General features: G+C 38.6%; 2 protein-coding genes and 1 long non-coding RNA gene across 4 annotated transcripts; 2 read left to right on the top strand and 1 right to left on the bottom strand.

Annotated features, from left to right (window-relative positions):
- Nucleotides 1-30,204: 30,204 nt before the first annotated feature.
- Nucleotides 30,205-31,513, top strand: LOC147518467 (protein FAR1-RELATED SEQUENCE 4-like). Its single transcript, XM_086593926.1, has 3 exons — nt 30,205-30,394; nt 30,477-30,825; nt 31,033-31,513. The coding sequence occupies exons 1-3, from the start codon at nt 30,205-30,207 to the stop codon at nt 31,511-31,513; spliced, it is 1,020 nt and encodes a 339-aa protein (XP_086450052.1).
- Nucleotides 31,514-39,582: 8,069 nt separating this feature from the next.
- LOC147518466 (putative 1-deoxy-D-xylulose-5-phosphate synthase, chloroplastic) lies at nt 39,583-43,344 on the top strand. Its single transcript, XM_086590299.1, has 10 exons — nt 39,583-40,025; nt 40,311-40,439; nt 40,539-40,703; nt 40,818-40,968; nt 41,089-41,360; nt 41,452-41,725; nt 41,815-42,122; nt 42,310-42,591; nt 42,693-42,977; nt 43,086-43,344. Exons 1-10 carry the CDS (start codon nt 39,903-39,905, stop codon nt 43,233-43,235), a joined length of 2,139 nt encoding a protein of 712 aa, XP_086446425.1. The 5' UTR covers nt 39,583-39,902; the 3' UTR covers nt 43,236-43,344.
- A 21,259-nt stretch (nt 43,345-64,603) lies between these two features.
- On the bottom strand, nt 64,604-67,887 carry LOC147518465 (uncharacterized). Of its 2 annotated transcripts, XR_015211805.1 has the most exons (5): nt 67,628-67,887; nt 67,386-67,448; nt 67,200-67,226; nt 66,305-66,471; nt 64,604-64,918 (listed from the first exon to the last, which is right to left on the bottom strand). It is a non-coding gene; the product is annotated as an uncharacterized LOC147518465 (long non-coding RNA). The 2 variants fall into 2 exon arrangements; XR_015211804.1 differs by lacking the exon at nt 67,628-67,887 and having other exon boundaries at nt 67,386-67,527.
- Nucleotides 67,888-72,089: the final 4,202 nt, after the last annotated feature.

The following is a 72,089-nucleotide window of genomic DNA, read 5'->3' as shown; positions in this document are numbered from 1 at the left end:
AATGACCATGAGCTAATCCCCCCCCCCCTCAGGGGGAGGGTTATGCCGCTTGTGTGAGAATCTGGATTGACTCTTTAATATTCTAGAATCACTACTTAGGAATTAGGTATAGATTATATATCCGGTCCCAAAATGACTGAGACTGTACAAATTTAGAGTGCTGATTCCCCAAAACAGTCTCGCGAGAGACCCAAAATGTCTCGTGCGCGACTCTTTTGTGTCCAACAGCTCTCCAATTTGTCTAGCTAATGTAGAATCGAGCCAGGAGCTAAAATGATATTCCAGAGATGAAATATTAGTTCAACTTCTTATGCTAGTCGCGATCGACTTCGAGAGATGTCTTGCGTTTAAGCTAGGGATCAATACTTTCGGCGTCGTCTCGGTTTGTCTATGAACTTCGGGGCGAATTTGAGTTTTAATAGTGATGTGGTAATATAAACTGTTAAAAAATGATTATTGCATGAGCATGATTAACCCTCTCCCTGTTTCTCTATCTTTGTTTATTTACATCGAAATCACCGTTAGTAATTTACATTATTTATATTTCCGTTAAATTAATTAAACCAACTAAAAAACCTAAAATCTTACGCACCAAAAGTTGTAATTCCAATTGTGAACCTTGCCGAGCCTTAAGGTTTGAATGATCCCTTACTCGACCTATCCTACCAAGCCCACGTGAGTGAGGTAACTTGACTAAACGGACGACTATACTGACTTTGGACTTTGGACTTTGGTCTTCGGACTTCAGACTGTGGACCTCGGACTTAAAGAATAAAAACCAAAGAAACGTACAATTAATGTTTTATCAAATGGAGCCTCTGCACGCCGAAGGATTCTAGACATTTAACGTAATAACTGGAATACATCAAACATAAAAACCCCCTCCCCTACCTCCTCATCTTTTTAATTTCCATTTCTTTTGTAATACTAACGTGTTACGTACCTTATTGCCCCAACTTTTTCTACTAACAGATATCTGTGAACCAAGTCTTGTTTATTTTCATTAGCACAGTCTAAGTATTCTGTAGGAACTTGAAGCATTGAACTGACAAAAGAGTCTCGGATGAGACTATAATAGTAGTGTGCGAGACTAACCTGGAGTATCAATACTCCAGTTTTCAGGTACATGCCACTTTCCCTTTCAGTACTCTTTTGGACTCTCTAGTCCAGTTTATCCAATAAGTTCACGAGCTCGGGAGTTAGTTCGATCGTGTACGTGGAATCGCAGGACGCCAGGTTTCAAATTCTTAAACTCCTCAAATTTTGTCGAGGATATTATTTGGTTGTTGCTATAACCTGTTTTACCTTGCATGTTTGTGTGTTGGCATGAGAACTCTTTGCATATAAATATGGTTCGTCATTACATCTTCACGTTAATACGATTAATATGATTCGAATATATCTGGATGTATGTGTAGTTTCAAACCACCTGCTTAGAATATTTTTGTATGTGTATGTTACATCAATTCACGTACGCGGTATTCATTTGTATGGGTTCGTTCTTGACATTTCCCTAGCTCACATTTAAGTTGCACGTATCAATAACTATAGATTATTGCATGCGTAGGACACATTTCTATTCACATAGATTTGCATATGTAGACTTCCTGTGTAAAACTAGTATGTGTTAATTGTATGTTTAGTTTCTATTTTGCCATCCATCGTTTTTAATTGCATGTTTCGTAATCACGTCTCCATAATACATTAATTACGTAAAATAAAAATTAAAAAAATATATAAAAATTAAAAAAAAATATAAAAATATAAACATAAAAAAAATAATAAAAAATAAAATAAAAAAATCCTAATAATTCAAATTTCATCTTAATAAGACCCTACATAATACACCATCATAAATCATCATCCTATTCCATCAGTGCCTAGGAAACTTGAAAAAAAATTGAGGTTGCCTAATTAAGGAACGTGCTAGCATGAACAACCTCTCTCAATTCTATCAGGTGACCTGGTTGCTGAAATATTCATACGTTGTCTTAGCTTACCTGCTCAAGTTAGCAACAGCTCAGGAAGACGTGCTTCACCTCCCTCCTCCCTTGATTCTAAAATCTCTAGTCATAATTCGTTCCTTATGAGCCTTGAATTAAAATTTGTATTTGTATGAGACTACGGTCTGGTAAGCATAAGGACTTAGAACTTACATATCGTCGTCATAAATACAATAAACAACTGCTTATGCTATCTCCTAGACATAGTTCCTCCTCCATAAACCAACCTCGTCAAACATCTCCGTTGCCATTATCTCTCTTAGTTATGGCTCAGGAAAATCCCACAGTCGAGAAACCCCTTTCGGATTTCTATACTGCCTTACAAAAAGGACCTGCTTCCTGCATTAAACTCGATGTAATTGTAGGTGATTTTTGCATTCCGCCAAACATTTTTGGTTTGTTACCTGTTTACCATGGTTTAGACCATGAAAAACCGTACAATCATCTTCGTTGGATGCAACAAGTGGTCACCACTTTCCGCCATCCGACCGTTACCAACGAACAAGTCTTGCTTAGGTTGTTTCCCTTCACCTTAGCTGATAAAGCTTCAGCTTGGCTCGCCGGACAAGCGCCGCAATCCATTGACACATGGGCCAAACTCGTACAAGCATTCATGATAAAATTCTATACTCAGAAGAAAACTATAGAAATGCTTCAGAAGATTCAATTCTTTCACCAACATCCCCAGGAATCCTTTTCGGAAGCCTGGAGCAGATTTACTGATCTGCTTCTCGAATGTCCCCATCATCAACTCGACACCGCTATATTAGTCCGTTCATTCTTTAATGGTCTCTCTAACCATCAAAAGGAAACATTAGATATCATGAACGGCGGTTGTTTCATGGACAAAGGCGCTACTGAAGCATACACTTTCCTTGAGAAATAGGCTTCACGAAGCACCCATTGGGGAAACACTGATTCTTCCAGATCTTCTAAAGGTTACATCTATGTTCGAGGTCAAACCCGATCCGGAATTAAAAACCCTGATCGAGTCCCTAAACAAAAAGGTCGATGCTCTTTCGGTTCAAGTAAATGATCAGAAACCCAAACAGGTCATGGATGCCAACACTTCCCCATGTCCTCTTTGCTTAAGTTCTGAACACGCCGATTCTTATTGTCCTTTGGTATACGAGTGCCCTCCCCAATCTTCTGAAGAGGCTTGTGCTTTTAACATCCCTAATGCACCTTGGCGACAACATCCGAATTTGGCTTGGGCACCCCCTGCCCAACAACAAGCTCTTCCGGGTGTCAACAATGCTTCTGCACAACCACCCACGAACTACAATTCCTACCGTCAAGGAAATCCTCCACAATTTCAGCAAGGGCAAAATAATTTTCCCAACAACGCAAATATAGGGTACCAAAACAACCGCAACCTTGTTCCCGCTAATCAAGGATATGGCTACCAAAATCAACCTGTAAACAATAACCGTGAACTTGTTCCTACTGCTCCACTGGTACAATCCACTACCGATAAAACAGCTGAAACTTTTTTGACTTACATGAATCAACATAATCAAATCTTAGCATCTATCCAACAGTCTCTTGCTGTTAACACAGGATAAAAGTCAAAAGGGCGTGTTCCCTGGCCAAACAGTTCCAAACCCTAAGCCTACAAACACTGCATTTGAACTCAACAATGCACCAGGATCTAGTAATCCAAGCTAGGGTGAGGTAAATTCCATAACCACTCTTCGTTCTGGCCGAACCATCGATAATAACATACGTATGCCAGACAAAGAATCGACGGAAGCCACGGCTAACATCCTTCTAACTCCTACCTAGCAACCTATAACGGACGAAGTTGCTCCTTCCAAATCTACACCCATGTCCCTGGGGAAAGACGCCACTGATCCTTATGCGCGATTCCGCCCAAAAGCTCCGTTCCCTACCCGTTTGGCAAAGAACAAACGTGACGAACATTTCGATGAGATCTGTGAAACCTTCAAAAATTTGACCATAAACTTACCTTTTCTAGATGCGCTTAAGCATTTGCCCAATCATGCCAAATTTTTGAAGGACATGTGCACCACCAAACGACGTACGAATGTTCCTCAATAAGCGTTATTCACTGAGCAGTTTCCCTCGATTACTACTACCAATGGTGTGGTTAAATACAAAGACCCAGGTTGACCAACTGTACCATGCACGTTGGTTAACAATTATACCGCTACCACACTTTTAGACCTAGGAGCCAGTGTTAACTTACTTCCCTACTATTTATTTAAGCAGTTAGGTCTTCATTAATTAAAGCTTACCAATATGACTCTACAACTCGTGGATCGCTCCATCAAGTACCCAAAAGGCATAGTAGAAAACGTCATAGTCAAGGTCCAAGATTTTTATTACCCTGTTGATTTTGTCATTCTAGATACCAAAGTGGCATGTGATTCCATTCCTATCATCTTGGGACATCCATTTCTTGCAACTGCTAACGCTCTCATAAATTGTCAGGACGGTTCGATGACGTTGTCTTTTGGGAACCTTTCTGTCGAACTCAACGTGTTCAAATTAATGAAACAATTTCCCAATCCTATAATGGAGGGCGAGATTAGTTTGGTTGATAATTTGGCACATGATTATTTCACAAACTATTTTCCCGAAGACGAGGTACATCAATTTCTTTCTTTTAATAATCTTGAGTTTGACGATGACTCGTACATTAAGGATGTCCACGCATTATTAGAGTCGGTACCACTATTTGACCCTACTGCTGCGGTGCTAACTGATTCAGAAGAACCAGACTCGATCTTTTCCATTGAAGAGACGGTCGCTCACGAATCCTTGATTTCCAATCCTCCAACTCCGGATTTAAAACCTCTACCATCTGATTTGAAATACGTGCATCTTGATTCCGACGGTAGTCACCCTATAATAATTTCTTCTCACTTAACTACCGACGAAGAAGCACGGTTGATTCATGTCATTCGTGAACACCGCTCTGCTATCGGTTGGTCCTTAGATGATATCAAGGGAATAGACCCTAGTGTATGCACACATCGCATACATCTGGATGACGGCTCAAAGACATTGCGAGAGCCGCAACGTCGTCTTAACCCCGCCATGAAAGAAGTGGTGAGAGAGAAAGTTTTACGTTTACTTTATGCGGGTATCATATACCCTATCTCTGATAGTGACTGGGTTAGTCCTGTCCACGTTGTTCCTAAAAAGTCCGACATTCAAGTTGTACAAAATGAAAATGGTGAATACATCTTCACTCGCATTCCATTAAAATGGAGAATTTGCATTGACTATCGCAAACTTAATGCCAGAACACGTAAAGATCACTTCCCTCTCCCATTCATTGACCAAATACTAGAACGTTTAGTCGGTCATGCTTACTACTATTTTCTTGATGGCTATTCCGGCTACTTCCAAATTGTCATTGATCCCGCCGATTAAGAAAAGACAACTTTCACATGTCCCTTTGGAACCTTTGCATATAGATGAATGCCTTTTCGTCTTTACAATGCCCCAGGCACCTTCCAACGCTGCATGCTCAACATTTTCAGTGATATGGTGGAATGTTATATGGAAGTCTTCATAGACGACTTTTCTATTTACGGAAATTCCTTTGACGACTGCCTATCCAACCTTTCTAAAGTGTTAACGCGTTGCGAAGAAAAAAATCTGGTACTTAATTAGGAGAAGTGCCATTTCATGGTTACCAAATGACTTGTTCTAGGTCATATCGTTTCGAAAGACGGGATAGAGGTTGATAAAGCTAAAATTATTAAAATTGCTTCGCTACCTTTCCCACGTATATTTCGTGATATCCATGCCTTTTTAGGCCTCGCAGGGTTTTACAGACGATTTATTCAGGATTTTTCTAAAGTTGCTCAACCCTTAACCAATCTCCTGCTTAAGGATGCGGTATTCAACTTCAATTTCAGTTGCAAACAAGCTTTTGAAACTCTAAAAACCGCCCTGACTACTACTCCTATCATTCAACCCCCTGATTGGTCTCAACTATTCGAGCTGATGTGTGACGCTAGCGACTTTGCTATTGGCGCCGTACTAAGCCAACGACGCCATGACAAACCCATTGTCATTTACTACCCTAGTAAAACTCTTAATGACGCTCAACATAATTATACAACAACTGAGAAAGAGTTCCTAGCTGTTGTCTATGCTTTGGATAAGTTTCGCCCTTACCTAGTTGGATCATCCACTATCGTATATACTGACCATGCCGCGCCGATACTTACTTTCAGCGAAAAAGAGGCGAAAACAAATGATTGTTCCATTTGGATCCTTCTCTTTCGAGAATTCACCCCGGAAATCAAAGACAAGAAAGGAACCGAAATATATCGTGGGTTCGACCATTTATCAAAGGCTGGTTGGTGACATTGATAGTGATTAAAACCATTTGTGATTCCTTCCCGGATAAATATTTGTACTCTATTTTCTCCGGCTCCATGATACGGGATATCGTTAATTACCTAGTTCTTGAGGAAGTTCCTTCCTCTTGGTCACGCCCCAATCGTAAAAGTTCTTATCCATCATAAAATATTATTTCGGATGACCCTACCTCTTTAAGTATTGTTCCGACTAACTCATTCGTTAAAATTTTTGCATTCGGGAGCACACCGACGTATTATTCTTTTGCCATGAACAATCTTGCGGAGGTCATTTCAGTGGAAAGAAAACTGCGGCCAAGGTGTTACAATGTGGTTTTTACTGGCCTACCCTTTTTCACGATGCACACGAACATTGCATAGCCTGCATTCATTGTCAGCACTTAGGTCGAATTACAAAACGCAATATGATGCCCCTAAATCCTATCTTGATTGTAGAAATTTTTGATGTTTGGGGCATTGATTTTATGGGACCCTTCCCGATTTCTCAAAGTTTTCTCTACATTCTAGTCGTTGTGGACTGTGTCCAAATGGATTGAGGCACTCACATGTCGCTCAAATGACCATAAGACTGTCGTGAAATTTGTGAAAAAAAACATTTTCTTTCGTTTTGGTGTCCCCAAGGCTATCATCAGTGATGGGGGTACATATTTTTGTAATAAATTTTTTGGGTTTTTAATGAAAAAATATGGAGTTACTCACAAAGTTGCTACTCTATATCACCCACAAACGAGTGGCCAAGTGGAAGTCTCCAACAAAGAGATAAAGTCCATTCTGGAGAAAACTGTCAATCCATCAAAAAGATCGGTCTCTCCGGCTTATCGGATGCCTTGTGGGCATCTTGAACGACATTTAAGACACCTATAGGGATGTCTCCTTACCGCGTTGTTTTGGAAAACTTTGTCATCTGCGCCAGGTTGAACTTGAGCATCGTGCCGCTTTGGGCCATCAAAAAGCCTCAATTACAATATCAGCGAAGGCGGAAGCTTAAAACTGCAATTAAATGAGCTTGAGGAGATTCGGAGTGATGCTTATGATCTCTCAAAATCCTACAAAGCTAATATGAAAAGAGTGCACGACAAGCACATTTTGCGTAAGGATTTTAAAATTGGCCAAAAGGTTTTACTGTACAACTCCAGATTACACATTTTTCCTAGTAAATTGAAAACACGATGGTCTGGTCCTTTCATTGTGTCAGCTGTGGCACATTATGGGGCAATCTCTTTGCTTAATCCACAAGATAACAACGAATTTCAAGTCAATGGACAACGCCTAAAACATTACCACGAAATACGCTCCCCAGATGTTGAACAGACTCTTCTTCAGGATCCGGTCTACATAGACTAGATGTTTCATTTGGTGTACTCAATCTTGTTTCTATAAAGGGTACGCCATTTTGGTAGCCGGGCCATCTTCTATTTTATGATCTCAAAAGTTCTTTGGAGTGTGTGGTTGCAAGCGCCGGAACCTTAGTCCATGGAAACTCTATTTCAGAACTGAGTATAAATGTTTTCTGCAACACGAGCAAACGTGCCTGTCGGTAAACGATGGGTGCCTAAAATTTCACTTCCTTCTTTCTGTTCCTTTTTCTATTCTCTGCCTCGCGGACTTCAGCTAATCATTTGGTGTAAGTCTCACTCATCACGAATAGGGAATGGTCGTAGTACTTTTGCTCGTAAACGACGTGCGTGAAAGATGGGATGGTGTTTGCATTGTCAAACACCCTTCTATCCAGGTCTTGACTTCCTATCCGATACTAGCCAGTTTAAGGTATACTTTTGTCTAACACCAGCTATGCAAGATAATCTTCGTCGCCGCACCATTTCTCCCACGGGTTGGGAATTGTCTTGAGAATCTGACGTTAAAAGACTCACACACGTCTTGAGAATCTGACATTAAAAGACTCGATTAGTTTTGAGAATCTGACGTTAAAAGACTCACCTTGTAGATATGTATATATTGTTGCCTTTTATAAACCAATTCCCCGTGCATTAATTCGTGTTCAACCTCGGATGTTACATACTTGGAACACAAATGGGCAATGGATTCCACCATACCAACCCCTAGAATTGGTTATTTTAAGTTCCCTTTGGGGAGGTTTGAGGATAGCCTTATATATTAAGGGAAATATTATTAGACCTTAGCACGAACGGTCCAAGATGGTACCGTCCTGCCCCTAACCCCATAATACATAGAGGTAAAGCCACAGTCTGGCTGGATTGGGTTCACTTCAGAGCCGACATGACAGTTGCCTATGAATTTAGATGGTGACTCTTCTAGACATCCAGTGTTTTTCACGTAATCTCCCTTGTATATAAATAAAACATTTTTTTTATAAATAAAATACCCCTCCTTTCTTTTCAAAACTCTTGTGACCTTTGAGAATGCCTTATACAATTGGATAGCATTTTTTGTGCCGATCATTTCGATATCTCATTCATCCAATTCGGAATCCAAACGAGTCGTGGGTGAGCGTTTAGATTTTTTAGGCTTAAATCGGGCTTTAGGCTTGATTTGGGCTTGGGAAATTTTTTTGGCCCAACCAACTCTCGAAATCTTGGGCCCTTTAAACCCGACTACACGCGTCACCATCACACACTTCGTCTTCCCAAATTTCCGGATCTTGTCCCCTCTCGATTAAGTCTCGTACGAGATAGGCCCACGTTATATACAGGTCTCGCGCGAGACTCCTACAACTCCGACCCCAATTCCCTTCCGTTAGCAAGTCCTATTTCTCCCCCTCATCATAAATCAATTGCCAGCCTCTCCCTAAGACCAGTGATGGCCGGAAACAGGCGAATTTGTGTGGAGAATTTTTTTGGAAATTTGTTCGAAAATGGGATGTTTACTCAATTCTTTGATAATGAAATTCACTCTAGAGGATGGGAGTACTTGTTATATGCTAATGGCGGGCTTTATTCCAAAAATTTGGTGATGAAATTCTACGACAATGGGAGCTTTAATGGCGACCATTTTTGGGTTACCGACGAGGGTGTGCGCCACAAAGTCACACCTGTTTTGATTATCTCCGGGATCACAGGCATTCCTTTGGCTGACCAAGTACTGACTCAGCAGCAGTTCGTGTACCCATGGACTTACGACCTAATGCTCGACATGCTAATCGAGGGAGAGTACAACATAGATGGGAAATGCGCGTATCAGCGCTCGGTGCGACGGAACCAGCTGGCGGTGACTCAATGGCTAGGACTGAACGTCATTGGCACCTCGAAGCCCTCAGACATCAACAAGACCTTCCTCCACCTTCTTTGGATCCTCCAGGAGCAAAAGGGTAACTTATGCATAGTTACCTTTCTTTTTTATATTATTACACATGCCACTCTTAGGTCAGCCCCTCTTGCCATTCTTGTAACGCAAGTTATGATTAATTTGGGTTTTCTGTCCGCCACCCCGCTACTCCCCATACCACAATATGAGAATATGCTTGTCTTCAAGAAATGCATACTGACCCCTTGGGAACCCACAACACCAATGGCTGCTGAGCACGCTAACGTAGGCCCATCTCACCCACCCTATTTTGATGAGACTGCTATGAGTAAGATGAGTCACCCTATGGATGCCTTGTGTGCTATGAACAGTGGCATGAGAGACATGTACACTCGCTAGGTATCGATGAAACATACCTTGGGCGAGTTAAGGACGGATATGACCACTCGCCACGAGTCACTGACAGACAGCATGGGCGAATTCTAGCAGGAAATGCGAGCTTCCATGACTGCATTTCAGGACCATATGACTACTCGCCAGAGCCAGTTCCAACGCATGCTCATGGCGAACCAACATCAGTTTCAGGCTCAGGTGATGGATACTCTTGGTGATATCCAGGAGCGGTTAGCCTCCACGGGAGCTCGTACTGCACGACGTCGCGGGACTCCCCGGTTCTTCTTCTGCGGCCCCGAGGATTCTTCTCGCGGCCCACGGGACCATCGGTAGCTAGTTTATTTTTCCGGTCTTGTATAATATTTATGTCAGATACTTGATTTACGTACTTGCATTTCCAACTAAATAGTCTGTTATTTCCTAAAAATTTACGCCTTGATATTTTAGTCATCTCCAATATTATATAGGTAGAACCATATATAATAATATTAGTAATAATAATTTATATAGATTTATATAAATATATATTAGTAATAATAATAATTTATATATATATTAGACGTCACACTTAACAACAAATTTTACCGTAAACTAACGTTTTACAAAACGGTAAAAAAATGGTCATGAAAACGCACTAAAAACGATCAGAAAACGGTCATGAAATCGCTTCTAAAACGGTCAGAAAACGGCTCATTTTTCTTTCTATAAATAAGTTCAACACATACTTCACATTCACTAATTTCATATTCTTCCCTCTACACTTCTTATTCTAAAAATCGTTTTTAGTCCGCTCAAAATTTCAAGCTTCATGGATGCACTAGAAAAGTTTGAGTAGCGGCAAATTGAATATGCCACTCAAGTCTTCATGCTCGTTTGTTTTATTATAGTAATGTTGTTAATGTGGCATATAGTTCTATCTAATATTTAGGTTTGTATTTTATTTCCCCTAACATTATGATGTGTTTCCACACCTCTGTATGTTCTTACATCTTATTGTAATATTATATTTACATCTTCCTTTGCCTTCTATTTACGCTAAAAAAAAAAAAAAAAAAAAAAAAAAGGGGCTCTCCTTGTAGTCACGTCACATACCCCATTCTTCTCATCCACACTACATCTTTTGCGCCAAAATTTAGAAAATACACGTGGTCTAACTACCCTGTGACACCTCGTTTCATATTTTCTACATCTTCGGATTGGTGCCTATTTATAACAAGGATAGACACCTCTAAAATCCAACTTCCCTTTTTCCACTAAAATTTTCTTCACCACTCCATCTTTAATGGCCCTCACTCGAATTTTCGTGCCCGTACAAAATTTTATGGAAATTTTCCAAAACGGTCTTTTTCATCCATTTTTTGACACTAAAATTTTACGTCGAGGATGGTACCCTCTTTTACATCATAAGCAGGCATTTTTTTTCCAGAGAATTGGTCCTGTTGTTCTATAAAAGCGGTTATTTCCAAAATGGGCAATTCTTTGTTCGTGCAAACGGATGCGAGTGTGAATTGACTATGGATATTATCTCCGAGGTACTTCAAATTCCCATTACAAACCAAGGGATACATCTTCAGGATTCACCATTCGACAATATCAGACATTTGATGTTTGCAACTATCCTTCACAGTGAATACAACCGGAAAAACCGTGTTGTTTATCAGCGATCCTTGCAAAAGAACCAATTATCTGTGATCCAATGGCTGGCTCATAATGTGCTCGGCACGTCTAAGACTTCCAAAATAACAAAGCCCCTCCTCCATCTACTATGGGTCTTGCAAACTAACTGTAATGATTTTTGCATTATTAAATTTATCTAGAACGCTATCGCACGTGCCAGGAAAAAGGCAGCTCCTATGCCAACCATTGTGACACTAGTTCTCCTAATACACCTCTCAGAACAGCTAACATTCTTACAATTCACTCAGTTTGCAGGAACAGTTTCTGAAATCCCGACGTTACAAAAAACCATGTCAGTACAGAAACCGAAGAAGCTTGTTCCGCTGATAACATCTTCACTGAAAATGCAATAAGCAATGTATTTAATCCTATGAAAGGCCTTCGTTTAATTCAACAAGGATTGATGACATTATACAAACGTCAAAACATTATCATCACCAGTCTCCTTGAATTTCACGACCTGCGGACAATACAGGAAGAGGAACAAGCACAATTCTTGCACAGTCACAACCTGTTCTCGGCAAATCACACTCTCATAATGGAGAACCACGCCGAGATTTACCAGACACAGAGTGAAAGTATGCAACGAGCTGTTGCCAGAATTGACGGAATCGAAGATCTTATAAATGGATTACTTTCACAAAAGGATCCTCGCCGTTACTTGGGCCCATGACACAATTTAAATTTTGCAATTTTATGTTCTTTGTCATTTTCTTTTTAGTTTTTTAAATATAGTGAAATTTCCCTATGGTAATTTGTTTTTTTTTCTTAATTATTCTCATCATATTCTAATAATTGTTTATCTTTGTCTAACAGGTAGCATCTTTCTTCACACATCTTCTACAATGGAAGCTCCAAAGATGATTCCAGAACAATCTTTCCATTCGTTGCTGAATTCTCCTGCATATGGACATCTTTTCAGAGACTACATCACTCGAGTCGGTTGGAACTCTCTTATTCTACACCCGGAGCAGACATACTCCCCATGTTTGGCAACTTATTTTTACGATCATATGGAAGATCTACCTGCTGTACAGGGTTTCCCTTTGAACGGATTTACAATCCGTATTGGTAACACCCGACACTCTTTTTACGAGCCAATAGTTGCTCTGGCTCTAGACCTTCCTCTCTTTCAGCCAGACATCCCCATCCAATACATGGTAGAAAACAACTTTAACGACTATTCTTGGGAAAAATTTGCCGCCTGTTATGGCGATGGTCTTGCCCAGGTCAGGGAACGTGCCGTAGTTGGCCGATGGCCAGACTTTACTATTCCACTTGCCAGTATGACTATGAATGTTGGAACTGCCATGTTATTTATTCTTCTGAACATCATGGGGGATTGACATTTTTCCACTGCATCAAAGTCAGCCTATAAGACATTCCATCCACTAGCCCAGCAGCATACCGCCTTCGACATCACAGACCTAGTAATTGAGAACCTAAAGAAGGCTCGGTCTTTTCGGCAACACTATATCATCTTGCCAGTCACAGCATGCAGGATAGTGAGGACGTACTTCCCATAGTTTACGGCCACCTTTCAAGACTGGGTAAAGGTCGACTCTATGTGTCCAACCAACAAAATCAATCGTTCCTTGCAATTTTGGACATGGCGACGCCCTGCAAGGTATCTAAAGAAAGTGCGTTCCTTCAGTAATGATGATAAAATGATAGCTCATCTGGACACTGCAAAGAAGAGGAAGTGGAGTGAAGTCTGGAAAGCTATGATAGATTGGCGTGATGCAAAGGAATGACATTTCTACAGGGACAAGGCAAGGATGGACTATCCCCCAGTTCAAGGTTGGGGCAATGTGAGCTAATGCATGTACATATTTGTTTTATGTTTTAATGTGAGATAAATAAATAACCTAACAGTGTTCCAATCTAACAGTGTGCTTTCACTTTTATGATGTATAATATATAGTGTGTTACAATAAATTTATGTGGAAGATGTCAGCTATATTTTTGCTCAAAGCCTCTCAGGTATACTCTTTCTTCCTCTTAACACTTTGAGGACACAGTGTCCGACTGTTTGGGGGTGGTGAGAACCTTTTGCAAAAATTAAGCATGCATAGTTGTATATAGTTTATCTTATGTCTAAATAAACGTATTTAGTGACAAATTCTCGTTTCCTTTTCTGTGATGAAAAATATTTAGAAATCTCACCCTAGCATCAGAATTAGGACTTATTCTTAGAAACTTAATTTACTACGTATGCAATAGTTTTACATCTTTTCATGAGCATTCATGCATGCACTGACTATCATTAAATGTACCACAATGATAAATTTAAGGGACCCACGGTTAGACAACTTAGTTTTCATATCCTGTAAGAATCTAACCAAAAGGCCTCAAAATGTGTGATATGTGAGTAATGACACAGAGGAGTAGTTTTTTCGAATAGAGAAGTTCACACGTCTACTTACTTTATCACTACCCAAATCCTAGGCGAGAATTTAGGCCTTCTTTGGATCGATATAGCCAAAAATTCACACCTGTAAAAATTTTTACCGCTAGTCACCCCACTGAACCTTTCATTAACCCTTTCTATTTCACCAAAAATTCACTACCCATCTATTAACCACAAATAAATAAGTCTACCTAGATGATGAGTATGAGAAATAGGATGAAGCGCAGAAGAATGAAGAGAAAAACCTTGTCACAAATCAAAATCAGTTACCTGTTTCAGAAGAAAAGAAAAAGAAAAATAGAAATATGTTTCCAAAAAATCAAAAGAAATATCAAAGTTAGAATTCCCCCAAAAAAATCAAATCAAAAGGGAATACAAAAGCTTGAAAAATCCAAGTATGAAAACCCATGTTAGAAGCAGGAAAGAAAATAAGGATTTCTCTAGTATAAATATCTCAAAGACCTTATTCTCTCATACTTATCATTTTTTGAATTTTCTATTCCATTTTCTTCTACACTACCTCCTAAGTCCCATTACACCTAATAAAGACCTCTAGCTCAATTAGGAGTAGGATAGTGTGATAATAAGTAGTAGTTGTGACTTCTCGACCTCGGCTCCTCTGATTGTCATTGAGTATGTGAGAAAATGTGTGCCCACTGCACACTGGAGATAGCAAAACTTGAGTGGAAAAATAAGAGAGAAATTGTGTTTCGACACATACCTGTGAGAACCTACTTAAGGATGCTATCCAAAGGATCCAGAAACGGCCCCTTTCGTTACATTTCATTATAAGATCACTGCATGCATGTTCATACATAGTTGTTTTGATTATTGTATATATATTAACTTGAATTTGAAAGAATTAAATCCTTGTTTCCCATTGAGTGAGATGTCTAGATACACGAGATTATTTGGGAAACGGGCCTTTGTTCTTGAAGTCGTTGTAGTATAAACGAAGTTTGTGAGTATCTTCTCTGGAAAACTCTCACGAGGCTATAACTCGTCCACTAGGGAATTCCTATTGGTTCAAGGCCTTGTTGCATACGGTCAATGCAACCGCACTCTGCGAAAAGAGATTTAGCTTAGGACAACACATTTTTGACCACTTATCATTTTAATGTCTCTTCTTTGCTTGAGGACAAGCAAAGTGCTATTTGGGGGTGGTGTGATAAGCACCCAAAACTGTAATATTAAACCCCGAGTGACATAGCATTTTGATCAATTATATGTTTAATAATCATGTAATAATTATAATTTCGTACTTTTGCAAGTTTCCGCAGTTAACATGAATATAATGATAAAACATGCATCGAAGTATGAGAATACTGGAATATTTGAAGTTTCCCACTCAACCCCAAAGCCCAACAAAGCCGACTAGAGCGAAGTTTCCAAAAAGAACAAAACCGGTCTTGACGGGTCCACATATAAAGAAGCGACAAACTTTTCGAAGCTCACATCCGATAAATCTAGATGCCGATGTTGGCTAGTGAACTGCCAGAGACCGAGGCGAACAACTCTACACATAGACGTAAAGTTGTAAAATGCCAATATCGGTACGCGCCATCGATTGGACACAAGGGACCCACTCGGCGGGCCCAAAAGGCATGACGAAATCGGCATAAAGCGTGTGGCAAGTGATGGTCACAAATTTGTGCCACCTTGCAATGGGAAAGACGCACCAATTCAATGTTTGAATTGAATTGGGCTAAAAGACAAAACCAAAGCATAAAAAGACAAAACCTTAAGAAGTAAAAGACAAACCAAATTAAACAAAGTAAAACAAAACTTTGAATATCAAAGTTTTGAACGACTCAATTTGAGAAAAAGAACAAAACTCAATTAATCCTTCTCCATACATCCATCCTATATATATCCGGGGGAGGGTCTTCGAATATTCTCCTTCAAAGAATTATGTTTTAGCTTATGCATTAGTTAGTTTTCATTCACGACTTACATTCCGTCCTTTTTTATTCAAAGAAATTAAAAATCGTAAGTCATTTTCTTTTTAATAAAAGTAATTTCTTTTCAAGTTTAATTTATGTCCTGCATTTATTTATTTAATGTATACAACAAGTTTAATTATTCCTTCAATGACCATGAGCTAACCCCCCCCCCCCTAGGGGGAGGGTTATGCCGCTCGTGTGAGAATCCGGATTGACTCTTTAATATTCTAGAATCACTGCTTAGGAATTAGGTGTAGATTATATATCCGGTCCCAAAATGATTGAGACTATACAAATTTGGAGTGCTGATGCCCCAGAACAGTCTCGCGAGAGACCCAAAATGTCTCGCGCGCGACTCTTTTGTGTCCAACAGCTCTCCAATTTGTCCAACTGATGTAGAATCGAGCCAGGAGCTAAAATGATATTCCAGAGATGAAATATTAGTTCAACTTCTTATGCTAGTGCGATGCGACTCAGAGACTACCTAGCCACTATATACCACAAACATCATAAACGAAACACTAGCTACAAGCAATCACGTATAAGCAAAAACATGCGTTCCATAGACATTCATCAAGAGAACTGCCGGCCCAAGGCCAGGGAAACCATTTCGCGAATTCACCAATCTGCTGGGTTTACCTAGCAAATCCAGATCGGTAGTTTTTACAAGTGTTGCAAAACATCGAGCTGCCACTTTTGTGGAAACCAGCTCGTTAAGTATCTGTATCAAACGGCGAACTGCTCAGGCAAGCCTGAGAAACCAGCTCTATTGTTTCAAGTAAAAGGCTACATACAAACACAAACTTAAACAACCATTTTTAAACAACATCGTCAAAGCTTTCCGAGATGAGTGCATTCAACATTAGGGAAACACTAGGGTTGCCAGCAGCCGTATCAGTGACGGTCACATCCAGGTCGCCCGAAACTTGAGGCTGCTCAACCACCGCACTAGTAGTAGAAGGAGCCACGACTTCAGGAACAGTACTAGCATCTTCGAGTGGCTTGTCCCTACGATCACCCAGGGCCCCACGTTCGTGTTCCTCTTGAAGATCATAATATTTTTTCTCCAGCTCCTCTATCTCAGCCCGAATGGTAAGATAGGCTTGCTTCGCCTGCAGCGCGGTAGTTTTGCACCTTTCAGCAAAAGCATTCGCTGCAGCCACCTTGTTCTTCAGGTCGTCCACCTCATGCCTCAGCCCGACCGACTCATTGACAGCTGACGTCTTCTCCAACATCAACGAAGTGAGCTCTGTCCTCAAAGCATCCAGCTCCTTCTTCTCCGACTGTTCCACTTCTCGAAGAGTCGAGAGCTCGCCCCTCAGAGACTCGACCTTAGCCTTTTCTATCTCAGCAAACTGAGCAGCCATTTTCAATTTCTAGTACCCAGCAATCAGCTGTGGTAATAAGCACAATACACCGTGTTAATAGCAAGTAATAACCCGAGGTGGAACAAGACAGACAAATCATAATACAGAAGGTACTTACCATGCACCACGCCTTGTCCATTCCCCTGAGGTTCGACTCCAGCTCCTTGGAGTCCAAGTCCTTTCTATCACCATCCAACGTCATCCCTTCAAGCAAACAAGCAGCTATCGGTGCGGATTTGTAGCTACAATCTGACCTCTTCACATAGCGTTTTTTGCCAGACACTTCATCCACATACATTAGATTGTGCTCCAGCTCATCTTTCCCACCACTGGAGTGACCTTTGCCAATCTTTTTCGTAGCAGCCTTCCCCTTCATTTTCCCAGGAGTATCTCCAGCGACCTTGGTCGGAGCGACCTCAGTGGTCTCCTCACCCAGCACGCTGAAGTCGGGCATTGGCCTCGATCTCGAACTTTGAGCCGCCCTCCCCCCAATTTGTCTTTCACCACCAACTCCAGAACCACCCCCAATCACGGCCTCCACTACCCTTGCGACCTTGGCAGGTTGGGCCTCCGGATCGTTACCCTTCCTCTTCGGCAAGCAACTTCACTCAGTGATTTCAAAGAGGATTTCATCCAGGTCGAAAGGAGCGTCCTCTTGACCCCTCCCAATTCCAGCCCCCGAAGTACCAGTACCTCCAGAGGGTCACTTCGGCCCAGCACGGCCTCGGTTCTTATCTTCCCTCGTAATCAAGTCACTCTTACATTTTTCCATCACTGAACCACTCGATGCTTTACCAATCACCTTACCCCGTGCCCTCTTCTTCTGCACCTCCCTCTTCTCCCTAATCGCAGGCCCTCCCCGTTCCTTAAAGAAATATGCAACCTCCAGAAGTTTTGCCCGTTTCTCAGCTCGAGTCAACCTCGCGAACTTCTCGATCACCTGCCGATCCATTTCCCTATCTAAAGCGAGCTCTGCATAGACAACAAAATAGTAATGTCAATGCAAAATCAACCAATGCAATAGAGGAATACTCAGATAGTGTACTGGTACCCACCAGTAAGTTCGCATATCCTATTTTCCACACTGAACCCCCTAGCACAGAAGTTCCCAACAAACAGCAACGGTATTTTATCCCAAGACTCATTACTCACACCATCCAGAATGCTCGACTTCGTAGCTCGAGTTTGCAAGCTAAAGTTCAGCGCCCAAGATCGCTTTACTGAGAAATGCTCAATAATATAAGCGGCCTCTATTCGGTATTCACCGCTGGCGTTCAACAGGTCAAACACCTTACAACCACGTGTTACCCACAAACTGACAAGGCACTTTGTCACAACGGTTCAAGAACTCACAAACCAGTTTAGAGAATGGTATCGTCATGTACGCCCTCAGCTGCCCCTCACAGATTATAACCCCATAGTTCGGTGGGTTGTACCTATCACTAAAGACCCGTGCGTCCTGGTCGGGCTCATGGATCTCCAGACCGCTTATGGTTATCCCATACGTCTCCCTCAAGTAGGGGAACACCCTCAAAGCATGTCTGTCTACAGCCTTAGGAGGCAGCCCACTAGAAGATGACCTCTCACCGCGACTTGAAGTGCTAGTTGCAGCAACCACAGACGCAGATCGGGCATTATCTTCCCCACTTTTTGCCTCATCAACATCATCATTTTCATCGTCACCCTCTCTCACCCCACAAACCGACTCTTCCTCCGCATCATCCCAACCAAGAGAAACTTCGCGAACCTCATTAGATCGCGTATCGTGTGAGTCAGACATCTCTCTCTTGTCTCTCACAACTCTAACCGCAAGCAACTAAGCGAACGACTTAACAACTTAATAACAAAGAGCAAGAACGAAGCAGAGCGCAGAAGATCAACAATGGCAGAAAACTAACCTAAAGACTCTTGGTGTAGTGAGGTTTTTCTACAAAGAGAAGCAACAAAATGACGTTTCAGAGAGCCAGCATGGTTTTTGTATAACCATCCCTCCAGTTCCCAAAGCGTTATGATTACATCCTAGCCCTAGCCGCACAAGACTTCCAACAAGCTGTCTTGTCTTTTCAAATCCTAAAAAATGGGGAGGCACATTTTCTCTGCAACTGCTCAGATTCGCTCACGTGTCGTACACGTGTCAAATTTTTTTGCCCATTAGGTCACCAGATAGCACGGATCGATCTCCATAGTTCATTGGGTATTTCCACTTCCACCAGCTTCTCTCTTTAGACATGCTCCACACGCGCTAATGTGTTCTCTCAGCAGATCGTTTCAACGACCGGCACGACCTACTGAGAGGGGGCTCTGTGAGGGAGTGATATTCTCCTTCAGGAATATCAAGCACGTGCTCAACATGGTGGAAATACCACACCAATCTCCGACGTACTTCGCCGACCTATGTCACTAGATCGCATCGACAAGCTACGAGATCGCTCTAAAACAGTTCATATTATTACACAGATCGTTCTATATCGTGACTCAGCTTACCTTCTAGAAGCAATCAAGAATGAAACTACACATATGCAAATCACTGCCGCCAGCTACTGACCACTGCCGCAAGCTACTAACCCATGCTACTAATCCCCATCATTACAGCAGACCTATGGGCACAGTTCTCACACGCCTCCACAATCTTCACCCTACATTTGTGTTGTTCTTTACACGTGTTAGGTGAGGATATATTCACTTTCATCACCTATAAATACCACTCGTATGAACTATGCCAGACCTGATTCTTCTCTCCCCCCAGAATCAAGAGAAGATACGTAGGTAGTTCGCTCATCAACGAACTCGGTCTTTACCATATTCTATCACACTCTCCCTCTCCCTCCTTGTATGTAAAGGAAAACTAAAACGCTCCTTTATAGACAAGACTCATTTGATACAAAAGAAGTTCCATGAAATAGGTAAGCAATTTGGCAAGTGAAATTTCTCACGCCCCTCACGCCATGAATTCTTCTAAAAAAAATTCACAAGTGTGGAGAAAATATTCACTTTTTTTTTTACTATATATAAATTTTCTACTACCAAGTGAGATGCATGATCTCCTTACATCCAAAAAAGACATCATGGAGAAACTTTTTTTGGAGAAACAGAAGCACAAAATACTGTTTTTTTTATAAAAATATTTGGATTAAAGAAAAGCGTTGATCAGCATCTTTTCTCTAAAAAATATTTAAGATACATGTAATAGTTTTTCTATTGTTCTAAAATCAGTTAGAAAGAATTTTAGCATTAAAATACCGTTTTTCAAATCATTACTTCAGGCTAGAAATCAGTGTATTGTGTGCACTAGTGAGAAAGCTAGATAAGATTTTTTTTTTGACAAGTTAAATTTTATTGATGAAGCCACAAGAGGCAAAATTACAAATTGGGTGAGAGAGTTGCTCACACTAATACATAAATACATAACATGACAACAACATACTTGGGTGAGAGAGTTGCTCACACCAATACATAAATACATAACATGACAACAACATACAAGTCATCAGGACACTCTAAAAAGCAGTGTTATCAGACCCGGTCCGGCAGATTGACCCAGTAAACCGGCAAACCGGTCCTCTAACCGGGTGGGTCTATCGTTAGATTGTTTATGCAGTTGACCTAGACCGACCCAGTAACCCAGTTTTGCAATTCTTCGAAATTCAAAAATCAAATTGTCAATCTAGATACTCGAACCTCGTTCACTCCGCGAACCAACAAATGGGTCTCCCACTACAACCAACAACTTTCTTGGGTATATTACATCTTTTTATATACTTCTATTAATGCTAAGGTAGGAAAATCAAAATTCAAAATTTTAAATGTCTTAAATGTAGGTGGATGGGGGTTTGAACCTTGGTTAGGAGCAAAAGCTTATAGTGTAATAGCCACTCGGGTTGTATTACTGATTGTGTAATAAGGGAGTAGCTTATATATTATAGTCTTTTAATATATGTTTCAACCCACTGGTTGGACCGTTAACCCACTGACCCAATCCTCTTACCGAGTTGAGGTTCGGGTTGGGGTTGATAACATTGCTAAAAAGTGAATCCCAGTGTACCATTAAGTCTTCAAACCGATACTCCTGATTTCTGATCGCTCCGCCAACCCAGTACCATGCCAAAGCCTTTATATTAGTGCACAGGCAATCCCTCCTAACCTGTTTCTGCCTGAAGACCACCTCATTTCTAGTAGTCCATATGATCCAAGTAGTTGCGTACGACAGAATTCTCCAAAGCTTCTTCCCAAAGTTCCCCCCTCTCACTTGAGGCCACTGTTGAAGTAAGTTTTCTAAGGAATATGTGTTTGACAGCACCTCAATGATATCAAAGATGTTGCCCACTAGATTGGTCCAAACAAATTTCGTTGTGTCGCAAACGAGAAATAGGTGAGAAGTTGTTTCCTCAAAGTTACCACATAGAGGACATTCAGTTGACACGTCCATACCTCGTGAGGTGAGCTGCTCTCTAGTTTGAATCTTGTTGAGTAAGGCACACCAAAAGAAGAATTTAACTTTAGAAGGTATTGGGATTGACCAAACTAAAGCGTGAGGGAATGGTTGAATTGTATCCTGTCTTTCTTGCCTTCTGCCCGCTTCTAAATGATCATAGAAACTGCTAACGCTAAAAGAACCATTTGGCGACCATTTCCATGCCCACTCGTCTTCCTCGTTTGAAAATGTTACCCCATGGATCATACTAAGCAGTTTGGCAATGACAGGCAACTCCCAGTCACGAGGAGCCCTTCGTAGGTGGAGGTTCCAAACTGCTTGTAAGTTTGCTGGACTATAGTGGTCTGAAATCACACCTGTTTTCTTGAAAGCAAATCTGAAAATAGTAGGAAATCTTGTGCAAAGAGGGGAGTCACCGCACCAGGCATCATGCTAGAACCGAATTCTATTTCCGGTACCAGCCTTGTACCTTATACTGCCTCTAAATTGCGGCAAAAAGGCCAAAATACCTTTCCATAGGCTACATCCATGTGGTTGAGAAATTGGTTTAGGCCACCATCCCGACTCATCTGCCCCATATTTTGCTTCAATAATTGTTCTCCAAAGACCACCCATTTCCATGCCATATCTCCATATTCATTTACCCAGGAGAGCTTTATTAAAGATCGTCAAAGAGCGAATGCCAAGACCCCCATACGGTTTAGGAAAACATAGTTGTTCCCAAGAGACCAGATGAATTTTGCTCCAATTTTCCGTCGTCTCCCAATGAAAATTTCGGACTAGTCTATCCAACAATTTGGCGACACTCACCGGGATAGTGAGAAGTGAAAGTTGGTACACCGGAAGGTTGGATAAAGTACTCTTTACAAGTGTAAGTCTTCCGCCCTTAGACAAGTAATTACATTGCCACCCATCTAGCCTTTTATGAAAGTGCTCTATCACTGAGTCCCATGATTCCTTCTTCTTATAAGAGGTGCCAAGAGGAAGACCCAGGTATTTGCAAGGTAGCGAACTAGTTTTATAGTCCAAAATAGAAGCCAAGTATTCCATATTATCCACCTGTCCCACTTCTAGCAAGGACGATTTTGCCAAATTAGTTCTTAGATCAGAAACTGCTTCAAACATTAACAAAATAGCTTTGATCACGAAGAGTTGAGAACTAGACGGTTCAAGAAGGAATAGAGTATCATCGGCATATTGTAGATTACCAACTTCAGGAGAGTTCTGTGCCACTTGAAAGCCTTTGATATACCCCAAGGACATGGCTCTATGGAACGACCTAGTGAGAGCTTCCATGACAATAGTGAATAAAAGAGGTGAAAAAGGGTCACCTTGTCGAAGTCCCCTCTTGCTTCTAAAGAAACCAGCTGGTATACCATTCAATATGATTGAAAAAGAGGTTGTTGATATGTAGGTATGAATCCACATTCTCCACACAATACCGAAACCCATTCTTTCCAACAAGTAGTCCAAAAACGTCCAATTGACGTGGTCGAAAGCTTTGGGTGATATCCAGCTTGCATATGACACCCGGTGCCTTAGATGTCAATCTTGAATCAATAAGTTCATTTGCAATGAGTGAGCTATCTAGTATTTGTTTTCCATCCACCAAGGCGCCTTGAGAAATGGAGATGATCTCTGGGAGCGCCAATTTCAGTCTTCTAGAAAGTACTTTTGTGATGATCTTGTAGATTCCACCAATAAGGCTAATAGGCCTGTAATTTGATAATGTTAGACACCCATCTTTTTTTGGTATCAGGGTTAAGAAGGTGAAATTATTTCTACTGTCCAAAAATCTTGTATCCTGAAAATATTTGATGACCGCCATAATGTCGTCCTTTAAAATGTGCCAACATTTCTTGAACACTGCCGGACCCGGGGACTTTTCACCTCCCAGGTTGTCGAGATCAAGCTTAACCTCCTCCTCAGTGAAACTTCTTTCAAGATGTGTCCTTGTGTCCTCCGAAATGCAACCAAATTCTAGTGCATCTAACTTCGGTCTACCCTCCTTCGTTTCTGTGATTAGGTCTTCATAGAATTGAATCACATGATCTTTGATGGCTTGCGGATCACTAACCTCCACCCCTTCTATGACCATCCTCTTGAGGCTTTTGATTTTATTTCTTGCATTTGCTACGCCATGAAAGAACTTAGTGCATTCATCCCCTTCAAAGCGCCACTTGCTTTTGGACTTGACTCTCTAATTAATTTCTTCCTTCTTGAGTAAACTTTTAAGTGATTGCTTTAAAATAATTTTGTTACAGAATTCCTCTTGTGAGAGTAGCATGGTTTCTTCCTTAGTTTCAAGGACCTCGATGCGACATAGCAGATCATCAATTTGCACATCCACCCAGCCAAAGACCTCTTTATTCCATGTCTTAAGCCTTTCTTTAAGTGCCTTCATTTTACGCCACCAAATAGTACTAGGCCTTCCTTCAAAGTGAAAAGAATTCCACCATTCCTCGATCTTAGTCACAAGAGTTTAGTCTTCAAACCACATTAATTCGAACCGAAAGGGAATAAGATCACTTAATCAATCTTCGCACAGTAACATAATTGCCCGATGATCCGAGGAGTATTTTGAAAGTGGTCTTGGAGAAGCATGGAGGTAGTGTTCATCCCAAGCAGTTGAAGTTAAGAATCGGTCAACCCTTGACATTCGGGGTTCTTCTCGTCCATCTGACCATGTGAAAAGGGCGCCATTCAGAGGATAGTCTATAAGAGCATGGCTATTAATAAACTCACCAAATTCACGCATGCCAGCATTGAACCTTCCACCCCTTTTTCTTTCGTGAGGGAACCGAATAACATTAAAATCACCACCAAGACACCAAGGAAGTTGGGACCATGCTCTAACATTCTCCAGCTCCTCCCAAAAATGATCCCTCCACCTAGCTTGTGGAGGACCATATACCCCAGTAAACAACCATTTAAAACTATCATTAGAGTTTGTGCACACTACCGAAACGGAATATGCTCCGCATAGCGTGTCATCCACTGTAATTTTGCTTGAGTTCCACGCAAGAGCAATCCCACCAGAAAAATCCAAAGAAGGAACCAAAACAAGTCGCCAAGGGTGTCTCCAAAGGGCATTAAACTCACTAATGTTTCCATCTTGTAACCTAGTTTCTTGAATAACAATAATATCCGACTTGTGTTTTGATCTCAACCTCCGAATGCTGTTACAAGCTGTCGGGTTTCGCACTCCCCTTGCATTCCATGAAGCAATTTTAATCGTCAGTAAGAACGTCGTCAACCCCAACATCACTATTGCTAAGCCTCTCCGAATCTGAGCTTTCCTGATTAACAGCCAGTGTAGCATCTGTAACATGATTTGTTCTGTTTGTTTTATCAAGGGCCATGAAAGAATTAAAAAGAGCCTGTCTCCCTCGTTCCTCAGTTAAACCAAGCTGCTCAGCTAAAGGAATTACCAGCCACTGAATCTAATTACTAATGTCCTCTTCATTCTCATTTCTATAAATACTACTGGCAATATGTGATAAAGACACCTCATGTGAGCATAATGGAGAAGGCACGTATCTACCTCGACTAGAAGAATCAGGAGCAGAAGAGACCTCATGATTGTTGTCGTCACTTGAATTGAAAGCCAGAGCAAGGGTTGAAGTACTGGAGAACTCTAACATGTTCGCCTGTTAAGAAAGAGGAGCATTCCCATATACCTGAGCCGGTCTAGACTTGGGTTTGAGCATTCCCATATACCTGAGATGAATATGTTCCTCTCCAAAACTTGGATTTGACATGGGCCTACGATGGTGCCTTCTTTTCAGTTTAGGCCTATGTGTTTGCCTTGCCATGTGAGCCCACCTTAAAGCAATATTTGACCAAGGAAATAGGCCCATAGGTCCTGCCTCGTTCCTCTTTTTACTATTGGGCCTCCCATTTGTCATGTGCGTCTGTCATGGGCTATTGGGCCCTGTATACCGGTCATTCTCCGTATGTAAATGGGGTGCTGGGTTTGAGGATCCTGGGATCGGACTTGATGACATACCCGCTTCAGTGCACTCTTCTATTAGTTCTAGCGCTTGAAAAGAATTATGAAGAAATACAGCTGGATTGTCCACAAAAATGTTACTGTCATTTTGACCATCTGACTGTTGTGCCTCCTGTGACATATCTGTCCTCCAATCTGTACGAGGTAGATTTGAATTTTGAACATGCAACATAGCCATTTCTTGTCTGTTATCAAAACTAGGTGGCAGTGAAGTAGATGAGGGTGATGTCACATTATCCGCCATTTGAGCAACAGAGGCAGGAGAAACATGATCTGGTGACCCACCTGTATCCGAACATGCCGAGTCACACTGAGATGTGGCCGAATTCTGGCCGGAGTTGTCCCTCTCGACGACTTCGATTATGATCGGAAAATTGTACCTCTTCTCTTCCAATATGATCAACCTAGGGATATGAGAGAGTTTCACATTGTTTAAATTGACTTTTATGATTGAAGACCCAAAGACAAGAGTACACTCGTCAATCTAAAAATCTTGTCCAAATTGCTTAACAACTCTCTCTGTAGTGTGCTTCACCATCAGATGAAGGGGAATTCCAATTAAAGAGACCATCCAATTCTTCTTCTCTAGTAAAGACGCATCCAAAGATAGCCAGTCTGGCCTCCATGCTTTAAAATTCACTGAGGTCTGGCTATACCACAAAGTGCTCAACTTAATAAGTTTCTGAACTTTCTCTTCCGACTGAAAAAAAACAACTGCTCTTTTCTTGTCCACTATTCTAAGCTCAGAAGAACCAAGGTGGTCTTTGATCTTGTTGCCAACCCACCCCAATCCATGTCTCCAGAAGACGCATGACATGTAGCTGCATTGATCCACCAACTGGCATTGGTAACCATACCTGTTGATCTAATTGACACCTTCACCTTATGTGAGACAACATCTTCTGGTAGGTTGGGGAACTCCAAGGGATTGTTTATAGCAAGGTTGGGATTATGGGACCGAGAGAACTTTTCAACATCTTGAGCTCTTCCGCCAAACTTCACCCCTGGGAAGAAAAAATCAAGCGGTGAGAGACCACATTCAGCCCAGCCTTGACTATCTTCCCCGGCCGGAAAGATTAGAACTTTATGATTTGAAACTCTTCTCTTAGGGGAGACCATCAGTTGGATGTAATCACCCCAAATGTTCTTCTTTCTTGTAGCTTTAAGCATAAAATACGAATCATTATACCATCTCGAATCTCCATGAGAAATGGGGTTCACACTCCATTGGCATAACAACTTCCCAAACCATAGTCCACCTGCTTCAGAGATTGAGGATTTGAATACCCTACTTCTGCTTCTTTCAGTGATCCAAAAAGTAGCTTCTCTATCATTTACACCCACCTTCTCAAACTCGAAAGACTTCTTATCCACTCTAGCGAACTGTCTGAGTCGTCGCGCCATCTTAAGATGATGAAGGTTTCCTTCTTTTGAACTCAAGAAATGAGGATTTTACCAAAACCAAGGGAAATAACAGAACCTAAACTTAGAGATGTTGATGTCTTTTATCTTTTGAACTCAGGAAGCTGAGGATTTTACCAAAAAAAAACAAAACAAAAAAAAAACAAACGCGTTACTACACAGATCTACCAGAATCACATTCTCCATTGTTGATGTCTTTTATCTTTTGAACTCAGGAAGCTGGGGATTTTACCAAAAAGATGTGAAGTTTTTCCAAGTTAAAGTTGATCAAGTCTTATCTTTGCTCGACCATGTCACAAGAAAGATTGAATGGATTAGCGATGCTATCTATTGAAAAAGTTGTTGAAAAGGCTGACTATTCAAGTGTAATTAGTGAATTCGCATCTAAAAATGCGAGAATAATGATTTTTAAGTTATAGGTTTTTTTTGCCCCCCTCCCGAATTATATTGGCAGATGAAAGTTGAATAATATCTAGATAAGAGTTGTTAACTGAATTTTATTGAGTAAATAATAAACCCTAATTCCACAATCATTGCTAATTGATAATAATTAATTAATCTAACTGAGAAAAAAAAATTAGGGAAAGATACCATTTTTATATGTTGCTAAATTAATCATTGAAAAGAAAACATGCTTCTTATTCACACAACGTAGAACTGAAAAACCTAGAATTCAACAGTTATAGAGAGATAGATTCCGAGAAAAGATGAAAGAGGAACAAAAACTAAAAGGGTTTTATAGATATGCATTCCTATTTTGAAACGAAATTAAACTTGTTTTCCAAATTCATGGAAATGAGACTTGCACCCCTCACACATTGTGAAATGTCTCTGTTGTCTCGTGGTGAAATATCCTAACTGCCCTTTCTTGGTTAACGTAGCATAAGGGCGTTTCTCTTGTTCCAGGTTTGTATTAGAGGGGCAAGTCTAAATAAAATAGTAATGTTGGGGGGTGTTTCTCTAATTATAGGTTTATATTGGGGGTGCAAGTCTAAATAAAAAGTTAGTAAGTAGTGTAATTCAGGTGTAGTTATTCTAATTGTACTTAGGGCATCTCCAATGGAGAGTGTATATATACACCTCCACATAAGTGCCACATAGGTGCCACTAGGATTTTATGACCCCTCTTACACATTAATAGTTTTCAAATCCAAAATGGTATCCAATGCAACAAAGTTTAAGAGTTTGTAAAATTAAAAAATTGAGAAAAAACGGCGGTCGTAGTCCGTCGCAAGTGGTTAAACTAAAAAAAGAAATAAAACGCACGTCACTTTGAGTAACGTTCGTAGTTTATTAAAACTGGCCCAACCAATAAATGACGGTCTTTACCAGTTGCAAACGTTACAATTCTAAAAAAAATAAAACAGATGTGAGTTTAAGTGACGTCCAAATTTCTTTTTAATTGGGACGTTACTTCAAGTGATGCCCAAGATGTTTATTAACTAATAGTCGGATGGGGAATTCCCTACCCCCTCTATTAACTATTAGCTTATTACCTGGGATTTACACCCCCCATTGGAAACATGTTTTTGATATTTAGAGTGTAAATTTTATACTTTAAACAATTTACACCCTCCATTGGAGATGCCTTTATAGTCTTGACTGACTGAAAACCAACTAGAACTTTGAGTTATGAATGACAAACTCGATGTACTTTTGTCATTAATGGTATGGAGTTACGGAGTTAGGTAAAAATGAATGTTTTTTACACAAATGTACAACTAGAATGCTTTTTACACAAGAAAAGGTAGTTACTGACGTTTCCCAATAACAGAGGCATTTCGCGGTGTGTGAGTTTGGGGAGTCTCATTTCCTGAATTTGGAGGGCAAGTCTAATTTTGTTTCAAAATAGGGGTGCAGATCTATAAAACCCAAACTAAAACAGAGGAGTTGATTTTTTTTATGCCAAAATCTAGGGTACGCCTGCTGCACCGGTACGCAGGCTTCTGGTTCAAGTCTTTTTTTGTTAGTATTATTTTTGGTAACTAACTATGTAAGTTTAATGATAATTAATTAAAAGGGCGAAACCATAATTTACATCTTAGATTTTAAATTAGATTAGATTTCGGTTTGGATACTTACACGAACCATTATCAGTCTTCCTCGTCCCCTAACTTCATTTAATACAACCATCGACCGTCGATTATTTACTTGTTAATTGAATTAATTTCAATTTGCAGTTACTGGTCAAAAGTTCATCTTACATTCTTACACACTATCAACCTTTACAGTAACAATAAGGTTAGTAAAATGGTTCCTCAACTGAAAGAAAGATTTTTGAAACATGTTTGCAATTAAATTTGCAATTTGTGTTATAATGTGTTGAGTTCTTAGGGTTTGTTTCTTAATTTTGGAGATTTATTCCCATCCCATGAATGACACTCTATGTATATATGCTTTATAAGAATGAATGATACATATAATATATCATTCTAGTGGATAGTTCAGAAACAATCTCCCAAAAATAGATGAACGATAGATGACAAGTATCAACCTTGTTAGACAACATTCTCCCAAAAAAGGAGGGATGCATTCTATCTATTTGCCCTCTAAGAAGAAAATGTACATGTAATATATCATTGTAATGAATAGTTCAAACTTCAGAAACATTCTAGGGGAAATAATGAATGATAGATAACATGTCTCATCCTTGTTGGACAACAAAAAAGGAAATATGCCTGGACAGGGCTGTAAACCCATATTAAGAAAGGAAATTGGTGGAATAACCATTATGGCACTACCCTTTTACCAAGTGGGTGCCAACCTGTTTTGTTGGGGGTAAATGGTTGCACCCCCTCTCTAATGTCTTACAAGTATTACCATTTAGAGGGTGTAGAACTGTGTAAATTTGTGCTAAAAGTCTCTATTTGTTTTATGTAGTGATTCTACCATGAATCATATCTCCAAGGACGACGGAGAATGGCTTAGAAATACATGTTGTGACAGTTTTAGGTGTGAGGAAATGGATGAATCAAATGTTTCCATGGTGAATAGTGAAAATGATGAAGTTACAGACACCAGGGATACATCCGTGAGTAGGCCAGAGGCTGATAGACTTTATGAAGAAGACAAAACAACTTTTTATTCTTTGCAGTTCAAAACTTTGGAGGAGGCGTACAAATTTTATAATGATTATTCCAAGGTAGTGGGCGGTAGTGGGCTTTAGTGTTCGTAAGAATACTTTGAGAGTTCGTAAAAATGGTGATCGTGTTAAGCGGAGATTTTTGTGCTTAGCTACAGGTGAACGAGATCCAAAGCATCTCATACTGAGGAAATGCAAAAGAGCACCCAAAGCAATCACTAGATTTAAATGTGAAGCTCGTTCTGAGCTTGGTTTTGATTTCCAAGCAAAGTTGTGGATTGTGAAAGATTTTGTTGGGGATCACACACATTCACTTGTACTGTATCCAAGCTCGATGTTCGGTCGATCACATAGAAAAGTGCCTCAACATGATTTGGAATATGCTAGGACTCTAAATGATGTGGGTATTCGTCATTGCAAAATAATGGATATCTTTATACATAGAGCTAGAGATTTCTCAAATGTTGGCTTTCTGAAGAAAGACTTGTATAATAAATTGGGGTATAATAGGAGAATTTGTTTTATTGATAGCGATGCCAACACTCTGCTGGGTTACATGAATAGCAAGACAAAGGCAGATCCTTTCTTTCACCATAATTACCAATTAAATGAGAGCGGGCAGCTAGTTCGGCTGTTTTGGGCAGATTCCACCTCACATATAAATTATAGTTGCTTTAGTGATTTGTTGTTGTTTGATTCAACATACAGGAGCAATCAATACAATATTCCGATTATAGTGTTTGCTGGGATCAACAACCATCGACAGACAGTAATTTTTGGTTTTGCATTGATGACAAGTGAGACGGTGGAATCTTATAAATGGGTATTACAATCATTTATTGATGCAATGTATGGAGAACACCCAAAATCTATGATTACTGATGGTGACCCAGCGATTAGTGAGGTTTTGATATTGAGTTTCCCAAATTCGAAGCACCGTTTGTGTAGTTTGCACATCATGAATAACTGCCTCAAGAATGTCCCCAAGGAAGGATTTTTAAAAGCCTTCAACTCGATGATGCATTTGAAGTGCTCCTGTAATGAATTTGATAAAAGATGCGAAAAGTTCGTGGAAAATTACAAGGTTGATAAGCACAATTGGGTGGGAATGATATACGAAAAAAGGGAAAAGTGGTCAGAAGCTTATCTCCATGGTTATTTCTTTGCTGGTTGTAAAAGCAACCAATAATACAAGAGTATAAATTCTGTTATACGGCATCATGTGAGGCTTGACATGCGGTTCTTTGATGTTTTTGGGAAATTGGAAATTGTAGTTTTGAATATCCGCCAGAGAGAGCATGAGGAAGAGGTGAAGACTATAACGAGCTGAGCATACCTGTTATCGATACCCACTTAGATGAATATGTAAAACATGCTGGATCTATCTACACTCAAGCTTCTTTTGATATTTTCATGAAGGAGTTAAAGCAGGAAGCGATGTACACTATAGACGGTAGAGAAGATGCGAGTGAGAATGTTCGTGTATACACTGTAAGTCGTCATTTAAACAGACATAAAAAGTCAATTGTGAAATACAACGTCCTAGAAAGGGAAGCTAATTGCTCATGTATACTATTTGAGTCATCTGGATTTCCTTGTACACATATAATTTCAGTTTACAAATATAAAGACGTTCGACAAATTCTGCAGAGCTATTTTTCTAGGAGATGGACCCGGGTCACTAAATCAGTTGTTAGAGTACCCGGTCCAAATGATTCTAATCGGTCTACCACAGTCGTTCGTTATGGTGAACTTACAAGCAACTGCAAAGATATATGTTTGTGGGCTTCCAAAACTCTGGGAGACAGTGAAGCCTTTAAAGTCGTGTTAACTTCTTTCCAAATAAATTATGAGACTCGATCTACTTTGGATGGCAAGCCCCAGGTCCATCAACTTTTGAACGCAGCCTACCAATTCCCTTCGAGTTTCCTTTTACTCCTCCTAAACCCACACATCGTCAATCAGTTAATGATCCACCATATGTAAAATGCAAGGGTCAGCCCAAAAATCCTGATAGATTAAAATGTCAGAACGAGATGAAAAGAAATAAGTGTGGCAATTGTGGTATTGTAGGGCACACCAAGCCCAAATGCCCACTCTTGTATCCAAAAGGTAGGGGTAAGTTTATATAAGTTGGTGACAGCCTTGTTTAAGATTGTAATGATCCATTTTCTCAGTCGTTTGTTAGCACTTTGTTTGATTATTTTTGATGGGGCATTTGCTTGTGATTTTTATTTGGCCGCATTTTTGTTGTGGTGCGCTCTGTTGTAGGTGTAAATAGGGAGAATGTTAAGCTCAATGCTTGAGTTGCACATGATGAGTTGAACGGAGATGTTGGATGTAAGTTCCTATATGAGTATTTTTTATAAATAAATTTACTTATGTAAGTAAATGCGCTTAATCTATCTTGATAAGTTGTCCGAGTACACGTTTTAAGAAAAATAACATGTATTTATGTAGATCTCACTTTTGGATTCTGAAATTTCCTTTGTGAAGAGATAAAGTTTTATTTTGGGTTGCTTGTTATGTAGTCGTAGTGGAAGCTGCTGAGCAAAATGGGAGAGCTGGAAAGAACAAGTGTAGCAAATGTCAATCTACAGAGCATACAAAGCGTAGGTGTCCACATGTGCCCAAACCTAATTTGCAAGGTATGCGAATGTTTCCATTTTTGCTCATTTTCATTGTTACCTACTAATGATTATGACTTTAGAAGGTAAATTTGCAATATATATATTGAACTTACAGGCCTACCGGTTGATAATGTCCCTGATGATGATGATGTCCCAGATGACGATGTTAGGTGTGAGCCTCAAGACGGATATAGACTCCAAAAGTTTTGTAGTGATGATGGATATGTCTTTTTCCGGATGATCAATATTTGATGTAAGGGAAAAAGAATATTTGGCTTCGAACAATATAAAAGTTTGTAAGTAATTTTAAGCACTCGTTGTGAAATCTTCTAACATGATTTTTGTAATAGATTCTGACATGATTTTTGTAATAGATTTTGGAATTTTATTCATTGTGGCATTCTTAGTTTCTCAACAGTATGCTACATTGTATGTATCATTCATACTTAGGCAGACCAAAACTTCCAATAAAAATGGTGAGAACCAAGTGATAATGGTGCTCAATAGGATACTATATAATCTATATCATCCCAAAAAGTGGATGCTACATAGTATGTATCATGCTGGTGGGGTTTGATCCCCAGACCTCTGGTATCATCACCCAAAGGTTTTACCAACTTTGTTAGTCGACACCAGCATAAAATGAGTGGGCAAGCTTGTTCTTAAAGAGATTAGTAACTCAATTGTGTATAGCGGGGTTCGAACCCCAGACCTATGGTGTCATCACCCAAAGGATAATAGACCAATTTGTTGCTCTTTATTACATTCAAAAGTTGCACATAATGTATATTGGTAAAAAGAAACATTATACTCATAGATTTTGGATAGATTGAATATCTGGCTGAAATGAGTTGTTTATCGATCTCGACAAATTGTTTGAATATTTAATTCTGTTGGATCAACAAAAATCTAAAAAATTGCAAAATAATCGTTTTCATGAGGTGAAAATGGTAAGAAAATATGGGGGTAGTTGCAATTATCCTTTATAGATTTCCTTCCATTCTTGATAGCACAATTTATTCCATGAGCTCTCACTTATTGATTCTTTAAATAGCCATCTTCAGCTCATGGGCTTGGGCTTTGATTGGGCTCCGACCAAGATCTTTATTTCTTACAAAGATAAAAACTTTCTAATTCTAATTCTGCAAGTAATAATATCCTTCCAATTCACAACATAGAGAAAAAAAAAATGGAATCAATTAATGAAAAATAAACAAAAATAAAAAACTTGAACTTGAACCCAAAACCATATCTGAAAATTTGAATTTTCTTTATTATGATCTACCATTTGTAAATTGATTATTTTCCACAACATGATAAAATGAAGATGGGAGCGAGGATCTATAGTACAAAACAATAAAATATAGAGAAAAATATAAACTAAAAGAATTCAAAATTAATACAAGGATGAATGATTCATCTTCTCCAAAATTAGAAAGTTGAATTTGAACTCTCGATATTTGCCCAATGTTCAAACTTGAATATTTAAATTGATGTTGAACTCATAAGTTTTTTATCTCCCAAATTCGTACAAAAGTTAAAAGAAAATATAAACAAAATTCAAAAATATTCGAGTTAGAGTCTTGAAATTGTGCGGATCAACGGGGTTGGGTCAACGGCTTTTGATACGGTGTGGGTCGAGCGGCTCGGAAGGAACTATAGACACATGATCACGTGCAATTACCAAAAAAATTGGAAATCCCAACATAAATTTTTCCATAATCCAATATATTAAATAACTCATCACTATAAACATGAATGAAATCACAATCCAAATATTTATCTAACTCATTCTTTTATATGAGATTAGTAGTATGCAATTGAAACCGGATTTGGGATTCGGTTTCGGGTTTCTTTAGCCATTTTAACAGGTTTAGGGCTAAATTATCGGGTTGGGCTCAGGTCAGTTCGGGTTTAGAGTCTGTGACCAAACCCTACCCTATGTATTTTGGTCTGTGTTTAGGTTTGAGTTTTGTAGGGTTTGGTGCGGGTTTCGGGCAAGATGGGCTAAGGGTGATAATTTGGCCCTCAGACCCTCAACCCGCCCCTCAAAATTGTATGTTCAAGCCCTTAAAAGTTGGCCCTCACAGATTTTAGGGGCAGGCAGGCCCGACCCTCATGCTTATAAGGAGCGGGCTAGGGCCTAGATTCTTAAACATGAGTCGGGCCCTCATTAAGCCGTCACCAGCCCTTACTTGGCCCTCATACGTTTTCTTGTTATTTTACATTATATTTATGTATTATACTCTAATTATCTAAGTTGTATAAAAAAAATCACTAAATTAGTTTTCAATAAGGGATAAATTAGAACATAACATAACATATGCGTTTTTTGTAATTGATTAAATGATATGTATATAAGTCATACATAAAAGCAAATCCAACCTAACAACATAGTTAAGTATGAAAAATGTAAATGTTTTAAGAGTATCATCTCTTCCACCATCTCTATCTTTTTTTTTTTTTTTTTTTTTAAAGGCATAAGAATTAGTTTTGTATACTTACTTAAAATTAATATACATAATCAAAGTATGATAAAAATAAATAAAAAATCACAAAAAAAAAAAAAAATAAACTAGTAAAATATAATTAGACTGGGCCCGACCCGACCCTCATTTGACCCTAAAAAATGAGGGTCAAGGGGCGGGTTAAGGGCTTGAGTTTTCATGTTTGACCCTACTCGACCCGACCCTCAATACAAAATAGGAGCGGGATAACCCGGCCCTCAATCATGAGGGCTTTTATGGTTTGAGGGCTGGGCTAGCCCGGCCTGACCCTTTTATCACCCTTAGATGGACATCCCTAGATGAAAGTGTCAATTTCCTGTTGATTTGTTAAGTTAAATTTTGATTTGATATTTCATTTCAAATTCTAGTGAGATTCCAAGTTGTTAACTGGAGGAATATTTCGAGAGCGCGGGAAACAATTGTAAGCTAATGAAAAAGAAGAAGTCGTTCCAAAGCCCTAGCCCTCCATCACCTGATCGATCTATCTCCTCATCACACCTAATCATTTCATAAGTCCATTAGCCATCACGTAATCACACTACATTAGTTCATTACTCCACCCCATCTAACCCCATCTCCTCATCTTTTAATTAGTTATTGTATCAAGTCAATTTGGGTACTTTTAGTTGGTGAAGTCGGATCCATTAGAAAGATTGGTTAGAACGCAGGAAAACAACCGTGTTTAGTATCGCTTGTCGAAAGGTATATATGGCTTTTATGGTATCATTTGCATGTTTCTGTCTACTTAATTGAATCAATATAATAATGTGGAGACCAAACCCCAGAATTTTTAATAAGGGTTAAGGATTGTTGAGACCAAACCCTAATTACATGTCAAAATTTAGGGTTTTAATCTAATTATGGTTTACTTTTACTGATAAAAACCATTATGGTTTACTTTTCAATCTAAACGACCCAGCCATGTAGTTCCATAAAGGGTCCAAATGACCCAGCCACATCGGCTAATAAAGTTCCTAAACGACCCTGTCATGTAGTTCCATAGAAGGTCCAAACGACCCAGCCATGTTGGTTGCTAGAGTCCCCAAACGACCCAGAGGTGTCGTTTGGGCTCGGGTTCTAAATGTTGTTGATTCATTCATTCAAGTGTTTTACATTCATTCATTCATTCAATCAATCAAGTGTTTTGCATTCATTCTAATCAATGCTCTCTTGTAGATTCATTCATTCATTCAATCAATCAAGTGTTTTGTATTCATTCTAATCAAGTGTTACCTCATTATTTAGGTTTGCTTGTCTTTGTTGTCGACGATTTCTCGGAACCTCATTTGCTCGACTAGTCGCATTTTCTATTTCTTCAACTTCTTCACCTCCACCTTCAACATTTTTTGCCACTTCTTCACTTTCTATTGGTTGTTCTTCACCTTCAACATTTCTTCTATTTTCTCCTTCTCTAATTTGTTATTGCATCTCAAGCATTACCTTAAATGCTTCTTCTTCATCTTCGTGTTCCATTTAAGATTTTGATTGGGTTTTGATTGAGTATGAAAATAGTAAAGAGTAAATGAGAAACTTGAGTATTTGATTGAGTATGAAAAAAAAGAGTAAGGAGTAAATGAGAAACTTGAGTATTCTAAGAAGAGATATTTGAAATTTTGATATATTTCGAATAATTGAGTGAAATATGTTTGTAAACCCTAAACCCCAAACTAATTTATTATTCACAATTGAAAAAAAAATGAAAATAACAAGTTTAGATATAAAACAAATTATTATTTCGAATAATTAAGTGAAATATGTTGTTACGTAATTTGTAAACCTTGAATCCTAAACCCTAAACCCTAAACCCCCAAACTAGTTTATGATTCACAATTTGAAAAAGAAAATAAAAAATAACAAGTTTAGATATAAAAAAAATTATTATTTCGAATAATTAAGTGAAATATGTTGGTACGAAATTTGTAAGCCCTGAACCCTAAACCCCAAACCCCAAACCCCAAACCCCCAAACTAGTTTATGATTCACAATTTGAAAAAGAAAATAAAAAATAATATGTTTAGATATAAAACAAATTATTATTTCATATAATTGAGTGAAATATGTTGGTATGAAATTTGTAAACCCTAAACTTTAAACCCTAAACCCCAAACTAGTTTATGATTCACAATTGAAAAAAAATGAAAAATAACAAGTTTAGATATAAAACAAATTATTATTTTAGATTTTGGCATGTTTGATTATATTATTTTAGATTTTGGCATGTTTGATTACATGTTTTATCTTGGTTATATAGATACTATGTCATAACAGATAAAGAGTGCAGAGTGCATGTAATTGTGTTGGTGCAACTAATTGTGTTGTTCCTAACCCAATTTTTTAAATTGGATTTCAATTTTGCTAATTCAATTGGGATGTGTTGATAATTTATTATTACTAATTCAATTTTGCATATCATTGTTTAAATAAATTATTGTACAATTATGATCGATTAATGATTTTGTATTGTAAGAAAAGTGTTCGGTGTTTATGTATAAGAAAAGTGTAATTGATGTTTATGTAATCAATTTTTATTGGTTAATCGGGCTAATCATTGGTTAATCAGGAATTTCCTTGGGTTAGAACTTTTTAATTATTTTAGTTCAAACGACTCTCCCAGGTTGCCCCATAAAAGCCCCAAACGACCAAGCCATACCGCTTGCATGTGATACTAAATAATATGTTCAAGCCGTTTGAGTGTACACTCAAACGGCATGATTAGGCCATTCCATGGAGATTCCAGGAGCCAATTCTCAAACGATAGGCTTAGACCGCGTGGATGTACACTAGAACGACATGGTGGTATCGTTTGAGTGTATACTTAAACAACATGGTGAGACCGTTTGAGTGTACACTCAAATGACTTGGAGGTTTTGTTATGGCGAGACCGGTTGAATTGGTTGTTGGGCCTGGGCTTTGATGGCAAACTTGTAAAATTTCTTTTTTTTAGGGGTTGCCCAATCCAATTTGATGAGTGTCCAATTAAACTACCTAAAATAATACGAAAATATTTGTTGGACCAATTTGACTAAAGCTAAGTCCAATAGTGCGACAAAACATCAAATGTGACGGAAATTGTAATCCAATGGTACGTCAAAATGATAACCCGCCAACGCTATCAGTATAAGTTTACCTATCTATACCGCCAGTTTTAACGATATAGCGTATGGTCGGCATGCCAGTAGAAACGATAGTTAGAAAATTTGTTTGACCAAATTTATTTTAAAAATCTTTAGTTTTGATAAATTACGTTTGTATCCTTATTATTATTTTTTGTATACTTAAGGAAAAAAGGGCAAAATGGGAAAGAAGGGAAAAAAAATCCATACACCTTTGAGAGTGGCGGTTAGGGATTTTTTTTTACACGCCATTGTCAAATGCGGCTAGGGAGGTGTTTTTATTTTTATTTTGGTAAAAACCATTGGGTGTTATAACGCTATCCCACTAACGTTATGAACTATTCTATTGTGGTTTGGTGCAATGGAGCCCCAAACCATTGGACTTAGCCTAATGAATACTTGTTGGACGAATTTGCATACTCGTATGTAGAGATTAGTTGGTTAATTGGCTTGTATTTTCAGGTTCTTAACCGTTCTCGATGCGCAATTAGCAATAAGGTAGCTATTGAGCACATCAGTTACAAGTAGACTACACATTGGAGGCATGTCCAGTTACTCCAGTCCAAGCTCGAGGCACTGCGAGTGGGCAGGTTGCTGATGAGCCCATTCTAAGTGCGAGAACCAAATGGTACATTCCCCCTTTTCCCTCAAACGTAAAATGGACTAAGCAGCTGACTTCGGCCTCACAAATTGTTGTTATGGCCGACCAAAATGTTTCACGATAATTAGCGCTTGAACGACCAAAATTAGTTAGTTTCGTTAATGTTTCGAATCTTTTTATCACACTTTTTTATCTTAAAAAAAACTTGGCAATGAAATGTATGCCATCCGTAGTTGCATATAATCTCGAGGAATAATTGAGAATAAATGTCAACCTAATTAAGTTCACATCCTCTTATCCATTCGTGATACCCGATGACGTGGTCCAATGGTGTAAGCTCCCCCACTATTCTGCATGAGTATTGGCTCAAATTATCAGTAGAAGACTATAGAGACTTAGAGAGTAGAGACACTAGCAAGGGAAAAGCTACAAGAAGGACAAGTATGAGTTTCAGCTCCTGTGACCACAACTACCAATTTCCACCACACACACATTATAGTGAGAAGACAAACTATATTATAGAATTCAACCCACTTCTCTCTGCTGCACTACCACTTTAGTAGTGCACAGACATCCCCCATCTCTTTCATTCTGTCTATTATTAGTTCCACGCACCAAGATACATTCATCTTGGTTTTGTTTCTTTCTGCATACTCCATACTTGGTTTCTCAAGCTCAGCTCTCTCTCTATTCATCTGTCAATTGTATTACTAGTAGCTACTCTCTAATGGCTCTCTCTACATTCTCCTTTCCTTCATGTCTCTCTAGAGCAGGAGCCACAGACACACACAAGACTAGTTCTCTATGTTCTCATTTGCTGCAGTACCCCTTTCAGCAAAATATTGTTCAGGTTAGAACTTCAATCATTTGTATGTTCATATAAAGATATAGTATAACTACATTTAAGAATAGTAGCACTTAGTAAGAGTATGGTTTTATCTATTTTATGTTTTTGGATACTTTTCAAGGTTTATAATATAATCTGGATGTGTTTATTAGTATATTATAATATTAAGATAAGATTCCCTATGTATGTTTAAATCTTTATAGTTGCTTTCATAGGAAAAGGGGATGGAGAATTTGAGTTGAAAGTCACTGAAAGAAATGGATTGGTTTGTTCTAATCTTGTGTGCAGGTCAGAAAAAGGTCAGGTGAAGTAAGGGCTTCGCTATCAGAGAAGGGGGAGTATCATTCACAGAGACCGCCAACTCCTCTGTTGGACACAATTAACTATCCCATCCACATGAAAAATCTCTCTATCAAGGTAGACATTTAGAAGAGAAAGTACAAGTTTAACTTACAACTTATTGCATTAATAAGGGGAATCAACTTATAAGCTCCTTAATATTATATGTTGATCCAGGAACTGAAACAACTCGCTGATGAACTGCGCTCCGATGTCATCTTTAACGTCTCCAAGACTGGTGGCCACCTCGGTTCAAGCCTCGGCGTGGTTGAACTCACTGTGGCTCTTCATTATGTCTTCAATGTTCCACAAGACAAGTTTCTATGGGATGTTGGACACCAGGTCCCCTTCTTTCCTAATTTATTTCCTATGCATAGAGATTGAAGAATACAATATGATTGCTGCAAGGATCAGACTTAAACTAACAAGACTACTAATACATGATTGGTCCTGCAGACTTATCCACATAAAATCCTGACTGGGAGAAGAGATAAAATGCAAACATTGAGACAAACTAATGGACTAGCAGGATTTACAAAACGCTCGGAGAGTGAATATGATTGCTTTGGTGCTGGTCATAGTTCTACCAGCATCTCTGCAGCACTTGGTACCTTTTTATCCTACATCTGCCTGAAGGAAATAAATATTTCTACCTGAATTCGACAATTACGGTTATAAGATTAAATCTTACGAATCTTTTTCAATCTCTTGCATCTTCTCTGGTCAGGAATGGCTGTTGGAAGAGATCTGAAAGGCAGAGACAATCATGTTGTCGCTATTATAGGTGATGGTGCCATGACTGCAGGGCAAGCCTATGAAGCAATGAACAATGCAGGATACCTTGACACTGACATGATTGTTATCCTCAATGACAACAAGCAAGTTTCCTTACCGACTGCAAATCTGGATGGGCCCATACCTCCGGTGGGAGCTCTCAGCAGTGCTCTCAGCAGGTTGCAGTCCAGTAGACCCCTCAGAGAATTAAGAGAAGTCGCCAAGGTTAGTGGTCATCCGTCATCCACACAAGCAAGTACATATGAATTTTGACTCATTGGAACTGTCTAAACTAAAATGCAACTGAGATATGCAGGGAGTTACGAAGCAGCTTGGAGGGTCTGTGCATGAAATAGCAGCAAAAGTGGATGAATATACGCGTGGGATGATCAGTGGTTCAGGCTCATCACTGTTTGAAGAACTTGGTCTGTATTACATTGGCCCGGTGGACGGTCACAACATAGATGATCTTGTGACTATACTGAAAGAGGTGAAGAGCACTCATACAACAGGCCCAGTACTCATTCACGTCGTCACTGATAAAGGCCGAGGATACCCATATGCAGAAAGAGCTGCAGACAAGTATCATGGTAATTGGTAAACTATTTATAGCTGAGATTAATAAGCTTCCATCTAGAGAGTAAATTTTTTAAACCACCCATTGGTTTTTCATTTGTAGGTGTAGCCAAGTTTGATCCAGCAACTGGAAAGCAGTTCAAAGGCAGCAGCAGTACTCAGTCTTACACTACCTACTTTGCAGAGGCTTTGATTGCTGAAGCAGAAGCAGATAAAGGTGTTGTAGCCATTCATGCTGCAATGGGAGGAGGGACAGGCTTGAATATGTTCCTCCGCCGCTTTCCCACACGATGCTTTGATGTTGGGATTGCAGAGCAACATGCTGTCACATTTGCTGCAGGACTGGCCTGTGAAGGCCTTAAGCCTTTCTGTGCTATCTACTCATCATTTTTGCAGAGAGCTTATGATCAGGCAAGCGGGGGCATTTTTCATCTTTAGTATTAGCTTCTTCTTTAGACATGATCTTATTGCTAAATATGGAGTTAATTTCTGACTGAAAGAAATAAATATTGTGGTTTATAACTCACGACAATGGGATAAATAAGTGACTTTTACGCTTAAGGTCCATACAGGCTGAATTTTACTACTTCCATTTTAGGTGGTACATGACGTTGATCTTCAAAAATTACCAGTAAGGTTTGCGCTGGATAGGGCTGGACTAGTTGGAGCAGATGGTCCCACACATGCTGGGTCATTTGATGTTACTTTCATGGCATGCCTGCCAAATATGGTGGTGATGGCTCCTTCAGATGAAGGTGAGCTCTTTCACATGGTTGCAACCGCTGCTGCTATAGATGATCGGCCCAGTTGTTTTCGATACCCGAGAGGAAATGGGATTGGTGTTGAGCTGCCACCAGGAAACAAGGGCATTCCTTTAGAGGTAATTAACAACTAAACCTGTAGTTCTCTCTCAGGGTAGGCGGACCTCATTAATGGGACTGCAGTTTAAAGCTAGTAACTGAATGAGAACTTTTACAACAGGTTGGGAAAGGTCGGATATTGGTCGAGGGTGAGAGAGTGGCACTCTTGGGCTATGGAACAGCAGTTCGAAGTTGCGTAGCTGCAGCTTCCATGGTAGAACAGCACGGTTTGAGGTTGACAGTCGCAGATGCGCGCTTCTGCAAACCACTTGATCAAGCTCTCATTCGCAGGCTAGCTAATTCACACGAGGTTCTAATCACAGTAGAAGAGGGATCAATTGGAGGCTTTGGGTCTCATGTTGCTCACTTTTTGGCCCTTAATGGCCTTTTTGATGGCAAATTGAAGGTAAGCAAGTACACAACTAATCGTATCATCAATATGCTTTCAAGAGTTTGTAGATGCATTAGACTATAGCTGCAGTACTCACACTGTGACTTGATAACTTTTGTGCAGTGGAGACCTTTGGTTCTTCCTGATAGGTACATTGACCATGGATCACCAGTGGATCAAATGATGGCAGCTGGAATGACACCATCTCACATTGCGGCAACTGTATTCAACCTTCTTGGACAAACAAGGGAGGCGCTTGAAATAATGTCATAGAGAAATAAATACACAAAAAGAAATGTGGGAATTTTTCCCTTAACCATGTAAAGTTAAAATACTATGTGAACTAATAATTCATAACATGATACATATTTAGTTCATCAAAGTGACCAAATCCAGTTCATCAAGCAGTGGAAAGAATAGCTAACTCCAACGCATAGAAAGCAGAGGATAAGGAATTGACAGAATCCATGTTTCATAGAAAGCATTTGTTTTGCTACTACGCAAGAAACATCAATTGCTGCTCAACAGTAAAGAAAAGCTTCTATTATTATAACATTTTACTGCAATTTCACCCTTCTCTTATAGACTGGAATAAATCGACACGATATAACCCTATCCTAAGTTTTTTACTACTAGGGTTTCCCGTGGCGTACGGCACTGAACAACTCGTCGCGACTTCGGCGCCAAAAAACCCAATCAAGGGTAGCCCAATTGCCCATTTATCTATAAGCCTAATAGCATCAATTGGGTCAGCCCTATATAAAGTATCATGTCAAATTTCGAAGCCCAACAGTTTATAAACTCAGCGGCAGTTGTCGACTTTTGAACAATGTTATCAGACCCATCCCAGAGGTCAACCCGGTGAAAAGACTGGGTCATTGGGTTAGTGGTTCAACCAGTAGGTCATTGGTTGGACCAGTGGGTCATTGCTTGGTCCGCAATAAATATATATACAATGTATTTGTTTAATTTTTATAGCAAAAGTTGATATTGTAGCTTAGTGGAATGTTGTCTATTAGGCTCTGTTTGGCAGTAACAACTTATGCTGTAGTAGGTGGTACTTAGCCAAATTTGGAGTATCCAATTCTCGTGGTTCATGTCCCAGAGATGATCAATAACACAAGTTGTTTGGTTCTTGCCTACTCTTCCTCAAAACTTATTGCACCAGAAACACACAAAATAATCATGAAAAACTTCAAATAGAAAACCCAATACAATGTAATCTTAAAACATATTGTTAATCAAACTCCCAAATTAATATACCAAAACAACCACATATATATTTCTATTTTCTTGAAAGAAATTTACAAAGAAATATTACATAAACTTCTTTAGTAGCAACAATTTGGAAATCGCAAAAATCAAGTGGGTTTCATTTTGTATCTTCAAAATTGGAGAAATCAAGAGATGATATGAGTAGAGAGATGTTCAAATTTGAGAAAATAGAGATTTTGTGTGATGAAAACGGTGGGTTTTGCTTTGAGATATTGCACTTTTCTTTTTTGTTTAAGTAAGAGAAACAAGGTGTGGAGAGAAGATGGTGGTGGGGGGGGAATAAATTGTTGAAGTGGTGAAGAAGAAGAGAGTACGGCTGTGTTTTCTCATTTTTTTTTTTTTTTTTTTTGTCGGTCCTTTTCTTATTTAGTATGATGTAGATTGAAATCCAACCTTTTCCAATGGATACCGTTATTCATACTTTTGTGGTTGGGCCAACCAACTAGTAGCTTAAGGTCTACAGGCTTGGGCTCAAAAAATAGGAACCAAACATAAAAATCGGGATAGTGCACCCTAACCCATGAATGGGTTGGGCAATACAGGCTACCAAACAGGGCCTTAGTGATTTTGGAGGTCCTCGGTTCGAATCACTGTGAATACATAACTTATTGACCCATGGTTCGAGCCCTCTCTCCTACTGAATTTATTTTTTGTAGTTAAAAATTTCTCATGAACCGGTTCGGTTAAAACCGCCCTGGTTTAACCGGTTTTACTGGGTTAGGACTAGGGGTGGGCAATGGGCCGGGTCGGGCTAGCCCGGCCCTAAACATTTAAAGCCCTTCAAATATTAGGGCCGGGTCGGCCCGGCCCTAAAGTCAAGACATAGGTCGGGCCGAGTCACAAGTCTAAACCTCAAGCCACTTACCCTACCCTAAGCCCTCTTTTAAAGGCTTTTTTGGGGCCGGGCCTATATATTTTCTTTTTTACTACATCAGCTTTTAAAACTCATTTATATTACAAAAATGTACAATAATCTACAAACTCAAAGTCCAACCAATCTAAGTAATAATCCCAGTATAAGTCCAAAATTTAAAATGCACATCCACAATCTAATGAATCAAGACATCGAGAGTTCGAATTTGTTCTTCCTTGTACTCAAACCTCACTAAAATTACATTTTAAATTGAAATACATAGACAAATAATTATATTATCATTTTAAAGGAAGAAGTAATAGATATAAAGAAGAAACATAATAGTTTTGGTTAAGGGTCATGGAAGTTGTTAAACTATTTGTAATATCATAAATTATTTCTATAATAGATTCAAACAAATATAATATTACATTTCTTCTAATTTAAAAGTGAGTCAAGCTTTGTATATGAAAATGAAAATATTGGCTTTTGAACAAGTGATGGAGAAAGGTTTAAGATTACAAATGTCATTTTTCTGACAAATGTTGTTTTTTGGTTTCTATGTTACAAATGTCTGCTCTGTATTTTGCTTTAATGGTGTGTAAGGAAATCTTTAGTTTTAGACTTGGCTTGGATGTGAATAAAAATATAATTTATAAGAAATAAGTGAGAAAAGAAATTGAGAATAATAAGTTATGGACTTTAACTTGATGATCAAAGGAATAAAGTCTTATTTTTTATTAGGCTAGTGCTCATTGTTCTTCATGGTACATTAAGTTGACAAGTTTTTGTTATATAAGACAAGTTATTGGAAGTACCACTTGGGTGTAAGTGATAAATTACGAAGACAATGTTATTTTAATTGAAAATATTTAACAAAGAGTTGGACAATTATAGTATGTGTATTTATAGTGAAAGTGTGAAACAGGGGCGGTTAGGGCTTGGTTAGGGTCCGCTAATGAGGGCTGAATTAGGGTCGGGCCTATGTTTTAGAATCTTAGCCCTAGCCCGTGCCCTAGAAGGCATTTGGGTCGGGCCGGGCCGGCCCTAAACTCTGTGAGGGCTTTAGTTGTGAAAGCTTTATAGGGCTTAGGGTCGGGTCGGTCAGGGCCGGGTTAGGGTCGTTAGGGTCAAATTCCCACCCCTAGTTAGGACTGGGTTAATTGCTGAAACGATCCACTTAATGACCCAACCCGGTTTGGAAACTGGGTTTCCGGTTCACCAGGTCAAACCGCCAGGCCGGGCCCCAATTTAACCAGTTTAATAGAAAATCGACCGGTTTTACTGGGTTAGGACTGGGTTAATTGTTGAAACGATCCACTTAATGACCCAACCCAGTTTGGAGACTGGGTTGCCAGTTCACTAGGTCAAACCGCCAGGCCGGGTCTGATAACACTGCTTTTGGGTGATATTTGGATAGATCCCATAGACACTTGGTTTAACAAAATTGCATAAATCCCTAAATTATTTGGATTTGCCATGTCATATTTTGTGAAGAAGATTTGTAGCCACTGTATGGGGCCCTTTGCCCCCCCCCACACTGTTCTGTTTTGTTAGATAAAAGATAAAACTCGCTAAGTTGCATCTATAAAACATGTACAAATTTTTACCAACTCAATTGAAAAATCCTGATCTCGACGTACAATGCTGCAATATAATAGTGATTTAATATTAAAAACTGTACGACTTTTGGTCACTTTTTTTGTGATTGTTTTTCCATTATAATTATGTGATTACTACGAATTAATTCTTACACCCAAAGCAAAATAAAAAAAAATAAATACTATACACAAAAAAATTAAATAAATAATTCAATTTTTGTAAATTATTTTATAGAATGGGCCAGACTAGTATCTATAAGCTGCGACCAAGGACTCTATAGTAGTTGGTAACATGAGTCTGGCTCACAATCAAACAACTCATTGTGGAATGTGGATATGTTATTTATTACAAGCCCACGAACCACGGCCCAATAAGCCCACTCGCGCAACAAAGAATTTTTTTATATTTGGAATCGAGTAAATGAGTAATCATCTAATTTTCAATTTTTTGACGATGATTTACGACACGTTCTAGGGGTGGGCAATGGGCCGGGTTGGGCTAGCCCAGCCCTAAACATTTAAAAGCCCTTCAGTTATTAAGGCCGGGTTGGCCCGGCCCTAAAGTCAGTATAGAGTCGGGCCGGGCAGGGTCACAAGTCTAAATCTCAAGCCCTGACCCTACCCTAAGCCCTATTTAAAGGCTTTAGGGCCGGATTTTAAGGCCGGCCCTATATATTTTCTTCTTTTTACAAATGTCATTTTTCAGACAAAGGTTGTTTTTAAGTTTCTGTGTTACAAATGTCTGCTCTGTATTTCACTTTAATGGTGTGGACGGAAACCTTTAGTTCTAGACTTGGTTTGGATGTGAATAAAAATATAATTTATAAGAAGTAAGTGGGAAAATAAATTGAGAATAATAAGTTCTAGACTTTGATTTGATGATCAAATGAATAAAGTCTTATTTTTTATTAGGCTAGTGCTCATTGTTCTTCATAGCTGCTAGATAAGTTGACAAGTTTTTGTTATATAAGTCAAGTTATTGGAAATACCCTTGGGTGTAAGTGATAAATTACAAAGGGCAATATTTTAATTGAAAATATTTAATAAAGAGTTGGACAATTATGGTACGTGTATTTATAGTGAAAATGTGAAACTATAACTAAGGCTTGGTTAGGGCTGAATTAGGGTCGGGCCTATGTTTCAGAACCTTAGCCCTAGCCCTACCCTAGAAGGCATTAGGGTCGGGCCGGCCCTGCCCTAAACTCTGTGAGGGCTTTATAGGGCTTAGGGTCGGGTCGGTCAGGCCTGGGTTAGGGTCGTTAGGGCCAAATTCCCACCCCTAACACGTTCTATCTAACGGAAGTGCAGTTAAAGAATTCACCTTCTAGAAAAGACAGAATAGATGAAGCCACATAGACAACTCTTAGAATTTACGATTGTCATCTCATCCAAGAAACCAGCATTTTACTTAAACAATTTTTTTTTTTTTTTAATTATTATTATTATTATGTTTTGAAATGGTTATTATTGTTTATTTGTGTGTGTGTGTGTGTTTTTTTTATTATTATTACAAACAAACCTCAAGCTGTAAGGGCTACCGGCCAATTTCTTTTGGTGATTCCATTGGGCAATCATCAAATTGGATTGGGCAACCCCTAAAAAAAAAGAAATTTTACAAATTTGCCATATTACAAGTTTGCCATCAAAGCCCAAGCCCAGCAACCAATTCAACCGGTATCGCCAAAACGAACCCTCCGGGTCGTTTTATTTACTCAACGACACGACCATGTCGCGTCGAGTGTACACTCAAACGACTTGGCCAAGTCGTTTGAGTGTACACTCGCATCGACATGACCATGTCGTTTGAGTGTTACTTTGAGTTTGAGTTACACTCAAACTACATGGCCAAGTCGTTTGAGTGTATACTCAAACGACTATGGACAAGTCGTTTGAGTGTTACTCACACTAACACTGAAACTACGTGTCCATGTCGTTTGAGTTTACACTCAAACTACGCGGCCATGTCGTTTGAGTGTGCACCCAAACTACATGACCAAGTCGTTTGAGTGTATACTCAAACGACATGGTCACAGTAAGTTTTCGTTTACTCACACTAACACTCAAACTACGCGGCCATGTCGCTTGAGTGTACACTCAAACTACATGATTGCGTAGTTTGAGTGTACACTCAAACTACACGCCATGTCGTTTGAGTGTATACTCAAACTACATGATCGCTGCGTAGTTTGAGTGTACACTCAAACAACATGGCGGCGTAGTTTGAGTGTTAGTGTGAGTAACACTCAAACGACGGAAATCATGTAGTTTGAGTATACACTCAAACGACATGGCCGAGTAGTTTGAGTGTGCGCTCAAACTACATGGCCGCCGTTTTGAGTGTACACTCAAACGACATGGCCGAATGATATGGCCGCCAGAGTTTGTGTGTTAGTGTGTGAGTAACACTCAAACGACTTGTCCATGTAGTTTTTGAGTATACACTCAAACGACTTGGACATGTAATTTGAGTATACACTCAAACGACTTGGTCACGTGTTTGAGTGTACACTCAAACGACGTGGACACGCACTCAAACGACGTGGACACGCACTCAAACGATTTCAATTGAATCAGAAAAATTGAAATCCGATTTAAAAAATTGGGTTAGAAACAACACAATTACATCAATAAAACTACATGCACTCTGCACTCTTTATCTGTTATGACATAGTATCTTTATAACTAAGTTAAAACATGTAATCAAACATGCTACATGTAATCAAACATGCTATAAAATCTAAAATAATAATTTGTTTTATATCTAAACTTGTTATTATTATTATTTTTTTTCAATTGTGAATCATAAACTAGTTTGGGGTTTAGAGTTCAGAGTTCAAGGTTTAGAAATTTCGTACCAACATATTTCACTTAATTATTTGAAATAATAATTTGTTTTATATCTAAACTTGTTATTTTTTATTTTATTTTTAAAATTGTGAATCATAAACTAGGTTGAGATTTAGGGTTTAGGGTTTAGAGTTGTTTACAAATTTCGTGCTAACATATTTTACTTAATTATTCAAAATAATAATTTGTTTTATTTATAAACTTATTATTTTTTATTTTCTTTTTCAAATTTTGAATCATAAACTAGTTTGGGGGTTTGGGGGTTTGGGGTTTGGGTTTAGGATTTAGGGTCTAGGGTTTACAAATTTCGTACCGACATAAAAAAAAATTTAATTTCAAACATATTTCACTAAATTATCCAAATCTAAAATAATAATTTGTTTTATATTTAAACTTGTTATTTTCCATTTTTTTTTTATTCAATTGTAAATAATAAACTAGTTTGGGGGGTTTACAAATATATTTCACTCAATTATTCGAAATATATCAAAATTTCAAATATATATAGAATACTCATTCACTCAGTTTAGAGTTTAGGGTTTACATAGAATACTCAAGTTTCTCTACATACTCAAGTTTCTCTACACACTCAAGTTTCTCTAAATGGAACATGAAGATGAAGAAGAAGTATTTGAGGTAATGTTTGAGGTACAACAACAAATTAGATAAAAACAACAAATTAGAGAAGGAGAAAATAGAAGATATGTTGAAAGTGAAGAAGTGGAACAAAATGTTGAAGGTCAAGGTGAAGAATTTGAAAATGCGACAAGTCGAGCAAATGAAATTCCGAGAAATCGTCGACGACAAAATGCAAACCTAAATAATGAGGTAACACTTGATTAAAATGAATACAAAATACTTGATTGATTAAATGAATGAATGAATGGATGCAAAATGAATGAATGCAAAACCCGAGCCAAACGACATGGCTGGGTCGTTTGGGAACACTATCAAACGACATGGGCCTGTAGTTTGAGAACACTACCGAACGACATGGCGGTGTAGTTTGAGAACACTACAGAACGACATGGCGGGTCGTTTCATTACACTATAGCACTACATGGCCGGGTCGTTTCATTACACTATAGAACTACATGGCCGGGTCGTTTGGACTTTTGATGAAACTACATGGCTGGGTCGTTTGGACTAAATGTAATTAAAAGTTTTTTTTTTTGTGACTTTGAAACTAAATGCAAATTGTTTGAGACTCTTGTTTTATTCTTCTATATGTAGAATTCTTTGCCGCTATCCGGGAACCGATCTTCTGCAAACTCGAATGATGTAGATTGTCAACCGATTTTAAGTGATACAACAGAAATTTTTACTACGGAAGAGGTATGATTGAGTAGGCATTGATTTCATTTTTTTTTAAATTTTCTAAATATAATTTTATTAGTGTATTAATAATAGTTGTTGTTTTTTATGTGTTTAGGTCTTTCATACACGTAGCGAGGCAATCGATTGGGCAACCGCTAGAGGAAGACAAGTTAATGTTGTTGTGGTCATTGAAAAGTCGGAGTGTGCCAAAGGAAACCGAGTAGCAAGATTGAATTTGGCTTGCGAGTGCTCGGGTGTGTATCGGTCACACAAGAAGGAAGGCGAAGAGAAGGCTAATAAGAGAAGGTCGGGAACCAAGAAATCGGGATGTCCATTTAAGTTAAAAGGTGTTTTCCAACGCGGCACTGTCGATAGTTGGAAAATTGTCGTTCTTAATGGTGTTCACAACCATCCATTGGCGAAGACCCTTGAAGGACATGCATTTGCTACTCGACTAACCGTTCCAGAGTTCGAGTATTTGTCAGAGATGAGTAAGTGTGGAATAAAACCTAAACAAATATTGGATTCCATCAAGAATAGGTATCATGATAACATCTCTAGTATATCCCAAGTCTACACTGCAAGGCAGAAGGTGAGGAAATTGGATATGAACGGTCTCACACAATTACGAGAGATTGCGTGAGTTGTTAGCAAAAGAACATTATTTTGAGGAGTTGAGACAGGATGAGAATACCGAGGAGATAACGGGATTGTTATGGGCCCATCCAGAAGGTGTTAAGTTGGCTCGGACTTTTCCAACAGTTTTCATGTTAGACGCTACCTACAAAAACTAACGGTATCGGTGGCCTTTTCGCAGTTTGTTGGGGTGACTTCAACGCGGAAATCTTTCACCGTGTCGTGTCTTTGCTTCAATCTGAAACAACATTGACTATGAGTGGGCCCTGCATCATTTTAGTGGCTTGCTTGGTGACATAAGCCCATCTCGCGGATCCGCCCGGCGGGGGACTTAGCCCCGATAAGTGCGACGACGAGTTTTTCCTAACGCACACAAGCATCTATGTAGATGGCATATCGCTACGCGTCGTCCTTTCAAAATGTTACGATATTTTTCCAACTACGTAACTTGTAGAGAGCCTAGTTCTCGTGGAACAACAGTAGTCAAATCGAAGACGAGGTTATTTTCCAACAGATGGGATGATTTGGAAAAATATTACGGGGTTGAGTACTCCAATTTTGTTTGTTATTTCGCGAGACTTGGTTTCCTCCGCGGGGATCGATTCGTGATGTTGTTGGATGACCAACACATTCACTTTGGGGAGAAATCTGGCGACCAATAGAGTTGAAGGGTCTCTGCTTTCGGTGAAGCGTGTACTAGGAAATGCAAACCGTCATGATTTTTGAGTATGTTTAGCTTAATCCACCCGATTCTAGAGATCCGGATGTCCGAGATTAGAGCTACCTTCGAGAGAAGTATGATTGTAACTTCAAGCACCACCACCGGATTCCTTTGTTTTGTGAATTCGTGAGGCCTTGTCTCACGCAAGTGTTTAGACTTGTTATTTGAAGAAATAGATACCCGCGTAAAGCGTGTTAAAGATGGAGAGATAAGGTGTTGGTGCTATTTGGCGCATCGAGCCATGGACCGCCATGTGCTCATGAATTAATTGAGTTTGAAGAGCAAGTCGCGGTCCATCCCTTTGATCGCTATCGACCCCTTTTGGAAAACATTGTCCGCTTCTCCCAATGTGTGCGGTGGGTGTTGGTCCCGATGTTGCACCTTCGATGGACTTGTTCATGAATAGGTTTGCAATGGTTTTGAAGAAGAAGAGCGAGGGGTTATGATTAGGAAGCTTATGGAGATTGCCGCGAAAAGTACATGGCTAGTACCGCCTTGTGAGGAAGCAAAACCAAAGGTCGGCCGAAAGGTAGCTGCAGCGAAAAGCTTCAAACCGAGATGATAACTCTTCAAAGCGAGATCCATCTCATTTTGAACATTCTCAACGCGGACCATGAAGAGTGGGTCTCGCCACACAACCAAACATTACGCCACCCAAAACACCCACACTACACCAAGAAAGAAGTCTTCTCCAAAACTACCAACCCAAAACATCCACACCACACCAACAAATAAGCCTTCTCCAAAACACCAAAAACCAACCACACCAAGAAATAAACCTTCTCCCCAAAACACCAAAACAACCACACCACGAAATAAGCCTTCTCCAAAACAAATACACCACCAAAATGTGAGAGATGGCTTAGACTTTGGAAAGACGAGGGTCCTAAGGATTACGGGTTGGATATTCCCTCAAGAAATGCATAAATACATTGTTAGAGTCCATGACCCGTTGGCGATGGCAACCGCTGTTATAGAGCTTTCGCATTGCATTAGGAAGAAGTCAAGAAGAATGGCCACGATGAGAAGGGAGTTGTGCGAAGAGCTTATCGAAAACCTCCCCTTTATTGTACTTTGTACAATCAAAGTGAGGTTTTTATTCGATGAAGGAAATCCTACATGAAGAAGGTTACGCACCCTTAAATAAGTGGATGAGCATGCCTTTTTTGGATACTTATTTGCTTCAAGATTTAATGTTGTCCTTATGCATTTAGGAGCTCGTCGGTTAGCTTCCTTCATCATGCACCGAGAACCCAAGCAAATCCTGAGAGAGTGACCCAAGTGTTGGGTAGCGCATGTTGGTGGAAATCATTTTGTCAATGTTGAACTTGTTGAAGATTGTCCGGTTCCTCCAAAGAATGTGCCAATGGCTTAGAGCTCGATATGATATTGCTGAAAGTTGGAATTTGGCCTTGACAAAAGGCAATTGCAATTTATGGCATTGAACATTCCCAATTTAATATGGGAAAATGAGCTCGTTGAAGACCCAATGAGGTACATGTTATATCGACTAAGTTGTTTGTATGTTGTCGATATGATATTTTGATGTAATTTGTATTTTGATGTAATTTGGAACAAGTGTAATTTGATTTGATTTTTATGTTATCAATGTTAGGGCTTTTATTTGATTTAATTTGGAAATCGAAAGTAATCGACTAAGTTGATTCGGACGGCAATCGAAAGTGATTTTGAAATCGAGCGATCGACTAAGTGATATATTGATGTAATTTGATATTTTGATGTAATTTGGAACAAATGTAATTTTATTTTATTTTTTGTTATTTGGAAATAATGTTAGGGCTTTTATTTGATTTGATTTGGAAATCGAAAGTGATCGATTAAGTTGATTCGACGGCAATCGAAAGTGATTTGGAAATAGAAGCGATCGACTAAGTTGATTCGGACGTCAATCGAAAGTGATTTTGAAATCGAATGATCGACTAAGTTGATTCGGATGGCAATCGAAAGTGATCGACTAGTTGATTCGACCGCAATCGAGTGATTTGAAATAACGTTAGTATGTTGTCAATAATGACCTAAACTACACGTTGAAGTCGTTTGGCTTTAATACAAAAGCGACCCGCCCGGATCGTTTGGTCTAAAGGGCAAACGATGTGGTCATGTCGTTTGGCCTTTAGACCAAACGATGTGGTCATGTCGTTTGGCCTTTAGACCAAACGATCTGGCTGGGTCGTTTGAGATGGGTATAAAGGAAAAACGATCTGTTGAGGTCGTTTGGCCTTTATGCCAAACGATGCGGCTGGGTCGTTTGGAAGAAAAATTTTTCAAAATTCGTTTTGTTTTACAAAGACTTTCATATTCATCAAATTCCACTTTTCCATTCAAACATCAAATATCAAACACTCTCATTCATCAAATTCCACTTTTCCATTCAAACATCAGATATCAAACACTCTCATTCATCAAATTCATCCATACATAAAATTCCATTCAAACATTAAACCCTAAACTCAAAAACAAATTACATTCAAACATTAAACCCTAAACCCTAAACATTAAATTCCATTCAAACATTCATGCAAACATCATATCCATCAATTCATTCGAAGTTAACAAAATTACAAACCCTAAACCTCAAACAAATTACATCCATCAAACTAAATTACAAAGTTACAAACCCTAAACTGAAACAAATCAACTATAATTCCACCAATGTACTTGCACCTAGTCAAGTTGTGCGCTGTTCGAAGGAGGACCTTGCTTCCTCCTCGGCATATCATTCCCACCAATTGCAGACCTCTCTCTAGCAAACGACTGGTTTCATCGATGACGTCGTCCTGTCGAAAAAAGAAAAATCAAGATAAGTTACCAATCGAATGCAAAAATCACGCTTAGAGAAAACTCAATTAAAAATCACAATACTTACAATCGGTGAACAGGTTAGGGCGTTGTCTCCGTGGGAGGGATGAATAGGAAGAAGCTCGGGGTTCACCAAAACTACATGAGAATTCCTCTCATACCAAGTCATGTAGTTTTGATGACACTCCCATGGATAAGAGACGAAATAGGTCCTCGGTTGCGAGTTGGATCACGGATTCGCCACGACTCCCGATAAAGTGGCCCAATATTGGTCCAAATTTCACCTCATACCCGCCCCCCTCGCGTTCTTGTTCTCCAATTTGGCATTGGAGGATCTTTAGGTACAAGTTGCACGCGGACCCAACCGACGCACCACCCTTTAGCGACAACAGAAAGCTCGACAATGTTGAAAAACATAGCAATCCCTCAAAAAATGCAATGTCATCGATCGGGTTTGTATCTCTGATATTTTTGTAGGGATGCCAAACAACCTGAAACAAAATCAAATGTGTCATTAACAACTCTAATGATCAATTACTAAAAATAAATATAAACAAACTTAAATACCAAATTGTCATTGAATTTAATACTTACATTGAACTCATTCAAATCATCAATTATCGCTCGATAAAACTGCAATGCATACGTTGTGTCGTAATAGTGTGGAGCGACTGGGATGTGTCTATGAGCACGCTGGCGAGACGAGATATAGTTGAAGTTTGGGACCGTCATGAATACCAGAAATACTCATAGATCCATGCCTAGATATACACAAATAGTTAACATATTGATAGAGTAATAAAATTAACATTAAAAAAAATAAACTCTAAAATACTCAAGTTTTACCTCGTAGAAAAGTCATATAGCCTCAGAACCCCCTTTCACCTTTACATGTGGCGGCCAGAGACCTCTATATAAAAACGCCAAAATTGCTACACCCCATGCATAGTCTTCTATCTCATCAATTTCAACAACGGCCTCGGATAACATATAGGCACTCCGGTCCCCGCACTTGTCGAAAAAAACGGCACATCCAAAGAAAAACGAATAAACGCTCTAACGGTCCGTTGAACATCCCGAAACTCGAGGCCTTCTCTACCACATTCCCAAAGAAATCACTATAGGGCTATCATGAACCTTGTTCGCAAAATGCTTCCGGATGAATTCTAGCCTTACTTTTGAAGTGAACTTGCTAGCTTCCATCTCCGCCCCTAATCAAATCAATAGGGAGCCCTGCACCAAGATGTAAGAGATTTATCGATTATTGTAAGTTCACTTCATCGCCCCCTGCACCGCTCTTCCTCTAATCAGACTCCACAGATTTGGACAACATCGTCCAAAGTCACATCATCTCCCCTAACCGGCATATGGAAGGTGTTGGTCTCCTGATGCCATCTCTCCACAAACGCAGATCAATTGTGGATCCATATGCTCGTGATAACCTTCCACGAGATCAAACAACCCAATCCTTCTCAATCGCACGCAAATCTCGGAGACCTTTCACATTCATTTTTGAAATTCCATTGGGATAACTTCGCTAAGTGTGAAACACACTTCAACGCTCCACGATCCTCCTCCCAAAACAACCGAAAGCACGCATTAGATATATATGAATAGAAACAAAAGATTTTGTAAAAAGAAAATCAAAGTACACAAGAAAAACAAAATATTACCCTTCTCTCCCAAACACATCGCGGCATGCACCGCATAGTCATACAACAACAACTTCGACTCATAATGGCCTCCCCATACACACCTCTTTGAAACTCCAAATCATCATTGGATTTTCTTACGAAATCCAATACCGGAGGTGCTTCTTCCACTCGGTGGTACGCCTTCTACCACATATTCTTCAATATCATCATCCTGCTCATCCTCCTCCTCACTCTCCTCCTCACTCTCTTCCTCACTCTCCTCACTCTCCTCTTCTACTATACTCTTCCCTTTGTCTAAACCTACATCTAAACCTACATTAGTATCACTATCTACACTATTTTCACTAAACGAATCAACCTCAGGAACCTCAGGAACCTCTTTTTCCAAATGGTCCCCTCTACGCGCTGATGTCGTTAAGCCGTCTGCCCTATGTCTTTTTCTTCCAACTGCATCACCGCTAGAGGAACCTCCACCAAACAATTTCTTAACACCCTTAAATGTAGTTTTCGCTACATTCTTCACATTCTTTGATCGAGGACCCATCGCTACAAAGAAAAATAAAACAAGTATTAATAAACCATATTTAAATAAACAATGTACAAAGAAAACCACTAGAAAAAAGAGATCATCCCAATTAGAAAACTAATAGACTTATAAGCTTGCTATGATAACTCCAAGTATATATGAAGAAATAGAATAAAGGCGTTATCTATCCAAATTCTATAGAATTTTGGGCGAGTTTCCTTTGTTTGGTCAACATTTCGTATACTTAAACCCTCTCGGCATAACCTGAAATCAATAATGACATCCTTCCAACAACCATATGTACATATAACCTAACTTTTACACGATTGCAAAATGTATATATATATACAGATCAAGTTTCAGATGAACCGGCCATTTATGTACATCAAGTATTACAACAAAATAACGGACTCTCTCTACAACAAAATGAACTTGACTCGTCCCTCGTCAAGCATAGGAAACCACCCAAAAACCACCTTGATAACATACATTCAAGAAGTTTGAAAACCAAAGAAAGCTTCTCACCTATAATGCTTTACCGCTTTAGTTTTGTTCCCAGTATCCGCACCTTAAGCAAGTACTGTAAAAGTTGCATGTGATCAAGGTCATTACTCATTAGTCAAGACTCAAGAACATAAGCAAAGATGAAAGGTGAGTAAAAGAATGTACGTAAAACACTAATTATAAAATGGTAAAAGTATCTTCTCTTATAACATCGCCCTAAAGGAAAATACTAGGTATGAAAGATGAGCACTACTCCTAACTCTTAGTCTTTACGCCAATAAGCACATTATCAAGCTTTACGTTGTAGTGAATTATTGGTGGCTCACAATGCTCATGCAGGAAAGAGAGCCCAATTGCAATCTGAATTGCAATCTCATACAACTTCCCCCATTCTATGTTAAGGTGATTCTTTAACAAAATTTTATCGAATGATCCGTTTTCCACGTATTCGTAAACAAGTGCTTTCATGTTGGTATCAAAGCAATACCCATATAGTTTGATCAGGTTTTGATGGGAAGTTTTGCCCATGGTGCCCACTTCAGCTTCGAATTGTTTCCTCATAATTTCCTTTGTGTTATTGTTGTCTTTTAGTACCTTCACTGCTATTTTGACACCATTAGGGAATTCACCTGTGTAGACGTCTCCAAACCCACCGGCACCTACATTCTTCTCGAGATTTGACGTAAATCTCTTAAGTTCATCAAGTGAAAATGATTTTGGTTTCTCGTTTGTTAGTTTATACAAGAAATCTTCGATTGGTTGTGAATCACATCGTGTTCCATCGGTTTATCTCACAAAATATAGGTTGTAGTCCAACAAAGTAGAGTATGAAAAACAGAGTGATAACGACAACTTCTGGAAAAGAAAAGATGACAATGAGCTAGACATGAATTTCTATAGATTAGAGAATAGAAAATAGACACTGATGATATATCATTTATCCAATAAACAACTAGTTAGTTATGTGGAGATATTTCATTCAAGGATATCTTGGAGGAGCAATAGAATAAAAGTTCTAGGATTTTTAGTGCAACAGTTCAGTGCATATATTTTTGGTATATTATCCTAAAACTACAGATGTTCCAAAATGGGGGTTTTCAATAAACTTTGGTGAATAATTACTAAATTTCTCCTCCAGGGCATGTTGTATATTGTATTATTTCATAATGAAGGCTTCGATACATACCAAAATGAATGGAGTATGTGTTTTTAGATAGAAGTTGTTCTTCTCAAACTGTTGGACGAGACTAAGAGTTAGGAGTAGATACTTTGTTGGATTGAAGGATCGTGAGAGGGATTTTGTCGAGGTTTTTGGGTGAGAAATCGCAAGAGAGATGACCGGTTACAACAAGTTTTCCCGGTTTCGCGATTAGGTGGGGGGTGTACATGGGCTTTTTGTTGGGCTTTGTGATTTGGGCTTGGGCTGGAGGCTGCCCAATCCAATTCTGGTGGCGCCCAATACTGGTGATGTGGATGTTGAATTTTTTGTTGTTGCAGGTCTCTTTCTCTTCTTATGCTCATACCCTCTAGCTTTAGCTTGACCATCTTTTACTTTCCTCAAATACATACTCACAGATCTTGAAGCAAACAAATTCGTTTGAAGGCTTCTTCCACCATTCTCCTCATAAGCAGCACTCAATCGTCCAATCATAGAATCAACACTACCCTAGTAGTTGAAATGGACAATGACAAGGCCCTGATGGATTCGGATTGCCATAATAATGACAGTCCAACAAATGCACCCTAGTATTACCAAACTGATTTAAATTGTTCAAAAAGTCAATAACTTGACCATCACTACATCTTTCCAAAACTAAAGGGGGTTGATGGTTTTTCAAATACTTCAAAAAAGTATTCCAGTCTCTCTTCTTTTGTGTCTCGTAACGACTTAGTGGAACTAGTAATGAGTCTTGTGTGGATTCTATACATAATGTAGGTGAAGGTTCTAATGTTGAGTCCGTAACTTAAAACTGCAAACACAAATGCCACATATTAAGAAACCAAATTTCTACAGTATTGGGCTTAATGTTAAAGTTGCAACTGCAGTCCAAATCACCTAAACTAATTTAAATCATGAACCCATATAAGTTGCGGGTGATTCCAAATCACGTTTCTTGTTATTATTGAACCTTTTCCATAACTTGGTTTTCTTGAATCTCCTTTTTAACACCATTCTTATGCTCATACAAGTTTGATGTTGCAATAATATCTTGTTACTGCATATACCTTTGTAGGGTTCTTTTCCTTATTTTCATCTTTCATGTAGTTTCCTAGCTAGCTGCACTTGAATATTGCTACTTCAAAGATCAAAGTTCATAGCATAAACGTTTTGTTTCTTCTATTGGTACTTCAATGATCATTTAACTCTTAAAGCTTATTCTATAACAACAAAGAGTCTCAGCCCTTCTTCCTCTAGTCCATTCTCCCCAAACCCACCAATTAATGAGCTCCAAGACACCAAATCAGACCTCGCAATACCATTAAAAACTCTCACCGAATCCCAAACACACCCACAACTTGCATACATACCCCCAACTCGCAATACACTCAAACGACCCTCTAAACACTCCACATTAGATTTTTCATGTTATGATATTTTTCATCATGAAACATGAACAAGAATTAGATCACTGCCTGTCCGAAAACTAGACGCACGACCCTCTAAACACTCCACATTATTAAAAAAGTAGGTAAATCCTATCCAAATATTTCTTTGTGTTTCAAAGGATCCTTCAAGTTTTGGACGGAACCGACTTAATCCCTTCAATCATCATCATCATATAAGAATGCTAATATGACAACTTGAGTACTTGACAAGACAAATATTCATTTATGAATTACTGATGAGTTCGTTGCCATAGAAAAAACTCGGCACTAGTACAATCAAACTAAGATTATTCAGTAAGTACAAATTAAGATTGCATTCTAAAAGTAACTATTATCTAATGTAATCCCAATTACAAAGACACCAATTAAGTAGCTTCAACAGAATTAAGATTGTTCAATAACTTCACATTGAAAACTCGAATTCACAACCATCCATTATCACCAAACGACCATCCATCATACATTATACATTATACACTCGAATTCACAACCATCCATCATACATTATACACTATTCTAATTACTTATGTAAAACAGCTAATAAAGTTCGGGAATTGAAATAGGATAAAAGGGGGAACGTGTACCTGAATCAGGATGAAGAAGATTGAAACGCAAATCAAAGGGCAAGCTGTTGGCGATAAACAGGTAAAGATGAAGGGCAAGCTGTTGGCGATAAACATGGCTTTCTTGCTACTAGAACAAACCCTTCCTCATAGTCGAAGGTTCAATTGGATTGCTTCAATTCGGATTTTGGATTTTTTTGGTTAGGTTTCGCGATAATTGGTCGAAGGGTTTTGGCGAGAGAGATGACCGAGAGAGATGACCGAAGGAACAGATTTTTCCGGTTTGCGATTTGGTGGGGGGGGGTGTACTGGGCTTTCTTGTTTGGACTTTGTTGTTTGGGGCCGAGGTCTGCCCGATCTAATTTCAGTGGCGTCCAATACAGCACTCTTTCTTTTCCATCGGTTTTACTGCAAGAAGTCATTTGCCCGGTTTAGTGTGAAGGTGTGTGTGTGTGTGTTTTGCATTGTTAGTAGATAGCTGAGTTTATGAGATCCTTTATGGCTATAAATTTGTAGAGAGTGGCTGCGAGCTGTGTCTGGCTCGTATCGAAACTGGAGGAAAGTCCTAAAAAAGCTAGGCATGTTATCTTGGTTCTTAATAGAATGGAATCCAAAGACCACAGGGGGGGAGGGGGGAGGGATGAGCCATTCACGGAATCAACTTGGGGGCAAAGACTGCGGGGGATGAGCTCTTCATGGAATCAACTTGGGGCAATTGAACCCCCAGCCTCAACGCAAAAACTGGCGGGGAGGGGGTGAGCCCTTCGCGGAATCAACTTTGGGACAAATTGAGCTGCCCCCCAACTGCCAAAGACCAAGGATGGGGGTGGGGGGAAGGGATCACCCATTCGCAGAACCACGTGGGGGATAAGCTCTCCATGGAATCAACTTGGGGGCAAATTGAGCTGCCCCCAACTGCCAAAAACCGCGGGGAGATAAACTCTTCGCGGAATCAACTTGGGGCAAATCGAAGTTGCCCCCGCAAAGAAAGCCTTGGGGGATGAACCCTTCATGGAATCAACTTTGGGGCAAAACTGCTGAGCTGCCCCAACACAAAAACCGCAGGGGGTGAGCCCTTCGCGGAATCAACTTTGGGGCAAACTGAGCTGTCCCCCAACTGCCAAAGACCGGGGTAGGGGGGAGGGGATGAGCCCTCCGCGGAATCAACTTGGGGGCCAAAGACCGGGGGATGACCCTTTGCAGATATACTTCGCGCTATCCAGCTAGTGTCAGAGGAATACACAAAAACATGAGATCAAGTCATATGGTACTGCGAAAGTTTAGAATTTATGTAGGAGTACAGGAGAGGTCATGTAAAACCACAAATTTTAGCTTTTGGGCCTTGTTTTATCATTATCGATATGGTGTGTGACATGTTTGAAATGCATGTAGCTAACCACTAAAATCAATTTGATAGGTACGACCAAATGTTTGAGTCGAGTGGTGGCTATATAGGTGGGATTGTTTATTTAGTTGTATTAATCATCCAATTTCATGTTCAAATAGTATAGTATGTACATGAGTTTATAGCTCGTTGTTTATGGCTTCTATAGCTAAGGGTTTAGTTTGTGCGTGGCTATTGTTAAATTTTATTCTTGGCATTGAATACGCATGGGACCTAGTATTCTTTGAGTTTGGTAGCCTTGAGATGAGAGAACTACATATGGCTTGATCCATTAAAGGGAAGCAGCTGTGTCGGGTGGCTTCCCTAGGTAGATACCCACCTCGTAGAGTTGTTTGTTTATGATGTTTGATTGTTGTTTCATATATATATATATATATATATATATATATATATATATATATATATATATATATATATATATATATATATATATATATATATATATATTAGAGCGTGTTTAGTGTGATCTGTGTGATATGTTTAATATTGGATTCTTATGTATGTCATTTGGTTACAAATAGGCAGACGCGGGAATTGCACTTAGAGTAAGTTTTACTATAACTTAAATATTTATTGCTATGGGTGTCATTATTTCTAGTCATGTTTGTATCCACCCGGTTGCCATATTAGAGATATCTTTATTTGTTTAGTTTGTTTAATCAATATTAGTTTGGTACTCAAGTGATCTGGCATTTATCAATCCTTCGTTTATGGGTGTATTTGGAATATGTAGGGTTAAATAGTTTTGTTGAAGTTGTTCTGGTAACGTGGAGATATATGTATGTTAGTTGTATTGTATAAGTTGTATATTAGGATTTCTGGAATGTTGTTTGTATATTTATAGTTTACTTCTTATTCAAGGTTTGGTTACTTGACTTAACTGGCATTAGTTGAGATAGTTAAGTAGCTGGTTTTACGAATCAGTATATCTTTTAGTAGTTGGGTTTATGATTGAAGTATGAGGTTTTATATTTGGTTTGGATATATTCTTATTAAATTTTCAGGTGATGACAAGTTATTATATTTATGAAATGTTGAAAATACAGAAGAAGTTCTACAGAATTTTTTTCAGAAAAATCGCGTATCTTAGGTATATATGTTTGAGTTTTGGGGCGTTACAGGTCAAGGTCTTCTCGGGTCCACCGTCTTCATTGACGGACCCGAGAGGGGGCATCAGTAGTAGCCATATTCATAACCACTGACATCACATATAGAAGAGTCCCAAGAGTACAAGACTTAGAGAAAAAAGGAAAGCAGAAGAATATATACCAAAAAGGAAGGAGAGAGATAGAGAGGGGGGGAGAGAGAGAGCCCAATATCAGACAGGTCCAAGGACTTTGGCCTAAAGAGGAGGAGGCAGCTAAAAGAGAGGAAAAAGGAAGGAGAACTACGACACAACTTGATCTTCCGGGAAGGGCTCGGGGGTACGTAGACAACCCAAATGGGTTCAGTTGATGAATTCAAATTGTGAGTATTTCTCTTCTTCGAGAAGAAACCGAGGAGTAGAGATATGTAATTTTAAAAGGTATGAATTGGGTTCATACAATATGAATATGTGATACTTGCCTGAACTTCTCTGTTTTTGACTACTATGGCCCTATATATCACTACAAGAAATGAGGGTTTTAACCCAATACCAGCAAAACCATAGCAAAAGGTAATTTGCTACGCCTTTAGTGGCGTTGCAGATAGTGGCGAAACAAAAGCTTATGGGCAACGTTAAAAGCGTGGCTAATACTCTTTCTTCTATCCACATTTAAAAGCGTGGCTGAAAGACCTAAAAGCGTAGCTAATAATATCTTCGAATTGCATTTTATAAAATGTATATTTATGTCTGAAAAAATCATTAGCAACATTTCAGCGTAGCTAAAGTAGCTCATCTGCAACATTTTCAAGCGTAGCAGAAGATACACTATTGGCTACACTTTCTCATGCGTTGCAAATAGAAATACATTAGCAACGTTTCAAAGCGTAGCATGAAGTATGAGCTTTGGCAAAAAAAATGGACATTTGCTACACTCTCTTATGCGTTGCAAATAGAATTGCAATAGCAACGCTTTAAAACGTAGTAGAAAGTTTTTTATGTTTCAGGTTCTCTTGGGTTTTGGCTACACATTAGCCATAGCAAAAGATAGTATGTGGTTTAATACAATATCAGGCTTTAACGATGTTTTAAAGCGTAGGTAAAGACTTAAAATGCTAGATGTTATTTCATCATTAGACACGCTTATTAGCATAGCAAAAGCCCTTACAAATTTGTCATGCTTTTTAATTTACCCTGTTTTGAAATTGGTAGCAAACAATAAAAATATAATCCAACAAAATTTTTCCATAAGCTAAATAAACGTAAATCATACACTTCTCCAAATTCAAGTACACAAATTAAACATCACCCAAAATGCATCATACATACTATACACAAATACACAATATCATATTTATCCAAAAAAGCTATCACTAGCAACATCCAAAATGTCACCCAAAAAAGTTGTGACTGCATCCAAAATATTGACGTTAAACTTGTCATAGAAATTTTGTCCAACTTCGAATCATAACATTCATTCTTCCCAAGAACCCCCTAGTCCTCCCTCACATTTTTAAAACATTAGACCCCATGACTTGAACTCTGCAATTGGAAAAGAGGTAGTGAGATTAGAGAGCCAGCAGAAAAAGAGACGGCAGCAGAAAAATAGTGAGATTAGGGAACCACCTAAGTTTAAATTGGAAAGACTAAGTTAATAGGGACTTCCCTTTAAGACCTCACTTTGCCTGTCCAGCAGTCCAAAATTTTACCCTATTTCAACTAATACCAAAAATGGTATACTCTTAACCTAGATAGGTGTAAGTTTACACATTCATTCCTCGTAAGCACAAATATATTAACATCCCTTCTATCAATAACTAATTTTGCAAGTGCCGACTAGCAAAGTTGGTAAAACCTTTGGGCGATGATACCAGAGGTCTGGAGATCAAACCTCGCCAGCATCAAAGACTTACTTATCTCATTTAAAACAGACTTGCCAATAAAAAAAAAATAACTAATTTTGACAACTTTCTCATTTTCTATTTTTCGAAAGTCACTCTATACTCCTACTCACTCAAATATGTGACCTCCTCATTAATTTCACCTTGAAATAGTAAATCCTAAAAGAGAGAACCATTCAAACTTGCTGACCCAAAAAAAACATACCTTACTACCTTACCTCATTTAGTCAATCTACACTCTAAAATTCATTAACACAACCATACTATTTTCTCTTAAAGTGAATTTATTCTAACTTATAATTATGCAATATATACTTAGTAATGGAACACACACTACTCACATCAGCACCAAGTATAGCACCAAGTATAACAGCATCTTCAGCAAGAAACAAAGTCATATGACTAGTAAGATTAAAAAGAGTAGTAACCCAATTCCCACTTTGAACATTAAGTTGCCCACCACCTTTCTTCCCCAATTTCAATATCTCAAATATCAGCCCAGCCTCACCTCTCTTTCTGAAAGACATGTGGGCTACTGGGGTACTAGCTAGGAACTACGGTTGAAGTTTGGAAAAAAAGGAACAAGGTGGTATAAAATATGGATGATAAAATATGCAGTAGGTTAAATCTTACCACATGAGAACTGGCGAATTGCGACATAAGAAATTCAAGTTTCGATTTAGATGTAGCTTTCCAACTCTACAACTCCTCAAACCTTAGGTCAATTTCAACTAAATAAGTTGTGATCTTCTTATCACGTTGTTCATACTCATGTGCATGTCTCTCAGCAGCCTTTGCTCTCCTCCCCCCTTGCCTCACTCTATAGTTGTTAAGAGTATTATTTATTGCCTTGCCTCCTCTTTTTACTCTCGATGAGGCAAGGCAATAAATACTAAACATAAGAAATTTCTTGTAACTTTTGAGCAAGTGCGGAATCAAATGATAAATGAATGTGAAATATATATCGAGACGGGATGTTTGATTCAGAACTGCTCTTAATCTGAAATATATTAAGCGCTGCGCTAACCTTGTATTTGGAGGCAAGAAGAGCAAGTTCTTGAGCAGCAGAAAGATCAGGCACACCAGCTCTAACAGTGAATCCTTGACGCAGGAGAGTCTGCGCAATACGAATGCCAGCTTGACCAGTTGCACCAGCCACGAACACTGTCCCCCCATCCTTACGTCTAAAGTTGCCTAGAGGAGATGAATTAATTTCTGTGCTTAGATATGAGTGGGAACAGATGTGATTTGTGTGCTTGAGATTATCTGGATGGAGAGTGTCGTTTGCAAACCTCTTAAATTTGGCCACGTCAGATCATATATTATCTACTCCAAAATGAGAACCAACAGTGATGCATGGTACGAACAAGTTTAAAAGTATATTTAGCATTGATTTACATACTGCCCATGAGCACTGTCACAACAAAAGAGATCTCATTTTCTATATTTATTGCTCTTGACTATAAAACATAGATTCGGAAAGACTCATTGCCCTCAAATATAAAAGGAAATATTTTCCAGGAAGCTCCAGGATTGTTCGGTTGATACACTGATGGTACTCATTTTGTAAAGAAAAATGAAAACAAATCTAAAACAAAAATACAAAACTCTCATGCTTACAAATAACTGCTTATGATTGAGTGGTGGAATGTGGACGGAACTAGCTCTGTTTTTTAAGTGATGGAGATAAAGGGGGCCTTAGCCCTATGTAAAAGTGGAAACAATTACAACTAACATACACTACTTTAGTCCAACCAGAAAATCAATACCAACATTATTCCTCATCTTCCACAAACTACTTACACAATTTGAAGCTTTTGAATTAAAAACAGTTCAAAGGCTTTCACACAAAACCCATTAAAGCAATCAACTTAAAATTCCAGAAAAAAAAAAATAACGGCATAATGTTGAAGACGCCAAACCTGATCTTCCTTGTAGTTATAGAGCCACTTAAAAAAAAAAAAAAAAAATTAGCTATATTTCCTGATATCAAGCTCACAAAGAAAATAAAAATTATAATAATAAAACTAAATATTCCTGGAATCAAACCCCACAATGTAAAAGTAATTAGTTTACCAAAATGTAAAGGTAACAAAAGCAATTCATACCTGAAAACAAAGCTTAGCTTGAGATCCGACTAAACCGGCTTTTATATAACCAAAATGTGCAGCCTTTGCAAAAAAGATAATCACCAAATTAGAATCATCAAAACCAAAAGCTTTAGACTTTAGATGTTTAAACCAAAATGAGAAGAGATATTTCAGCAAGAGAGAGAGATGGGAGTGAGTAGAACTGGAGTGAGAGAATGTGTGGGAACTCTGAAGAGAAGAGAGAGGCCGGTGTTACTAACTAGTTCTTCTTTTTGATTCTCTCTTTCGGTAACTCACTTCATTTGTTTTCTTATCCCCATTTTCCATTTGATTTTTTCGCTGAAAAAATAGGCGCTCAAGTAAAAAAACATAAGCGCTCAAGTGAAAACAAGAGCGGCGGGAAGTAATGAATAATGGGAGCGGAAGAACAAAAGGGTTGCAAGTAGCATTTACAACGCAAGCAAGTAGCATTTACAACGCAAGCCACTAAGACCTGGCTTCAATTGCCTACTACTAATCTAAAAGAAAATAATGAATTAGATCAGTATTTATATTCTAATTAATTTCATTCTTGTTCACAATATTTTATGTATTTGATTACTGGAAAACGTATACTGAAACTTTTCCACTTATTTAGGTAATTACATGTGATCTAATGTGTGTTTATGTGTATATAGTTCCTTCCGAGTATGCTTTTAGTGCATGTGAAAAAATTATATCCGATTACAGTTACTTCCAAGTTCCTTAAAAGCTTTAGTTTGTTCGAAAGATTATTGGTGGATAGTCGGAAAAGGAATATTAAATGATCAACCAGGATGGGATATCAAATGTGATATGATGAATGATTTTCATAATTTGGTGCTTCGAGAAGCAATAATGTTATTAGACCCTGCTCGGAGAGTCACCTCGGCGAAGGGACGATGCCACTAGGTTAGTAGTTCAACCAAGGTTTGACTCTGCTCGCAAGCAATTTCTTTTTGAATTTATAAGAATGGCACAATTAGGCAATTAGCCATATTGGCTCGACCCACTGGTTAACATTGTGGTTTATTCGAGTTTAATAGATAACTGCCCGAGTTAATTGATTTAGCATTGGGTTAATTGCTTAAACGATATGATAATAAACCCAATCCGGTTAGGGGACTGTTAGGTCAAACTTTCGGGCTGGGCCGGGTCTGATAACACTATTGAGAAGTGTATTATCTATAATAAGGGGCACAGATGTCAAGCCTCTAGGCTTAAAAACCTAATTATAAACATCCAAAAAGATATATATATATATATATATATATATATATATATATATATATATATATATATATATATATATATATATATATATTATATTTCAAATGGACGCCTGCCCAATAATAATTTCGCCCCAAGTCCACTATAAATTTTAATTTTGAATTTAAAGAAAACTGGGTTGACATAATCAATTTTTACTTATAATTTTGGCTCAAAGACAAATTTTCATTAATTAATAATTTTGGCTCAAGAACACACCGGGTTAACGTCATCATATATGTAAATTTAAATTTACATATGACAATATAAAATTACACAGTTTTCTTTACCTATGTAAATTTACATTTTCATACTATTTTATATATGAAAATTTAAATTTATATAGTATTTTTTATAAAAAAATTCAATTTATGTATGTAAAATTAAATTTTGTAAATTTACATAGTATTATACATATGAAAATTTAAATTTACATATGAAAATTTTGCTGACGTCAGCCCGTGTTTTTTCCTTAAATTCAAAATTAAAATTCAAAGTGGACTTAGGACGAAAAAATTTCATAAATAATGTCCAATTATTCAACATTTGCAACGAATAATAAAGCGTGGCCAAAGCTTTGTCATTTGCAACCAAATAATGAAATGTGGGCAAAGCTATTTTAGGTGAGTATTGGCTACGCATTTAAGCGTAGCAAAAAAATTTGACTATTTACTACGCTCCAAAGTGTCGATGATACTATAAAAAAGGAATTAAAACTATTTTCTACCATTTCCATTTTACTTAAAAATATAAAATATTTTTAGCTATTAGCTACACTTAAAAGCGTTGCCGATACTACCAATTTTACCTGAACCCTATAATTAAAATGTTAGCTACACTTAAAAGCGTTGCTAATGTATGGTATCAGCTACACTTTCTAAGCGTTGCAAATAATTTCGTAGCAAAAGCCCCCATCTATAGTGATATATAAGTTTCATCAAAATAACTTTTATTTTCCTGTATTTACTCTTTTGTGGAATTACATTTGAATTGCTGCCTTGTAAATTGCTATCCGGTAGGTTTCAAATTCATTGACCTTTTATCTTGCATAAATTGATAATTGTGTGATGATCTGCCATTTTTAAGATTGTGGCAGTATATTGTAGCCATACATATGCTTTTTCATACAGACAACCATCTTGTTACTTGTATCACCATTGCGTGTCTGTGATTCTGTGCTAACATCACTATTAATAAAATTCTCATCTGGTTGGTTCCAATGACTTCTGCTTTCATTGTGTTTCTGTTGGTTCATATGATAGTCTTGTTCTTTACCGTACTACTTATTGCACCAGTTCTTTCACTCTTTGAGTGCTTGATGGCAGTGTGTTTGTTTCTCCCTACGACCCTACCACACAAAAAAAGCAGAATCTTTCTTACTCGAGTTATTTTCCACTGTGGAGTGAGCTTATTATGTTTACTTATCCCCCCTCTATGTAGGTTCATTAGTTACTGTGTCACTTGAGCCTCTTTGCTTGTTAATACCAAATTAAATTTTGATTTGATATAAACTAGGACCTCTAAACTATAACAAGGAACGGTGATATCAGAGAAGTATAGAACCTTTCTTCATTAGAAAAGGTGATGTCACCTTGCTTGATCCTGTATAACATGTTTTCACTACAGATTGTTGTGATTACTATCGTCAGACCTCAGTTCTGGAGAATCTTAATTTTCAAAATCGAAACAAGTCTTTCAAACTTCTTCTGGTTGAATAGGTATGTATGGTATTCGTTTGTCCTTTGTTAAATTCTATGTTAGTAGTGATGGTATGAGAGTTGTGACATTGATATATTAGAGAAACCAAGAAGAAGAATAATGGAGAAGACTAGAGATTGATTAGGGTTAGAGAGTTCTTGGGTCTAAGAGAGAGTTGTTCTCTTCCCAGAGTTACATACTTATACCAACCTCAAACATGATAATAGAAACTACTAGATATGAATGTCCACACTTATAGAAATGTGGGACTTTCCATATTGAACATATTCTAATACTGACATATTCTAACACTCCCCCTCAAACTGTAATTACGCAAAGTATGCAAATTACAGCTTGGATTACAAATAAACAAAAGATAAGAATATTGCTCCCCCATTCGCATAAAACTGTCTTTAGTTGAAGAACTCGAACAACTGTTGTAACGCCCGTATTTAAAATACGTATTTAGTTATTAATTTATTAATTTAATTATTTATTTAAAAATTCGCTGGATTGGATTTGGGATACGCGGGCCTAATTTCTGGGCCCGAGTCTATGTTGGGCTTGGGTTTCAAACCCAAGTATATATTCATATTGTTCTGGAGAATAGGGTTCTAAGAAAAATAAAATAATAAAAATGGAGGCTCGAGCGTTGGAGCGCGACGACTCGGACTCGGAGAAATTCGTAGGAGCTGTTAATACAAGTGAGTGGTTATATTTTTAAATTTTCACCGAACCTACTGATCTTCCGAAGTTTTGGCTTCGCTCGATAAATTTTGGGTTATCATTTATCGATATTTTTCCCCCCTGTCATATTGGTTAAACTGTCGAAACTCTGGTGAGGCTAGGAAATCGACATTGAATTGTCCAAGCTTTATGGCCGGTTAAGGGCAGTTAAAGCCAAATCTATAGAAATCGTCAGTTTTCTTTGTTTCTCTGTTTGAACTCATTTTTTCTTTACTGTGGCTTGGAATGTGGCTGGGAATTTGTTGATTTATGTCGGGGGTTATAGGTTTGAAGTTAGTTATTGTGGTTTGGATGAGCTGTTCAAGCTCTGAAGAAACATTAATGGAGGCACCAAGAAATCGCTGATACAAGTTTATGTAACTGTTGGGTGGTTTTTGTATAAGTTATTGATGATGACGGGTCAGACCGGTGGTTGGGGTTGGCGGAAGAGGTCTTTGAAGCTCCCAATACTTGTTAATGGTCGCCAGAGAATCGCCCGATGAAACTGTGATGGTTGTGTTTTTTGTATTTTGGTTGATTTGTTTTGTTGATTGTTTTGTTGAAGTGTGGTTGGATTAAGGGTGGTTATTGGTTGTGTGTGGGGCGGTAGGAAGCTTGGAGAAGCCATTAATGGAGGCCGAAATTTCTTCCAGATCTAGTTTTGGTGAAGTTTAGATTTAAGCATTTGAGGTTGTTGCCTTTGTTAATGTTGTTTAGTTTTGGATTTGGGTTAAAACCGATGTGATGAAGTGAGGGGCGGTGGTCGAAGTGGTGGTGGCTGGTGGAGGAAAGAATTGGTGAGGAAGAAGAACTGTTGATCGGTTTGGGCTTGGGCCTGGGTCGGTTTCAGTTCTTGGGCCTTAGTTTGTTTTGTTTGGGCCAGACCTATTTGGCTTAGTCTATGGGCCAGTTTCATTTGTTGTTGGGCCCGATTCTATTTTGGTTTTGGTTGGGCCTTTTCCAATTAGATTGTTTTGTTTGGGCCCGATTTCATTAAGTTTTGGGACCAGT

Source organism: Coptis chinensis, chromosome 2 (genome assembly GCF_015680905.1).
Source record: "Coptis chinensis isolate HL-2020 chromosome 2, ASM1568090v1, whole genome shotgun sequence".
Taxonomy (NCBI): domain Eukaryota; kingdom Viridiplantae; phylum Streptophyta; class Magnoliopsida; order Ranunculales; family Ranunculaceae; genus Coptis; species Coptis chinensis.
This window is presented reverse-complemented; position numbering and strand designations above follow the sequence as displayed.

Excerpts from the sequence above, each read along its gene's own strand:
- LOC147518467 (XM_086593926.1), top strand. The coding sequence starts at position 30,205 with ATGGATGAATCAAATGTTTCCATGGTGAATAGTGAAAATGATGAAGTT. Across the intron at positions 30,395-30,476 it reads TTATTCCAAGGTAGTGGGCG|CTACAGGTGAACGAGATCCA; the intron begins GTAGTGGGCTTT and ends TTTTGTGCTTAG. Across the intron at positions 30,826-31,032 it reads GACTTGTATAATAAATTGGG|GAGCAATCAATACAATATTC; the intron begins GTATAATAGGAG and ends TTCAACATACAG.
- LOC147518466 (XM_086590299.1), top strand. The coding sequence starts at position 39,903 with ATGGCTCTCTCTACATTCTCCTTTCCTTCATGTCTCTCTAGAGCAGGA. Across the intron at positions 40,440-40,538 it reads TGAAAAATCTCTCTATCAAG|GAACTGAAACAACTCGCTGA; the intron begins GTAGACATTTAG and ends ATGTTGATCCAG. Across the intron at positions 42,978-43,085 it reads TTTTTGATGGCAAATTGAAG|TGGAGACCTTTGGTTCTTCC; the intron begins GTAAGCAAGTAC and ends ACTTTTGTGCAG.